This window comes from Medicago sativa, chromosome 8 (genome assembly GCF_051527215.1).
Source record: "Medicago sativa cultivar Bolivia chromosome 8, Bolivia_mono, whole genome shotgun sequence".
Taxonomy (NCBI): domain Eukaryota; kingdom Viridiplantae; phylum Streptophyta; class Magnoliopsida; order Fabales; family Fabaceae; genus Medicago; species Medicago sativa.
Window position 1 is genome coordinate 36,915,094 of NC_140756.1, and position 65,960 is coordinate 36,981,053.

At 35.5% G+C, this 65,960-nt stretch overlaps 2 protein-coding genes and 1 pseudogene across 17 annotated transcripts; 1 reads left to right on the forward strand and 2 right to left on the reverse strand.

The window, feature by feature from the left end:
• Positions 1-512: 512 nt before the first annotated feature.
• Positions 513-18,626, forward strand: LOC146898874 (uncharacterized). Of its 16 annotated transcripts, none has more exons than XR_015022393.1 (6): positions 530-792; positions 1,304-1,455; positions 1,565-1,653; positions 1,880-1,936; positions 17,856-17,972; positions 18,349-18,626. XR_015022393.1 is itself a non-coding variant. In XM_085734734.1 (5 exons), the coding sequence occupies exons 1-4, from the start codon at positions 659-661 to the stop codon at positions 17,900-17,902; spliced, it is 327 nt and encodes a 108-aa protein (XP_085590860.1). In that variant the 5' UTR covers positions 530-658; the 3' UTR covers positions 17,903-17,972; positions 18,349-18,626. The 16 variants fall into 16 exon arrangements, 4 of the variants coding, with proteins under 4 accessions (XP_085590860.1, XP_085590861.1, XP_085590858.1 ...); XR_015022392.1 differs by having other exon boundaries at positions 1,565-1,641; XR_015022397.1 differs by having other exon boundaries at positions 1,304-1,321.
• Positions 18,627-20,347: 1,721 nt separating this feature from the next.
• LOC146898875 (albumin-1 pseudogene) lies at positions 20,348-20,728 on the reverse strand (annotated as a pseudogene).
• A 33,582-nt stretch (positions 20,729-54,310) lies between these two features.
• LOC146898876 (albumin-1-like) lies at positions 54,311-55,207 on the reverse strand. Its single transcript, XM_085732614.1, has 2 exons — positions 55,094-55,207; positions 54,311-54,902 (listed from the first exon to the last, which is right to left on the reverse strand). The coding sequence occupies exons 1-2, from the start codon at positions 55,140-55,142 to the stop codon at positions 54,517-54,519; spliced, it is 435 nt and encodes a 144-aa protein (XP_085588740.1). The 5' UTR covers positions 55,143-55,207; the 3' UTR covers positions 54,311-54,516.
• Between the last annotated feature and the right edge of the window lie 10,753 nt (positions 55,208-65,960).

Below are 65,960 nucleotides of genomic sequence, written 5' to 3' on the forward strand. Positions count from 1 at the left end.
AACCGGCAGGTTGTAATGTAGACACGTGGTGACCGTAGGTTTCCCCTTGAGGTTGTCTATAGCCTAGGATTTAGGGGAACTCACTGAGACATTATGTCTCATCCCAATCCTTATTTGTTTCAGATAAGCAGGATGTTATGCAAGCTTGAAGTCAGATGGATGTTTAAGCAAGTTTGCGTTCGTATCGCTGCGGAATGCTTTGGATTTCAAGGATGAAAGTTTATATGTATGTTTGAGATGTTTATGTGGTTTATGTACGAACGCAAATTTTTGTGTAATTATTCATTCGTATGTATTTTTATGTTGTATATTTAATGTATCCAGTATCAAATTAATGCACATGCTAGGCTTTCTAGATACGCATTAGTACAAAAAACACTTATTAACACAAGGATTTTAAGTGGGTTGTTATCCACATGACTTAAAAAGTTGCTCGGATGGAAGGATTTTTGCTTCAATAGATATCAAGTTGTTTAGCCCCACTTAAAAAATATTTTATGTATATTAAAATTAAAATAAAATAAAATAACATACAAAGAAACCATATACAAATCGCTCCACCTTCTCTCTTCTCCGCGTGTTTGCTCTTCTATCCTCTCGGAAACACAAATCGCTCCACCTTCTCTTTTCTCACAAACAAATCGCCACCTGATCATGCATGAATCTTCTCGCAACAACAAACAAACCCAATCTGCAGCAAGTGACTCTCTCTCTTCTGCACTCTCAGCAGCAACATCTTCTCTCTTCTTCAAACTCAGTATCTCTCACCGTTCTTACTCACTCTAAGTCAAGGTAAGCCAATTGATTCTCTAATTGAAACATTCCTTCTCCAATTGCTTGTTTTAGGGTTTTAGAATTGAGAATTGAGATTTTTTTTAGGGTTTTTGAATTTGGGGAATGGGGATTGAGAATTGTTAATGGCTTTTTTGAATGCATCGAAACATCAAACATGCCATGACTTTTTTGATTCATGCTTCAATTGAATTGAAATATGGAATGGCTTTCTTGCCACTGCCAATGCCATATGTATAAACAACTTAATTAAGTGCTTATATTGTTAAAAAATTAACTCAATTAACCACTTTCCAGTTAAGTGCTTATGTATAAGTTATTTCTATAACAAAGGATAGAATCAAATCAATTTGTTTTCATATAACCTAAACCTATAAGCTATTTTTGTAAGCTATACTATAGAGCATATGGATATAAGCCATGTTTGGATAAACAAGTTAATTTGCAGCTTATATTGTTTCTGGTTTGATATTTTTGTTATTTAACATTTTTCATGTTTTCGTTTATGCAGACAGATCTCATAGCAGAGGTTATATACTGTTGTGTATTTTTTAGACTTCAGTTCATATTGCATGATGGTGATGAAGCTTTTATGAATATAATGTGAAAAGTTTTTGGATATCTTGCTTCATCATATGTTCATCAACAATGAACCGTAATCAGGTTGCATACTATCATAAAGGATCATCAAACATGATACTAAGAATTTCACTAGCCCTCTTCTTTTAAATTTCATGTTCTGATGCTTACATGCTATCCATATATTTTATAGGAAGGTGGTTGCTGTAGCATTCCAGAGATGCCAAGTTATTCTTGTATCATGTATCCATCATGTTGTAGCTTATTTTGGTAAATTCATTTGTGAGTCTACTTGGAGAGTTGTGGCTTTATGCATTGCAGTACCGCTGATTGGCTCATTGCTTTTATATTTACACAAGATATATTTGTTTGATGTAAATGTCATATACCGAGTATTGTATGACCCCTCAATGTGACTCTTCAATTTTTAATGATACATAATTTTTTTTCAATGAAGAAATGCATAATTGCCAACGTTATAGTGTTTTTCATATCTCTGATTGTGCAGCCACCGGGAGCCACCCTATTACAGTGAAGACATCAACCTGTCCTCCTGATCAAGAAGGTAACACAATAGTGTTAACGGTTGTTGTAACATTATAGTATTACATCTGCCTCACCAGGAATTGCATATGCCTTATTATAATGTAGGAAAAGAGTGAAATAGTATGCATGTATAATGAATGCTAGTTTGTGTGTGTGTGTCTTCGCTGGCTGCAACCTACATCATTGGTTCATAAACAGTTATGCAAATATATTTGTTTGTTGTTATATATGATTTTGTCTTATTTGCATCCTGTTGCTATAATATGCTAGTTAGTAATTTTAAAGTCATTTTCACACCATTTAAAATGTGTTCTCTGTACTAATGATAGCTTATAAGAACATGTTATAGCATATACATAAACAATTTAATTTAATTTTATCTTTTGCTATCGAAGTAACTTATGTGAGCTTATACATAAGTGCTTATCATGATAAGCTGTGTATCCAAAAGTGCTTATCATGATAAGCTATTTATCAAAACATGCCCTTAATGTAATTTTTTTATGATAATCTCTTTCACTTACAATCAATACTTGACTTGTTATTACAGGATGTATGGTTCTTTGCAAAGATAACAAGTCTTTATGCAATATTAACTTATGTAGAATTGCTGCATTGTTTTGCTTTCTTGTCTGGTCTCGGTGTCTGTTCTGTTCAGATCGATAATTTGCACCATTTTAGTGCACATTAATGACTTTGAAATCTTCAACGTTATCCAGATACATTTTGGACACTTTAATTTTGTCATATTTGTAGGCTTTTCCATAATTGAAATCACTTTCCCATATGTTATTAATTTGGATGTTGTAAGTTTGTTCCAAGCTCATCCTATTCAATTGTGGCGATTTGATTTTTGTGTTGTTCGATGTATTTCTTTCAATTTAAATGAATGAATGTGTTTTTTTTATAAAAGAAAAAAGGCATGAAATATGTATAGTTGTGGAAGAATTATAGAAAGAAAATGAGAATGATAAAATTATTTTTACAGTGATGACATATATTACAGTGGCACACCCATGCGCTTGCTACATTTATTGAAATTCAGATGGATATCTAAGAAAACCAACTGATTAGTTGGAGCAAAGATATTGCTTATTAAAAGTAGTAGTGTTAAATATGTTTTTGATCCCTATAAATATACCAACTTTTCGTTTTAGTCCCTCTAAAATTTTCCTTCAATTTTAAGTCCCTATAAAATTTCAATCACTACTTTTGGTCTATATTTTTAAGTTATTTTTTGTATTTTTTAATGAAATTGTGCAGAAATGTGTAGAATATTGTAAAAAAAATTCCCCCCAAAAATTAGAATTTTTTAACAAAACATAAATTAATTATGAATTTTTAACCGTCAAACATATAAAAATTCATATTAAATTCATGTTTTGTTAAAAAATTCTAATATTTTTTGGGAGAGATTCTTATAATATTATGAATTTTTCTGCAAAATTTTATTCAAAAATATGTACTCTACATATGAGTTTACTTCAAAAGAGGGACTAAAAGTGAAGATGGAAAATTTTTTAGGGACTAAAAGTTGAAGGAAAATTTTAGAGGGACTAAAACGAAAAGTTGGTATATTTATAGGATCAAAAACATATTTAACCCAAAGTAGTATGTAGCTTCAAGTTACTACCTCCAGTGCTATTTATAATAGAAAATTGAGTCAACAAATGTTGATGCATCTGGTTCAAAAGTTCAGTCCAGTTACATCAACTTTTGTTGACGAAAATTTCTCTTATAAATAGGACTAGATGGAGTATAATGCATGGCTGATTTCTTGCTGCATGGACATATTAACATTAAGTGGCAATCTCCATAGGATTCTTCAAGAATTCTTTTCCATTGGAGTTAGAGATAGTCTTCTGGAAGTTGTATTTTGCAGGGTCGTTAGTAAGAATCTCGAAGTAGCGTTCAGCTTCGACGTTAGAGGTAAAACATCTTCCATGTTGGATTTCAAAATTGGGATAATAACCGCAGAAGCTCTCACTTCCCTTTTTGATGCAGTCGTAGTGAGATTGACATAAGTTGGGATGTTCCTCCACCACCTTCATCGCAGTTGATATGGGAAAGCAACATAAAATATACTGGATACATTAATTTGATACTGGATACATTAAAATATACAACATAAAAATACATACGAATGAATAATTACACAACAATTTCCGTTCGTACATAAACCACATAAACATCTCAAACATACATATAAACTTTCATCCTTGAAATCCAAAGCATTCCGCAGCGATACGAACGCACACTTGCTTAAACATCCATCCGACTTCAAGCTTGCATAACATCCTGCTTATCTGAAACAAATAAGGATTGGGATGAGACATAATGTCTCAGTTAGTTCCCCTAAATCCTAGGCTATAGGAAACCTCAAGGGGAACCTACGGTCACCACGTGTCTACATTACAACCTGCCGGTTGATTATACGTGTGTGGGGATTTGCATACTAGACGGTAGTGCATACTAGAGCCGTCATAATCTTATCTTAACTTGTTATAGGCTTCACTTCCTATACGTGTCATGGTGGTCGAGGGGGAAACCTAAAACCGCATTGCCACAAATACGCTTTACGTATCGAGGCCTAAACATAACATAATCATGGCACGATTCTAAACCGAACAATTAGGGAAAACCTAAGATCGTCATCGGCATAACATACTTTACTTGTTCTATTCCATCTCTTATACTTGTCTAATAGCATCTCGTGCTCTTATTCTTAAACATAATCGTACATGAGTTCATACGTGATCATAATCATAGTCATACATGGAATCATAATCATAATATACATAATCGTACTTAATTTCATTCATTACATTAGCGTTGAACAAACAATCATTATCTTGATTCATTTTACGGAGAGCCCCGGGTGGAATAACCCCGAGAACAATCCCATACATGACCAGTGTACGTACATCGGACTCCCTCGGTGTCGTGCGGGTCCCTTGCGGCTTGAACCGTTCCCCTTAGGTCGAGAACCTCCCGTATCCCCCTGGCGTGGATAACAAGAGACACGAGCACCTACGTCTTGTTTACTCAGTGACATGCAGGTCCCTTACGGCTTGAATCGTTCTCATAATGAGAACCCCTTGTATCCCCTGATGTGGATATCAAGAGACATGTCACCTACACTTATTAAGTCATGGTCTTGTCGTGCATATAAGTTAAACATATACATACTTGCTTGTTTACCTCGGAACCTTGATCGATCCGATTAGCGGTAATTTATACTTATTCATACTTATACGTTCTTAACATGGCGGGGAGAATTAACTTATCAATCCACAACTTACACACTAGCTAAGTCATTCTAGGTCATGTGCGAAGAGAATACACTTCGCATCTTACTTACATATGCATTCATTCCTATACTTGACGTAATTAGGGATTCATGCTATCTTGCCAGTTCTCAACAACTATGTCGAGGCTCTACATTCATTCCCTTTCTTAATTCATTTGCTACCCGAGTAAATCGGCTTAAACTCTCTTGAATCACCCTTGCCATTCATGTTAAGATTGCCATGATTTTCATTTCAAGAATCGTTTGATGTTATGTGCATTGCCTAGATCTTGTTTTGGGGTTATAAAGTTGGAAAACATTGAAAGAAAAGCATCGGAACGCACCACCGACCCCACAATGAGCCTACAGCCAAAAAGCATGTTGGCCAAAACAGAGCCCTGCGCTATTAGCGCATCTGGGGTGTGGCCAGCTTGAAGAATTTCGCTATTAGCGAAAATTTCGCTAATAGCGCAGTTCTTCGGGTATGTGGTACCAAATTTGCCATTTTGACCCCAAACTCGTACAAATCGATCCTGCAATGCACCATAATCATCCAGGAACATATATAGACATTTATAAACATATTTCATGGCAATTTAACATCAAATCAACAAGAATTTATCAAGGGAACATTAGGGTTTAAAACCCCTCATAAACATAAATCAATACTTTCTAACATGAATTTACACAACCAAGGGAAGGTAAACCATCTATGAAACTCACCTAAACATGTTTCTTGCATCTATTCAAGCTTCAAGCACCAAACCCTAGTTTCCACTTCATTCTTGATCCATAATTTTCCAACCAAACCATGCTTAAATCCATGCTTCCTCTTGTTTCTTGCTTGCTAAGCCACCAAATTACATGTCTTGTGAAGCTTTGATGCATTAGGGAAGGAAGGATGGGGCCGGCCAAGTAGAGAGAAGGAGGAGAAACTTTCTTCTCAAAACCTAGAGAGAGAAAGTGAAAGAAGAAATGAATATTTTGGGGTGCAAACATACTTAAATACTCCTTGCGTGCAAATACCCAAAATACCCTTCACCTTAGTCGCGTTTAGCTTGACTCTGGTGCATAAGTCCATACTTAACTGATATCACATAATATTAGTTTTCCTCGTACTTAACATTTTCGTCATACTCGCTTTCCATGAATCTTAGTCCTCTGATACATTCAACAGATAAAATTTCCATTAGCTGAAGAGCGGGATTGTAACACCCATACTAGACGTATCTAGAAAGTATAGCACGTGCGTTGAATTTAGTACTGGATACATTAAAATATACAACAATTAAAAGTTTCGAATGAATAATATTAACATCAAGTTACGTTCGTATAAATTATAATACAACCCAGCTCATCCATACATGAAAATACATCCTTGATGCCCATAACGTCCTGCAACTTTACGAACAATCCCTTGAAGTAATATCCATCCGGCTCCGAACATGCATAAACATCCTGCTTATCTGAAACAAATAAGGATTGGGATGAGACATAATGTCTCAGTGAGTTCCCCTAAATCCTAGGCTATAGGCAACCTCGAGGGGAAACCTACGGTCACCACGTGTCTACATTACAACCTGACGGTTGATTATACGTGTGTGGGGACTTGCATGCTTAGACGGTAGTGCATACTAGAGCCGTCATAGTCTTATCTCACTTGTTATAGGCTTCACATCCTATTCGTGTCATGGCGGTCGAGGGGGAAACTAAAAACCGCATTGCCAAGGATACGCTCTACGTATCGAGGCTTAAACATAACATATCATGGCACGATTCTAAACCGGACGATTAGGGGAAACCTAAGATCGTCATCGGCATAACATACTTTACTTGTTCTATTGTATCTTGCACTTGTCTTAAAGCATCTAATGCCACTGCTCTTAACTTAATCATTTATGTAATCACTATTACATAATCATGAACATAATCATAACATAACATAATCATAATCATGCATGAACGTATCTAAGTTCATTAGTCATTATGTTAGCGTTGAACATACAATTATCATCTTGATTCATTTTACGGAGAGTCCCGGGTGGAGTAACCCCGAGTACAATCCCATCATGACCGATGTACGTACATCGGACTCCCTCAGTGTCGTGCGATCCCCTTACGGAGCCTTCCCCGTTCCCATCATGAGAACCCCTTGAATCCATACCTTCATGGATTGCAAGAGACACGAACACCTACATTCTTAATCACTCAGTACCATGTGATCCCCTTACGGAGCCTTCCCCGTTCTCAACAAGAGAACCCCTTGAATCCATACCTTCATGGATTGCAAGAGACATGGCACCTACATTACATTAATCATGGTCTTGACATTCATTTAGGATGAACCTAATCATGCGTACATATTTACCTCGGAACCTTAATCGAACCGATTAGTGGTAAACTCTTACTCGTTCATGCTTGTGAATTCTTACTCATGGTGGAGTGATTAACTAATCAAACCACGGCTTAACTTGCTTGCTAAACATGCTTAAACATATGCGAAGGATTTATACTTCGCGTCTTGTCATTCTAAGAATTAATGCTAACTAGCTAGTTCTCGACAACTATGTCGAGGCTCTAGTTTTCCCTTGCTTAATGAACATCTTGCTACCCATTTCTTGACACGATTCTCTCGTATGCCATGCCTTGCTAACATGCATAATACTTGCCTCTTTATTATAAAAATCTTGCTTCATTTAATCATCATGTGGGACCTTGGTTTGAGGGGTTTATTTTTATAAAAGACTGCGCAAAAGATCCGGAACGGAAAAACACCGAATCTGCCAGAACGAGCAAGCAGTACCAGAATGTACCACTTGCTCGCCATTGCGAGCTGCCTTACTCGCCATTGGGAGTAACTGGTTCATGCTCGCCATTGCGAGCTGCCCTTACTCGCCGTTGCGAGTTAACTTACTCGCCGTGGCGAGTTATGACAGTTCAGGACCTGCATAAATGGCATTTTAAGCCCAAATACCTCAAACCAAGTGCCTCTAAGTATTATATGACCCTTAGGATCATTAGGAACCTGTAAAACATAAACTCAGCAAGTATTCACCAGTCAAGCAAGCATGGCATACAAATAGGGTCACTAACATATACATAAATCCCTAGATTTATCATATTATTCATATTCATTTAACATGGCATAAACATAATCCCAAAGGGTGGGAAGTCTATCTATGGAACTCACCTAATGATTTGCACTTGATCACCAAGCTTTAAAGCATCAACACTTCACAACTCCATGTTACATTCTTCATCATAAGCTTCCATGCCCAAACCATCAAAACCCTAGCCTCTGGATTACTAACCAAACCCTAACTTCCATAATCAAATACCTTGGAGAACCAAACAGAAGGAAGAGTTCAATTCAAACTCTAGAGCATGCAACTCCTTCCAAAGAATATCAAGTCTTTGCATAAGTAACTTAAACCATTCTTGATGAATCTTCATGCATAAGTCTTCAATTGATCCACTACCTCTCCAAACCCTAACCCTAGAATTCCCATAGCAACCTTAAAGCCTTAAATCCAAAGCCATAGTTGTTCCTTGCTAACAAAATTGATACATCCCAAGCTTCCTTCATCACTTAAACAACTTGAAAGAGATGGTGTTGTGAAGAGAAAGAGATGGATGAGTTTCATGAGGGGTGGAAGAAAGGAAATCAAACCATAACCAAACTTCTACTTCCACAAAGGACCATGAGGAAGCCATTTATTTCACTTGCCATGGAGAGGGAAAAGATTTGGAAGATTTGGTGAAGAGGGAAGGAGATAGGCGTGTGGGAGAAGAGAGAAGGAAGAGAGAAAAACTTCTCAACAATCAAGAGAGAGAAAGAGAATTGAAAATGAGATATTTTTGCCCAAAAATCAATTAAATAACCTTTCCACGTGTAATTACCATTTTACCCTTGACGTAAGCGTGTGTAAACGACTCTGATACTTTATCCGTATTTAGCTGACATGTCATAAAATATTCCCAATAACTTACTTTCCATGAATTAAATTCATCTGACACAGCCAACGGGTAATATACCGATACTGTCAGGATGGATATTACATTCTACCCCCCTTAAAAAAATTTCGTCCTCGAAATTTAGATATCGATTACCAATCATCATGACAAAAATTTACCATCCAAGGTCAAAGCCATACATATTCTACACATACATAATCAAAGGGTTCGTCATATCATGTCCTCATCTTGTTTCTTATCCAACATGCAACTTAACAATGCCTTGTCGATCTTAATATCACTCAAACTTAGAATCATCTTAGTATCTCATGACTTGGAATTTACCTTGCTACACATAGATTTATTGTCTCATACTCGTACCTTACCCGCTTAACATAAACCATTCATAAAAGTATCTTATCATAAACATGAACACTCAGGATTTGCCTTTTAACTGGGATTCTACGGAAACCAGGTTTGCCCTGCAGTGCTTACTTGTAACATATTAACATCTTTCACACATACATCTTATCTTGAATACATAATTCATGAATCATTTACGTACTGTACCTTGAGGCATATGTTTCTTACTTCCATTACTCGTCTAGACGATTCCACGAATCTCCTTCCGAGTCTTAAAAATTTTTCCGTTCTCATTGAAAACTTATTGCATCTCATCACACCCGAACTAGTGGGTATCTCATGTAGCTTGACCTAAAGGAGTGAAATCAACTTGTCACTTCATCTGACAATCTAATAACCAACATTGTGGTTCACATGCTCCTGAAACTTTCTAGTAATCTACTTGCACATACATCAAACATTCTTAACACATTTCCGTGTATCCCGTAGGATATTGGCTTCATACAAACATTATCGTTTCCATAACAGGTGCATACTTTCATGTGCCACTTCTTGTTAAATGATAACGATATGTGTCTAGCATTTTTCTTGAAGAAATTTTCTTAAACTTTGGTATTCGGGTTCTTGGAACGAATATATACATGGCTAAAAATAGTATCATTTCCAAAAACTGAATTTGTAATAGCCCCACAGAACCACCAGACGAGTTTCTATATTTTGCAAAAGATTTAACAACTCGCCCTAAACTTGTCCATGACAAGTTGGTCCTGAAGTTTGTACGTCTTAAGTATGTCTACTTACGACGTATCTTATCAGTTTTGACAATGTATAATTCCATGAGTTTAAAATAAGCATCGTTCCCAAGTTCCTTAATACCAATCTTAGCTTTTTTAAAAGTTATAAAATCATAGCTTGACATATCTTAACATATATCGTTGTCACTTAACAAGTATTGCATACAAGAGCATAACTTTCATCACACATCACTCCAAAGTTGCTTCTCTCTCACATGATAACATGCTTACATATCCGTAGGAAATTCTCGGACCTCTTGACTTTAACTTGTTTCCCTCACTCGTAACATTAAACTTGATTCTCCACATGATCGTTTATGCATTCATTATAACTTATTACATTCGAGAATTCCTCACTTGTCTTATAATGCTTCTTGTCAAACTTATGTTATCAACCGAAAATTCTTCACAAAGATTCTTTCATACTATAATGCCATGTTTCATGTTTAGTGATTAGCTTCCATGGCGCTACTCTGATTCCCACCGGTTGGCTTAAACCATTATTCTAATTCGTTAGAGCAGTTAAGACTTCATATTTCTGCTTACCACTTGAATAATAACTTCTTGAACTATTCTCAAGATCTTCCATGGTGCAACCAACATCACAACCTTACACTTGTCTTACATATTCAAACTCATGATAAACTATCTTATGCTCATAATACTTGACTTTGGGGGTAAACTTTACGTTTTTGCTGGTTGCATTTATCATACATATCATACTTGAACTTATTTCCGAGTAACTCGAATTCTCATGACAGTCTCATCTATTAATTGAACACACCTTTCTTAAACTTCTAACCTTGTACCTTCATATTCTCGCATACTACATTTTACTTAATAATACCATTGCTTGCTCGTTGATTTTTCATTTAAAGAAAACTTTATAAACTAGCACACGGGTCATTGACGTTGATAATTTTTCTACTTTATATGTAAACATTGAGTTTAGGCCCCGGTTGTTACTCTAAAATCATAGAACGAGTTCATAACACATACGTGTCATCAAATCTAGATTTTTAATGAGTCTAGCTCGCTCTACGAGTATCGTAGCAACCCAGTTCCTAGAAAATCTTGTGAATTTTTAAAATATCAACCTCAATTACCCATACGTGTAAATCTTTTTAAAATACTTTAAATCTTATAGTTCAACTTCATAATGAGCCTTAGCAAGTCAATTATGCAAAACATAGGTTTGAGAGATACGCCATATTTTCATATAACTTTACACCGCTTTAACTTCTTACGTCACACCTCATGCATAAACATTGGAGACTTTCCTTCTAAATACCGGAACTTCCATATTCTTGATCTTGGCTTGTTCTTGACTCTTGACACATTAACCTCCAAAGCTACCTTAAACCGTATCGATTTCGTTGATGGTTGCCCATGTCTTTTCCTTGAAAATCTTAGGATATGATATGCATTCATTACATAACGTCACAAAAGATTATTGTGAAGACATCTCCCCAATAGTCATTGCAAACCTTTGGAACGAACGGGTAAATTTCATAAAAACAGAAAATTTCGTTCCAAGTTCGCTATTGGTGAGTTTCTCCAACTATATTATTTTATTTCTCAAGTAACCAATGCACATCATTCATTCCTAGTATCGTAAAACATTCTATAACGTACGCATGGCAACTTCAACCTTTTCGATACAATTCTTGGCACGTCGGAAATCAATGCCTTAATCCTGATAACATAAAACTTTCTCTTGAATCCTTAATTTCATTTATATAACATCATTCCTGAGAGCCCGCTGACTCCGTCAACATACGTCGACTTCTCACTATCTTGTAACCTTGTTCTGACATTCCAGAATATCATAAATCCATTCTAACATCTCTTACCGAAACTTTCGGTCATGCTTAGATATATATATATCCAACTTCTTCACTTACGGGTATAACTAACATCATACCCGACATTGTCAGAACATTCCTTCTTAACATGTCTTACATTCCCGGAGGATTCACACTTCTACTTGATTAGTTCACCGGCCACCTTTTGGCATGATCAACTACTTCATCACATACTTCATTCCTCCTGGGTCCTATTCAGCTCTCAGGCATCCATTCTAATCGTTGAATGCTAAATTGAGTTGATCAGGCTCAACTAACAACAACAACTAGAACATTTACCCGGAACCCAATGGTCCCATTACCCTAGTTGTAATTTAATGACCCAAGGCACGGTCTGAATCGACCTGCTCTGATACCAAATGTAACACCCATACTAGACGTATCTAGAAAGTATAGCACGTGCGTTGAATTTAGTACTGGATACATTAAAATATACAACAATTAAAAGTTTCGAATGAATAATATTAACATCAAGTTACGTTCGTATAAATTATAATACAACCCAGCTCATCCATACATGAAAATACATCCTTGATGCCCATAACGTCCTGCAACTTTACGAACAATCCCTTGAAGTAATATCCATCCGGCTCCGAACATGCATAAACATCCTGCTTATCTGAAACAAATAAGGATTGGGATGAGACATAATGTCTCAGTGAGTTCCCCTAAATCCTAGGCTATAGGCAACCTCGAGGGGAAACCTACGGTCACCACGTGTCTACATTACAACCTGACGGTTGATTATACGTGTGTGGGGACTTGCATGCTTAGACGGTAGTGCATACTAGAGCCGTCATAGTCTTATCTCACTTGTTATAGGCTTCACATCCTATTCGTGTCATGGCGGTCGAGGGGGAAACTAAAAACCGCATTGCCAAGGATACGCTCTACGTATCGAGGCTTAAACATAACATATCATGGCACGATTCTAAACCGGACGATTAGGGGAAACCTAAGATCGTCATCGGCATAACATACTTTACTTGTTCTATTGTATCTTGCACTTGTCTTAAAGCATCTAATGCCACTGCTCTTAACTTAATCATTTATGTAATCACTATTACATAATCATGAACATAATCATAACATAACATAATCATAATCATGCATGAACGTATCTAAGTTCATTAGTCATTATGTTAGCGTTGAACATACAATTATCATCTTGATTCATTTTACGGAGAGTCCCGGGTGGAGTAACCCCGAGTACAATCCCATCATGACCGATGTACGTACATCGGACTCCCTCAGTGTCGTGCGATCCCCTTACGGAGCCTTCCCCGTTCCCATCATGAGAACCCCTTGAATCCATACCTTCATGGATTGCAAGAGACACGAACACCTACATTCTTAATCACTCAGTACCATGTGATCCCCTTACGGAGCCTTCCCCGTTCTCAACAAGAGAACCCCTTGAATCCATACCTTCATGGATTGCAAGAGACATGGCACCTACATTACATTAATCATGGTCTTGACATTCATTTAGGATGAACCTAATCATGCGTACATATTTACCTCGGAACCTTAATCGAACCGATTAGTGGTAAACTCTTACTCGTTCATGCTTGTGAATTCTTACTCATGGTGGAGTGATTAACTAATCAAACCACGGCTTAACTTGCTTGCTAAACATGCTTAAACATATGCGAAGGATTTATACTTCGCGTCTTGTCATTCTAAGAATTAATGCTAACTAGCTTGTTCTCGACAACTATGTCGAGGCTCTAGTTTTCCCTTGCTTAATGAACATCTTGCTACCCATTTCTTGACACGATTCTCTCGTATACTTCGCGTCTTGAGGGGTTTATTTTTATAACAGACTGCACAAAAGATCCGGAACGGAAAAACACCGAATCTGCCAGAACGAGCAAGCAGTACCAGAATGTACCACTTGCTCGCCATTGCGAGCTGCCTTACTCGCCATTGCGAGTAACTGGTTCATGCTCGCCATTGCGAGCTGCCATTACTCGCCGTTGCGAGTTAACTTACTCGCCGTGGCGAGTTATGACAGTTCAGAACCTGCATAAATGGCATTTTAAGCCCAAATACCTCAAACCAAGTGCCTCTAAGTATTATATGACCCTTAGGATCATTAGGAACCTGTAAAACATAAACTCAGCAAGTATTCACCAGTCAAGCAAGCATGGCATACAAATAGGGTCACTAACATATACATAAATCCCTAGATTTATCATATTATTCATATTCATTTAACATGGCATAAACATAATCCCAAAGGGTGGGAAGTCTATCTATGGAACTCACCTAATGATTTGCACTTGATCACCAAGCTTTAAAGCATCAACACTTCACAACTCCATGTTACATTCTTCATCATAAGCTTCCATTCCCAAACCATCAAAACCCTAGCCTCTGGATTACTAACCAAACCCTAACTTCCATAATCAAATACCTTGGAGAACCAAAGAGAAGGAAGAATTCAATTCAAACTCTAGATCATGCAACTCCTTCCAAAGAATATCAAGTCTTTGCATAAGTAACTTAAACCATTCTTGATGAATCTTCATGCATAAGTCTTCAATTGATCCACTACCTCTCCAAACCCTAACCCTAGAATTCCCATAGCAACCTTAAATCCTTAAATCCAAAGCCATAGTTGTTCCTTGCTAACAAAATTGATACATCCCAAGCTTCCTTCATCACTTAAACAACTTGAAAGAGATGGTGTTGTGAAGAGAAAGAGATGGATGAGTTTCATGAGGGGTGGAAGAAAGGAAATCAAACCATAACCAAACTTCTACTTCCACAAAGGACCATGAGGAAGCCATTTATTTCACTTTCCATGGAGAGGGAAAAGATTTGGAAGATATGGTGAAGAGGGAAGGAGATAGGCGTGTGGGAGAAGAGAGAAGGAAGGGAGAAAAACTTCTCAACAATCAAGAGAGAGAAAGAGAATTGAAAATGAGATATTTTTGCCCAAAAATCAATTAAATAACCTTTTCACGTGTAATTACCATTTTACCCTTGACGTAAGCGTGTGTAAACGACTCTGATACTTTATCCGTATTTAGCTGACATGTCATAAAATATTCCCAATAACTTACTTTCTATGAATTAAATTCATCTGACACAGCCAACGGGTAATATACCGATACTGTCAGGCGGGATATTACAGGGATATTACACACTATCTATCCTTTTAAGTATATATATAGCGCTTTGTATTGAAAGCGTCAGTATAGGTTAAATAAAAATAATAGATATTTAAAAAAAAACATGATTAATCGTATATGGCGCTTTTTATGAAAAACGCTATATATAAATCAACCTTAAATAGCGTTTATAAGTTAAAAAAAGCGCTACTGTATTTCCTTTTAGCCGAGCGGTAAATCTTGTTGTTGTTGACTCACAGGTCACCTGTTCGAACCCTTGTGGGATGTTTTCTTTGTTTTTTTTTCATTTTTATTTTAAAAAAACTCTTTATAATAACTAGCGTCCAGACGGGTGTCCGCTTTTTTTACTGCGCTAAAATATTCATATATTTGACTATCTTTTTTTTTTAAATAATAATAATATCATATTTGCCTTTATCCCTCATATATAAACATACATATAAACATGGTTACTATTATTTTTAAAAAAAATAAAAAATAAACATAGTTTTTTGACATTGTTTCCATAATACTTGATCATTCATATATATCTTTATCCTATCACTTGTAGGCCATTATCCCTGGACATGTATTTTGTTTAAGAATGTTTGCTTTCATGTTATATGCACCTTATCTTCAATTTCTAGTTACCTAATGCCTTATTTCATAAATTTGTGACACTAACATCACAAAGAGAAATGATAGTGTACAACTTTTTGATAACTCTCATACTTGTATTATGTTTTTGTACATTTTTCTTCCTTTTTTTCTATCTATTGCTTTTGACAAATAAGAAAAAAAAATTGTGATTAATGTTGTCACAAATAATTATACAGATATCAAATACTACTCCATCACAAATATCAGTGCTTGGGTGTCTATTGGTTATGTTCCTTGAAGAAATTACAAACATACAACAAATACCATAGTTGTACTCAACCTAATGACATGCCGTAGGATCCTGATAAACAGATATGTTATTAATTGAACCATCAATGCGAAAATAAAAAATGAAACCACATAGAAATTGAAGATATTTGAGGAATGTTAACAAAACTTGTAGCTGTTCAAGGAATCTCTACATGAGATGGAAAACCACTACAATAGGAAGTAGGATGGTTCAACATCAAACCCAATCACAGTCCCTGTCAAAAACTTCAAACCAGATCAATTGACCTTGGCAATCTCTACATTATTATTCAATTTTATGTTCCACCCTCAACCAATTCAAGCCAAAGAAAATAAGCACAAAAATAAAATAAAATTATATATCAGTGAACTTAAAAAAAAAGAGAGCATAAAAGGTAAATCTATAACAATAGTAAAAAATGGGATAAATGAACCATGAAAGAAAAATAGAAAAACTATAAATAGAATAAAAGCATGAGAACATTGTTTCTCTGAACTTCTGTTTCCCCTTCATCTTTTTCTTCCACTTCTGCTCTCATTTTACAAAAACCACATGTTTCTTACACAACCATATTCAAGGGGGAAATAAAATTCTATCATCAAGAATCTCATCCAGCACTTGGTTAAAATTGAAAGGTCCCTCCTATTAGCGTTATCTTGTTAAATAAAAGAGTGATCTATGCGGAAGAAGACATGGACATTAAAGAATCAAAATCTTAAATAAATGTATAATGTGGCTTACTAACATTGATTGCTGCACTTTAAACCAATGTAGTGCGCAAAGTGCACTTCTCCCCTTCTTCTTTTCATGTTGAAGGTTCTGTTACCATCTTGAGTTAACTACAATCACCATTGTTGTCCATCTCCTCTTTTGTTTCACACAATTCTCCCATTCCCCCTGTTCATGAACAAAGAAATTAAAGGGCTAGTACAAATTAACATTTTGAGAAACAATTATATCTTTTAGGGGAATGATGAAAAAACATAAATGATGGTGTCTGTTTAATGTGCTGATTCTTTCATTTCCCTGCTGTTGGAATGACATACAATATATTGCAATTGTGTCAATTGCTTAAACGTGTACACTACTATACATTCAGCAGTTTCTTTTATTTGCGGTTAACAATTTTTTTCTTACGCCAGTTACATGAAGATACTTCTTTAGAATTGGTTAACTGCCAAGGGTAATTATGGAAGGATAAAAAGGCTACACCAAAACAAACTATTGCCTTTCATCATTGTGTGTGTGTGTGTCTTCGCTGGCTGCAACCTACATCATTGGTTCATAAACAGTTATGCAAATATATTTGTTTGTTGTTATATATGATTTTGTCTTATTTGCATCCTGTTGCTATAATATGCTAGTTAGTAATTTTAAAGTCATTTTCACACCATTTAAAATGTGTTCTCTGTACTAATGATAGCTTATAAGAACATGTTATAGCATATACATAAACAATTTAATTTAATTTTATCTTTTGCTATCGAAGTAACTTATGTGAGCTTATACATAAGTGCTTATCATGATAAGCTGTGTATCCAAAAGTGCTTATCATGATAAGCTATTTATCAAAACATGCCCTTAATGTAATTTTTTTATGATAATCTCTTTCACTTACAATCAATACTTGACTTGTTATTACAGGATGTATGGTTCTTTGCAAAGATAACAAGTCTTTATGCAATATCTAATGATGATTCAGAGCAATACTTGGACTTTCAAATGTTGCCTATAGCTTATAGTTGCGATTGTGTTTCTCAGGTAATTTTGATCCTTATAATGACCTTGAAATATTAGAATGTTTTTATTAGTAGATGCTTTTCTTTAGTCAAAACAAAACTTTATCTTCACATGGTTACAAGAGGCGAAGTCAGACATCTAAGAGCACCTACTATTCTAATGTGGATGTTCATTTTATGTGCTGTAGTGCTGGTGAGTTGGTTGTTATTATAGCTAATGGAAGGGTTATTCATTTTTTTGAAAATATTTTTGTTGATATTTGTTACATTTAGAGGGAAAAAAATATCTAGCTGCAATTGAGGAATTATTATATTGACTCTAGTTCTTCTAGCTGAGTTACATTAAATCTTGAAGTTTGTTAATATTCACCCTATTTTGCTTAATATGAATGTAACAGGTTAGTGGGTTGGATATAAGCTGGAAAAAAACCACCTGGTGTGGCTGCTAAACTCATGATATGGATTTATAAAGCAAAGCAGTTGTGTGGCAATTTTTGGTGTTGATAGTCGATGTAATTTGATCGATGTAATTTGATTATGTGATGCGAATGTCTATGATTGTGAAACAATGGCAGTTAATGTTTAGTTTGTGTCTAGTTTTAAGGTATTAATGAATGATTTTGTAATTTTGAATTTGTTTAGTGCTTGATATGAAATTTGGTTCAATGATATTTTATATTGGTGGTTGTGAATGAAAATTTAGATTAATTTATGAAATTATGTTTTATAATCATGTATAATATGGAAGAAATTAAATAAAATAGAAAAAAGAATTTGAATATAAATGGGTTGAATTGAAATATATTTTTTTAATACTTTGAGCCCTTTTTAAGTGGGTTGAACCGACTTAATTAATAGCTTTGTAAGTGGGGTGACCTGACTTAATAAAAGATTTTAAGTCGGATGAAAGGTAAGACTTAAAATCAAAATAGTTATTAAGTCGGCCACCTATAAGTGGGATATAGAACCGACTTAAAAAATCATTTTCACCCCACTTAAAAAGTGTTTTCTGTACTAGTGACGTCTAGTATGGGTGTTACATAGTGCTTTTTCAAGAGCGAATTAAGTTTGCTTTTTTTTTTCTAAGAGTGAATTAAGTTTGCTTTTTATTTTCTAAGAGCGAATTATGTTGTATAATTATTCTCCCTTTGTGATTTTATTGTCTAAGAGCGAATTAAGTTTGCTTTCTTTTTTTTCTCCCGTCTTGCTGCATTGTTTTGCTTTCTTGTCTGGTCTCGGTGTCTGTTCTGTTCAGATCGATAATTTGCACCATTTTAGTGCACATTAATGACATCGAAATCTTCAACGTTATCCAGATACATTTTGGACACTTTAATTTTGTCATATTTGTAGGCTTTTCCATAATTGAAATCACTTTCCCATATGTTATTAATTTGGATGTTGTAAGTTTGTTCCAAGCTCATCCTATTCAATTGTGGCGATTTGATTTTTGTGTTGTTCGATGTATTTCTTTCAATTTAAATGAATGAATGTGTTTTTTTTATAAAAGAAAAAAGGCATGAAATATGTATAGTTGTGGAAGAATTATAGAAAGAAAATGAGAATGATAAAATTATTTTTACAGTGATGACATATATTACAGTGGCACACCCATGCGCTTGCTACATTTATTGAAATTCAGATGGATATCTAAGAAAACCAACTGATTAGTTGGAGCAAAGATATTGCTTATTAAAAGTAGTAGTGTTAAATATGTTTTTGGTCCCTATAAATATACCAACTTTTCGTTTTAGTCCCTCTAAAATTTTCCTTCAATTTTAAGTCCCTATAAAATTTCAATCACTACTTTTGGTCCCTATTTTTAAGTTATTTTTTGTATTTTTTAATGAAATTGTGTAGAAATGTGTAGAATATTGTAAAAAAAATTCCCCCAAAAAATTAGAATTTTTTAACAAAACATAAATTAATTATGAATTTTTAACCGTCAAACATATAAAAATTCATATTAAATTCATGTTTTGTTAAAAAATTCTAATATTTTTTGGGAGAGATTCTTATAATATTTTGAATTTTTCTGCAAAATTTTATTCAAAAATATGTAATCTACATATGAGTTTACTTTAAAAGAGGGACTAAAAGTGAAGATGGAAAATTTTTTAAGGACTAAAAGTTGAAGGAAAATTTTAGAGGGACTAAAACGAAAAGTTGGTATATTTATAGGGATCAAAAACATATTTAACCCAAAGTAGTATGTAGCTTCAAGTTACTACCTCCAGTGCTATTTATAATAGAAAATTGAGTCAACAAAAGTTGATGCATCTGGTTCAAAAGTTCAGTCCAGTTACATCAACTTTTGTTGACGAAAATTTCTCTTATAAATAGGACTAGATGGAGTATAATGCATGGCTGATTTCTTGCTGCATGGACATATTAACATTAAGTGGCAATCTCCATAGGATTCTTCAAGAATTCTTTTCCATTGGAGTTAGAGATAGTCTTCTGGAAGTTGTATTTTGCAGGGTTGTTAGTAAGAATCTCGAAGTAGCGTTCAGCTTCGACGTTAGAGGTAAAACATCTGCCATGTTGGATTTCAAAATTGGGATAATAACCGCAGAAGCTCCCACTTCCCTTTTTGATGCAGTCGTAGTGAGATTGACATAAGTTGGGATGATCCTCCACCACCTTCATCGCAGTTGATGTGGGAAAGCAAACACCACCAAATATTCCAAAAATGATGCAAGAACAACTTGGGCCACAAAAATATCCCTCAAATACTGTACAAGCAGTTCTTTCACATCCAGCTTCTACCTTCTTCATCGGTAATATTACTGCTAATGGAAAACTCGGTTAAAGTTCGAACAAATACAACCACATACCATGAATGCAAACTTACGGCCCTAGGTTATTGGTTATGTGGATCTTGACCCTCACTATCTTTCTAATATCATGTATATATTAAAAATTGAATACTTTTTTTTATAAGCCAAGAAGTAGGTTGGGCATCAAGGAGCGCCAAAAAATGCCAACTAGGTTGGTACCTAACTGAAACTCTCATCCTCTACTGCCTACTCCATATATATTATTAAAAAAGAGAAAAATAAATATGCAGGAGTGGACTAGGCCAAAACCATAGTTTTAAAAATCGGACCGTCCGGTCGAACCGGTTGAACCAGTAACCGGTGGGGTAACCGGTCCGGTCTGGTTATTGGATCGGCCATGTTAATGAACTAGTGAGAACCAGCATGAACCGGTCAAAACCGGAATAACCCGGCGACCCGGTGATTTCTTCAAACCGGCCGGTTCAACGTTTGAACTCTATTTTTTTTTCAAAAAATTGAAAAAATGGCAGATCTAGATTTTAGTAGAGATAGAGAAAATCGGAAGAGGAAATAAGAAACAAAGAAGGAAAATTTAGATAGATTAAACATTGCTCATGTAATAGGAGACTGCTCCAATTTTTAAAGAAGTTGAATCCATATCTTCTTATTGCCATTGTTGTTAATTATAATTAGATGGGGAGAAGAGATGAAGTGACGACTGATATTTTTTAGAGTTGCTTCTTTTACCCCTTTATACCAGAGAAAGGTAACCCTACATATAGTAAAATGTCAACATTACCCTTCATCTTGTGATGTTCTTATTTAACTCACGTGATGTTTGTTTTTTTTAAACTAATTAAATCATTTCTCTAGAAAAACTAATTAAATTGGTTGGGTCTAATTTTTCTTAAGAGAATACTACCCTTCAATTTTTTTTGTACAGTGTGTTGTGCCTAGAAAAAAGTTAATCCATATGTGGATTATATTTGTCTTATGTTAATTTTTTTTATGAGTAAAAAAAGCTTAATTTATTCTATTATGATTTTTTATTTTATAGGTATCATGACACTTGAATATTTTTATAGACCGAATCATCTGATTCAATAAAGGTAAATGATAGAACAAATATTTTCATAGAGACCGATTCATACTACCGAGTCATCCGGTTTAATACGGTTCAGTCTTGCGGTTCGACCAGTGACCCAATGGTTCGACCAATGACTCAATGACCCAGTACCTTGACCGAGTCGATATCCGGTCCGGTTTTTAAAACTATGGCCAAAACCCTCAAAAAGAAATGCAGAAAAAGAAATGAAACAAAAGAAATCCTAAGGAAAATGATATTTAGGCAAACTATTCTTATCCCTAAAGAAATCCAAAGACAAAATTGGCAGCATCGTCTCAAACCAAACAACTCCAGCAAGAGCATGCCCATGAGATGCTAGCTTATCCGCGCATTGTAATTTTTTTCTAAACAAATATCTTTTTTAACATCATATATAATAGTATAGCTTGATCAAAAAAATATATAGTAACATAGATATTTTTACTAATATCATATACACAATGTAATATATATTTTTTGGGTTTTGCAATAAGCCACCCATGAAGGTGTCTTTTACCAAGTCATGCCTCAAGGTGTGATTTCCACTTTTTAGTTATAAATTTGCTAAAAGTCACCTTCATAAAAATTATTGTGTCTTTTAGCAAAACCCATAAAAGGTGTCTTCTAGCAAAACCCATATTTTTTTTAGGGATACATCCCTTATTCTTAAAAGTTGTTACGCATTGCAATTGCTTAACCCTACAAATTTGCCTCTAATTTTGCTGCATTAATTGCTAATTAGGTTAACCCTAAAAAACTTCCCTCCTTCTGTTAAATTTGAATTTCAAATTTTCCTTTGTCATTATTAACTTAGACTTGGTTTTAGCAGTTGTTACTGTGATAGTTTCCAATGCTCAATTTCTCTCTCATCAAATATTCGGAAATAGAGCTATCCTCCATCTATCCATACCTCAAATTATCTCTTCACTTCCTCTCTCTCTCTCTCTCTCCATGAAATCAACCACATCCTTCCCACCATCTCACCAATTCGAGTTCGGACCCACCGCCGCTGCGAACCACCGCCTCCGACGAAGATGATAGCAATTCCGTATCTCACAACATATTTCAATTCCGTGATTTCTTCCGAAAAATCTTTGACTGGTGCAGTTCCAATAATCTTCAGGTTCTTCAATTTTTTTCAGATTCTTTTTTGGTCAATTGAGTCAAAATGGCATTGAGTCAATTTTGTCTTTGAAAAGTATTTTAGCACACATTGCACTAATGAAACTATTAGCAGGATGAAATAAGTCTCGCTAAGACACGTTATCATTACATTTTGTCTCCTTTTTGTTAAAATTTTTGTATATTATTTTGATTCATTGTTGCTATAACATCCATAGCCTGCAATGACGGTTTATGCGGTGGTGATTGCCTACAATGGCTCGAATCCTGATTTGCATGGTAAATCTCAGTTTCTTATTAAGTTGTTTTTGTGGTCTATCTGCTGCTGATAGTTTTGTTTTTTGCTGTTGCTGTAGTTTTGTGATAGTAGCAGGTTTGTTTTGGTCCTGTAGGTGCTGTTGTCAGCAGCTTTGGGCTGCTTTTCATCCTCCTTTAGGGGGCTGCTTTGGTCTTTAGGTGTTATGTGTATGGTGGCATCGTTGTATTGTCTGTTTGGATAGCCGATTGCACGTTTTGTGCAGGTTTACGTTAATAATATTTTCCATTAAACAAAAAATGGTTGATGATCAGATTAGTACATGTCCAGATGAATTAATATGTCACATTTTCTCTTTTCTCCTAACTAATATATTAACCTTCTTCTTCCATGCATTTAGTTTTATTTAATCATCTTTTGTTAAATTTTTTTAGCGTTACCTACTTCTTCCATGCATTTAGTGTTACCTACTTCTCCATTCAATGGTCTGTTCTTTGAAATTTCTCTTCGATGGCATAAATGGCATTTTATAGCTAACTTAATTATACTTCTGTGTTTTTTCCTATAGTTACAAACACTTCAGGTAAAGCCAGCGTTGATGATAATGTTAACCGAAGCGACTTTAGCGTAGAAAACTGTTACGTGGCAAATCCCAATGAAGCAAACAATAAATATTATCAGAAAACAACTCCAGGTGCCCATTTTTTTTTTTATGTATTTTGTCTTTGTTAGGTAGAGAAAAGCATTCTGATGGTTCATTATTTTTTATATTCACCGTAATTTGGAGAAGTAGTTGTTATAGCAGCACATAGTAATTTGAAGTTCATTATCTGATTTATAAATCTTAGGATTTTTAACAATTGCATTGTTATGTTTCTATTCACCGTAATTTAAAGAGTAGTTGTTTTAGCATCACTTACTAGTTTGCTCTGCATTCTCTGATTTAGAAACTTTAGGATTTTAATAATCGCATTGGTATGTTTTTGCTCACCGTAATTTAGAGAAATAGTTGTTATAGCAACAAATACTTCTGATATTCTTTTACAAACATTTGTATTTACACAATAACTGCTTCTGATATTCTTTTACAGAAACAAACTTTCACATGAAATCGAATGTTGAAAGTCTCAAGCAGAGTAGACGACCTGGACCCAGCAGTTATGTTCTAACAAAAAAATATATGGGAAAGACTGATAATATTTTGGTATGTGTAATACTCCATAGACAGTTTATATATTTGTTGTAACCATCACTTGAATGGTGAAGATATTGATGAGACGTCTAACGTCGTGTACGAAGAAGTATTTTGGAATGTGTAATACTCCATAGACAATTTATATATTTGTTGTAACATGTATGGTTTGTGATACGATATTTCCTGAATCGGTAGGTAATGTATTCTGACTTTTTAAATTACGTTCCAACATAGAGTATTTCGTTTTATTGTGTATTAAATTATTCCAGCTCATAAGACCCGTGCGGCGCACGGATCGGCGTTCTAGTAGTAACATATTGCTATATACACATAGCGATCTTTTTATACAATTATTGGAGAGAGAAATGAAAAACATATATGATGCAAATCTAGCGCCAAAATTTTGGGATAGAGTTGTTGCAAACCTAATAAGGGATTAATGGAGGGAAAAATTAGGTTAAAACTTAACAAAATTAATAAATAATAAGGAGCCTAAATTTTAGGATGGAGTTGTTGCAAACCTAATAAGGGATTAATGGAGGGAAAAAATTAGGTTAAAACTTAACGGATTAATGGAGGCAAAAAATTAGGTTAAAACTTAACAAAATTAATAAATACTAGATTGATGACCCGTGCGCTGCACGGGTCCTATGAGCTGAACTAAAAATAATAAGGGAATCCTTTTTTTATGGAGTTGAACCATAGAAGGAGAATTATAAGTTCAAATATTAATATGTTCCATATTAATTGTAAAGGTGTTTAATGTGCATAAAAAATTCTCCATGCAGCTTAATAAGAGATTAACAAATTGAGTATGGTGTTCTGAGACATAAAAAGAAAGTATATTAAAATATAGCATGCCATTTCCTCCTATTGTATTAATTCTATTGCCATTAATCATCTCCATACATCATAAAAAGTCTAGGGAATCATCACCCTTTTAGTGAGATGCTTTGATGTCCATGGATATCATGACTCCATGAGTGCTTAAGAATCCCTAATGACAATATGATCTTTAACTCTTATATCCTTGAGCTGAAAATAGTAAACAAAGTTAAAAGGAAGGCAAAAAAATCCAACAACAAAAAACCAAAATAAAATGAATGAGATCAAAAACAACAAATTCGTAATATAAGCATGAATATTGTTTGAGAAATTGAAGCCTGTATTTTAGTTACAAATCAAACCAAGTAACAATCTAAACATAAGATTTAAGCATTTAATTTCTTATCCAGGATTTCAAACACATCCAATGAGTTGAAGTAATTGTTAAACTATTATGATTGATCTACAAAAGTCCACATTGAAGAAATTATTACTATAAAGAATATAAAGCATTATGATGAAAAACTAACTAACTACGTTATTAAAAATGACTAAAGTTGAAACTGAAATAGACAAACAACTAAAATAATCAGGAAACTTTTTCAACATACACATCAAGAGGCATAGAACAATATCTCTTTAAATTTCTTGATAGGAGGCAAAAGAAATTATCTTAAGTTCATACTGGTGGAGTATTCACAGGGTGTAATGCGGAATCTGTACGAGCCCCCTCAAATGGAAAAAATCCATCAACAATAAAAGCTTTGCAAGAAGCATAATCAGTTAGAGATATAATGAATGCTCATCTTAAGATGAAGGACTACTTTTCCATGAGGCTTGTTAATATAGTCATAAATCTAAAGCCAAAATGTAGAGTATCATCCGAGGACTACAAAAAAAGTAGCATAAATCAAAATTTATTCCCTCAAAGAAAGCAACAAATTAGTATATATGCTAATTAGAGTTGCAAAAAAGCAAAAATGGAATTTGATAATATGGAGATTCAAAAAATGTCAACAACCTCAAATTATAGAAACCAACCAAATTTCTTAAAACAGATTGGCATGTGATAGATCAATGCCTAAAATAACTTCAATATTGAATGAAAAATATGCATCAATCAATTCACGTAAGCATCATTTTATTTTATTTTTGAAATGGCATCATTTTCTTTTATTTTTGAAATAACCAAATTGTTGGAACAAAATGTGCTTAACAATGAACCTTAAAAAGTTTTGATGATAACAAGGTATTAAAAATTGTAAATTGGACTAGCTAATATTTGTTCAAGTGTACAGGACCATAATTATAAAGTTACATCATCATTGGTTCTGAATGAGCAAATAAAGAGCAAAGGAAATGAAGCTTAGATGATTCTGAAGGCAAAGCGCTCCTGAAGTCAAGCTGCTCCTGAAGTAATAGCGCTCCTGAAGTAAGCTGCTCCTGAAGAATAGTGCTTCTGAAGACAAGAGGTCCAGAAGCCACATCATCAGAAGCTGCGTCACCAGAAGCTGCAGAAATCATATCATCAGAAGCTGCATCATCAGAAGCTGCCTCATCAGAAGCTATTTCACCAGAAGCTGAATCTCAACTGAATTTACAAAAGATTCAAGATTTGAAGAATTATCAATGCAAAAGCTGTCTATTGGATTCGAAAACGCAAACAAAGGATTAGTGGAATTTTGCAACGGTCATTTCAAAGGTGTTTGAAGGCTTGTGCTTGCAATTTGGACGAAAGCGTTGACATTGTACTTTGTACGAATTGTACAACCACGTTCTCCACTACTCTGTTTTGTGTCCTCGCTACAAGACAAGAAAACAGCTCCAGAATACAGCTTCGCCTGCATAGATGTTCCTTTGGATAAGGAATGGATTTCAAATTTGTTCTTCATAGGACAACAACCAAATCAGGCAAAAGATCATTGGTGAAAGATCAAGCTTCAACAACGACTCTTTGGTGTGCTGGCAATTTCACAACGTCTCTTTCACACCTCTATATAAAGGAGTGAAGAATTAGAGTTTTGGTAATGCAAGAACGCTAAACGAAAGACTCACAAGATTTTCACAAGTACCAAACCTCTGCTGAAATTGTTCTGCATTCACTTAGAATTTCTGTGTCTCAAAGTCATATCTTAGAAATTCTTAAGTTCATTGAGTCTGTATCTGATTTGTATTGTGAGCACCTCTGATTGTATATCAAGTGTTCAACCTTAAACAATTTTCTGTGTAATTTTGTTTAGTTAGGAAGTCTCTTGCAGTTGTGCTTGAGCAGGAAGTCTCTTGATTGTGTTCTTGAGCAAAGGAAGTCTCTAGCTTGTGTGCTTGAGCAAAGGAAGTCTCTTGCTTGTGTGCTTGAGCATTTGTAATCAGATATTACTCATAGTGAAATCTCCTTGGAAGTGCAAGGGGGACTGGACTACTTCCGGATTGTGGAAGGAACCAGTATAATTCCTTTGTGTCATTCTTCTTCTCTCTCTCTGTTTTATTCCGCTGCATTTAGATTCTGATTATCACTTCAGAAGCTGTCTCACCTAGCTTCTGATCAGTGTGTTCAGTTTTTAGGAGAAACGAAGAATTTTTCAAAACACAATTCAACCCCCCTTCTTGTGTTTTTCTCACCTTCACAAATTTATTGAAAGCAAGCCTATGCAAGACACACACGGTTGCCAAGAGAAAAAAAAAACATACAAAGGTTCGGTATGTATGCAGACAAACCTTAAAACCCAAAAAACACTCCCAATTAAAAACACACCTACAACTACCGAAAGTCCACCATAACAGGACCATTGCTGGTAGTATGTGAGCAGACAGCAGTAAAAACTCCCCTTGACAGCAAGGAGACAACTAAGTTGTGCTTCTATAACAGCCAGCTAAACAACTCTACCACCAACACAGCAAGGAAAACCATCATGACAGCAGAAACAACCGATAAAACACACCAAAAACCACAATAGCTACAGTCCTTTAACTCGTTAAGACCGCAATTACAGAATTACAACATTCTCCTAGCCTTTATATTCATGTATGAAATCATGTAAAAATGTTCCAATTAATAAAGAAAATGGATTACCTAAACTACATCAACCTCAAAGGGAGAACTGCTCCCAACCAGTTTGACATATGATTGAACAACAACGCCCACAATAACTTAAATATTGATTGAAACATGTTACTAAGATTTCAATAGCCAGATAATTTGTCATCTGTATCGCACAGTTGGATCAATAAATCCTTATTATTCAATTTGTAATTAAAAGATCCAGAACACAATATAGTAATTAAAGCTTAACAAATCCATCAACTCTAAATTAAAATTTCAAATAAAAAACAACAAAGGCCATGCTTCATAACAGCAAAACCTGGAAGCAATATATAAGTAGATATCTATATCTTTGCTTGTAAAGATAAATATAGTTTATCAAAATGTAGGTTAGACAATATGATTTCAATTTTATTATAGTCAAATGGCACACGATAAATACATGAAATAATTGATAGATAGAATAACTATACTTACCCAAAAGTATCATGCTTCAATAAACCAAAGCTAAGGATCCATATGTAAAAATAAAATGGCTTCGAGTTAAAGGGTACCGACACCTGTATAAATAGCAACAAATCAATACACTTTTTTCCTTTACTTTGCAAAACTGATACATACCAAATCCAAGTTAAAGCTTTTTTCTCCTTTATCTCATTCCTCAATGGCTTTCATTCATATTCATCATCATAAAAAACATCATCTATCAATATACTACTTTTGATATTAAGTTGCAGTGGTTCAGTAAGTATGTTATTCACTACAAAGTATCAATTAACATATTGGTTTTTACAAAAAAAGAAATACCACGAGTGGTTCAAGTTAACCATGATTATAAAGTATCAATCATTTTATTTTATTAACGTCATTCCTACCAACTAATGAATATGTTAAAATACACGATAGTAAAATTTGATACTTGTTTGTTACCTCTAGAACCTTCTTCCATTGTCGTCCTAAGCCAAACTTGTTCTTAGGAGAATTCGAATTCAAAGCAACAAACGGAGACGATTTGAAGATATGGCTCATTAATGTATTATTTCAACGAGGCTTTTGATCAAATATGTGAAAGGAGATGTAACTAATTCTAGCATATTTGAACCCAAAGAAAAGTAGAGCATCACATCATTTCTTCACGGCAAGTAGATTTCATGCTCCATTTGAGTTCTTTTAAGATGATGTTACTGTGAACCACAAAAAGACAATAAAATAAACACCAATTACTTAAAATATATACACAACAAATGGACAAAACTTACTAACAAAAACCTCTTAATTCCATGGAAATTGCAAACCTTGGTTGCAAATAAACAATGATGATAAAAACACAACAAATTTTTAAAAATTCGGATCTCCAAGTCATGGAACAAAATATCTTATTTTACAGAAACTTACAATCAACAACAATGGTTCAATGAAATGGATGAAATCAAATATTTGGTGGCAAAGAGATATCAGAAAGAACACAAAAATCTAGTTTAAACATTAAAAAAAAAACCACCAATTCTGTTGATTAAACAAAACTCCACCATTCTTTTTATCAGTTTTCATTCTCAACAACACCATTGTTTATACAATAAAACTAAAGAAAATAAAAAATTGATTGAGTACCTTGAGAACTGAAAGTAGGTCAACAAAATCAACATGTTTTCATGGGTTGAAACAAACTGATTGAGATGCAGATGATTTCGAGATTTGGATTTGATGTGGTTTCTCAACTTACGATCCTTTTGGTGATTTACGTTAAGGTGGCTGGAAGTGGAGGCGATGAGGAGGAAAAAGAGCAAAGCAACGGCTGAGAAAGGAGAAGAGCGGTGATTGAGATAGACTGAGAGAGAGAGGAGCAGTGATGGAGAGAAAATATGAAAGAAGAGAAGAGATTTTGTATTAGGTTAGAAACAGAATAAGGTGTGTTGAAATTATCAGTCAATAAATGTTAATTAGTTTAGAGTCGCGCGCCTGTTTTAGGAAAACAGAAAAGTTATCATCATGGGTTTTGAACATCATTTTTTTAAAAGAATAAATTCAAAATTTAGACTGGCATGGGTTGGAAGAGAAATATTTTTAGAGTTGAGCTCATTAGCAATTAATGCATCATATTTAGAGGGAAAAATGTAGGGTTTAGTGATTGCATACCTAATAACATTAAGGAGTAAGGGATAAGGAGCCAAAATTTTAGGATAGAATTGTTGCAAACCTAATAAGGGATTAATGGAGGGAAACAATTAGGTTAAAACTTAACAAAATTAATAAATAAGGATAAGGATAAGGATTACAATGATGAAAAAAATTGTATTAAATTGAGAAGCAAAGATCAGTAGGGTTATAAATAGATTGAGTTGAGTCAAGCTTGTATGAGTTCGACTCAATAAAAGTTGGTTCAAACTTTTCTTCAGTTTGAGTTTGGGTAGTTAAATTTCATGAACATTTTGGCTTGGCATAATGTTGGAAATTACTCTTTAAAGGGTGATAATATTAGTAGTTGTATTTGCTTGTTAGGAGAATTTGATTGTTTTTATTAATATGTATTTTTTGTTTTATTACAATGTTAAGGATCAACATGCAGATGATTTCAATATTTTCTTTAAACAGTATTGAAAATAAAAAGTCAAAATTATTTAAAGCTTTGATCCTCTATCTTTTGGAAGCAATAATCCATGTTTAATGACCATTCTCGTTTAGAAGTGATAATATTAGTAGTTGTAATTATTTTTTACGCGTAGTTAGTTGTTTTTATTAATTAATATGTATTTTTGACACTATTACAATATTATGGAATCAAGAATCAGATGATTTAATCTCAAGCTGCAGTGCTTCAGGAAATGATTCATCACTTAAGAAAGAAGAAGAGCAAGAAAGGTGATCTTATTCTCAAGCTTGATTTGGAGAAAGCTTATGATAGATTGGATTGGAGGTTCCTTCGCCAGACTCTAAATTGTTTTGCCTTTCCTGAACCTATTATTTCTCTTATCATGCATGGTATCTCATCTTCCTCCATATCTTTGCTTTGGAATGGCAGTAGGACTGAGAGCTTCACTCCTAAAAGGGGTTTACGACAAGGTGACCCTCTATCTCCCTATCTCTTTGTGTTATGCATGGAGAGGCTTGGAGGCATGATTACCAATGAAGTGAATGCTAATAGATAGATGCATATTCAACTTTCTCTGAATGGCCCTAGTTTTTCTCATTTATTTTTTTGCAGATGATGTGCTTCTTTTTGGGAAAGCGAAAGTCTCTCAGGCTCGCCAAATCAGCAAGGTGTTGGATAATTTTTGTGCTTTCTCAGGATTAAAAGTCAGTCTCGAGAAATCAGTTATTTTTGCTTCTGCAGGTGTTACTAATGCAAAAAAGAATAAGATTGTTGGTATCACCAATATGAGATTCACCTCTAACTTGGGAAAATATCCCGGCTTCAAACTTTTCCAAGGGCGTATAACTAGACAAGACTTTATGGATGTGGTTGATCGTGTGGAGTCCAAGATGGCTTCTTGGAAAGGGAGGCTCCTCAATAAGGCTGGTCGTTTAGTTCTTGCGACTACGGTTATTAACTATATACCTTCGTATGGGATGCAAATCCAATGGTATCCCCAATCTATTTGTGATTATCTTGACAAAGTTGCGTGTAGATTTGTTTGGAAGAGATCCGAGAACAAAGGTATTCATTTGCTAGATTCCAAAATGTTGCTCTCCTTGGCAAGTTGGTGTGGGATATTCTTAACTCTGAAGATAAATTATGGGTTAGGATGTTTAAAGATATTTACTTGGGGAAAAATTTGGTCTTAAATGTTACTAGTCGAAAGGGGTCTCCTACTTGGAACTCTATTGTCAAAGCTATTGAGCTCCTTAAAGATGGGTTTCAATTCAAATTTGGGGATGGTAACTCTAGTTTTTGGTATAGCCCTTGGCTAGATAAGGAACCTCTTTGTACTCATGTGCCTTACGTTCACTACCATGATATGAACTGGAGTATCAAGGATCTTGTTGATGGGAATGATTGGAAACTTTCTCGTTTATATTCTATACTTCCCACCAACATCATTAATAAGATTAATTTGGTTCCTCATTTTCTTGTGCATGACGTTCCTGATGTATGGGTATGGACCGACTGCACATCTGGTATATACTCCGTTCGAGAAGGCTACCAGTGGTTAATGGGAGCGCAGACTTCATTGCTTGGGGAAGAAAGTTGGAATTGGATTTGGCGCCTTTGTGTTCCTTCAAATATTCAATTCTTTTATGGCAATTGTGCCACGACTCTGTTCCCTTCAAGTCTGTTTTATTGTCTCGTAATCTTATCTCCTCTAACATATGCCCTATTTGTAATCAAGGTAGTGAAGATATGTTTCATGCTTTGTTTTCCTGCCCTCGTGCCAAGGACGTATGGTCCTTTTGTCTCCACAAGTCAGTCACTTCTCCAGATCGAGATAATTTGCGTACTTGGATGAAAGAATTTATTTCAAATATTGGCCCAGTTGGTCCCATTATCATGTGGAAGATTTGGTGTTCTCGCAACAAATGTATCTTTGAGGATATTGAGCATTCTGTCCAAGAAATTGGAGCTCAAGTGTTATCATCTCTGCATCATATCTTGAAAGCTTTTGCTCATCCTACCCCTCACAGTGTTCAGCAGCCTGCACGTATTGTTAGTTGGCAACGACCTTGTATGGATTCAGTAGCTCTTAATGTTGATGGCAGTGTGTTCCTTGATTCCAACTTGGGAGGTTTTGGCGGTCTTATTTGTGATCATACATGTTCCTTTTTGCACTGTTTCTTTGGAAAAATTAGTAGACCTTGCATCCTCCATGCTGAGATTTTGGGTTTATACCAGGGTTTCAAGTTGTGTTGGGATACTGGATTTAAGCATGTGGTGTGTCTCTCTGATTCAACTATTGTTGTTGACCTTATCCAAAAGGATTTGAATGTTCATCACAAATATGGAAATTTAGTCATGGCTATTAAACACCTTCTCTGTAGAGATTGGGTGGTTAGTTTACGACATATTTTGCGTGAGGGTAACGCTGCAGCTGATTTTCTAGCCAAAAAGGGTGCTCTTAGTGGTATTAGCATTGTTATTTTGAATGAAGCTCCTCCTGATATGACCTCTGTCCTCTTAGCAGATGTCATGGGTGTTGAGTTTGTTCGACCCTAGTATGGGTCCTTTTTAGTTTTTTTTTCTTCCCTTTTGTTACCAAAAAAAAGATGATTTTTTTACTTGATTTGAGAATAATAAGTCAAATTTTTTTAAAGTTTTGATTATGTCATTTGATTTGATTTAATCTTAGATTTGGTTTGATTGCATAAGAATAAAGTAAAGTTCGTTTTAAAGAATAAGAGAGAGATTTAGCTTTTGGTGCAAAAACAAACGCATGTTTCGCTTTGGATTCGTTTGGTGGAGTTACCACAAGACTATTGCCGGAAGAGAACCTTGAAGGAAATTGCAAGCACAGTTGGAACACCTATAGATATCGATGGGCCAACTAGAAATCATATGTTTGGTCATTATGCACGCATTTTAGTGGACATCGATTTATCGAAGAAAGCATATGATGAGGTTCTTGTTGAAAGTGATGGGTTTGCGTTCATGATGGAGATACAATATGAACAGAGGCCTTTGTTTTTCCATCACTGTTATTCCATTAGTCATCACGACTTGTCGATGGTTAAATCCGCAAGTCGCCAAAAAGAAAGTGGATCGTACGAAACAACCGGCCAAAGAAAATGTTGGTGTGCCCCCTAAATCACGACAACACTTTGGTGGGGGGTGCTTCTACATCGACCTTGGGAGGTACTGATTCATGGATTCCAGTCAACTCCACAATTACCACCACTACCAGGACTACGGTCCCAGCTTCTCAGACAACATAGGCTACTTCAGTTCCGACCCTTGTCAACAATATCACTCAATCAATTCCGGTTTCATTACCAGCAGTGCCGGTTTCAGACTTATCATCAAACTCATTCAACTTTCCGCTTCATAATGTTTTCGATCATATTGATCGTACATTAAATGATGAGTTAGATATGCCTAGGCCTGTGTTGGAGAAGGTTGTTTCCCCTGTAGAGAACGATGACGTGCAACCTGTAGAAGCGGTGAGGTCTCATCAGACATCGCGGGAGGTGTTGGAGAACCCCACGGTGACTGCTGTTACTAACTTGCTTCTGGATAGTGTGAAACATAATCATGTGAGCCCGAGGGAGCTGGTGGAGAGTCCTAATGATTTTATTGAGTGTGTAACACACTCATCCCCTCTTGGGCGTGAGGACATACAGCCTGACGGAGTGGAACATACAACTCAGACATCAAGGGAGGAGTTGGCGATTCCCACGGTTGATGATATCTCTGAACCGCTTCAGGATGGTGTGGAACATGATCATGTGAGCCCACAGGAGTTGGTCGAGAGTCCCAAGGGTGCTCGTGTGAGTGTTGCGAGACCATCCCCTGTTGAGCATGATGACATGCATTAGGTGTCGTCTGATTTCCAAGACCATCACAATATTTCTCTCATTGATCCTCCAATTGTTACAATTGTGAATTTTGATGGGTCGCTAGAGGGTACAGATGATGTACTTGCTGGTTCACAAGCACTGAAAACACCTATGGTTACCGAAGCATCAATTGTGGTTGTTGGAGGTATGCCATCGGCAAAGGATTAGAATGTGGTTATTTTGCAAAGACAAGAGGTTCATCCTAGCAAGAATATCCAACATGGTTTAGATTTATGGGAAAGAGTCCGGGATTATGATGCAAGATCAGCAGCTGAAGCAGCTGCTGGTTTCATGCCTGTTCTTACAAGAAATCAGAAGCAAAAACTTAAGGTACAACATGTTTTATCAAAGCAGCCTTCCAAATCTCGTGCACGGGGTGACACTCAACCGTGAAGGAAACTGTTGTGCAGATAAGTTGGCTGCTTTGGGTCACTCCATTGTTGGTGAGATTTGGCTTGACAATCTTCCAGATGAGGTGAAGATTGATTTTTATAGGGACAGATGTGGGTTACCTAATTATAGATTCCCTTAATCTATTTTTGGGCTGTTTATTTGTTTTTCTATTGCTTTTTCTGTTTTCTGCTGTTTTTTTTTTTTGGGTTTTGGTATAGTCCCCCCACCTTTTGTAAATATCTTTTTTCCCCTTTTTCTAATAAATTTTTCGAGTTTGGCGGCATAGGATGGAGGTAGCTCGGGGTGCCAACCTAGTTGGGATGTCGATGCTGTCTCCTGATGCCTGTCCTCTCTCCTTGCTTATAAAAAAAATGTCATTTGAAATAATAATTCGTGCTCAATGATAACTCTCAATTATACTAATAAGTCTCCAAAAACGGAACAAATTATTATATAATTTGTTCAAAAGCATATCCGCAATGCTCTGCTGCATATATGAATTTTATTTCATTTTTTAGTTAATTAGTATTTCATGTCTATTTATTTAAAGATATGATGAATTAGTCTTTTAATTTTATATATGATAATGCAATTTTATTAATATTAGTCATTAATTAACATAATTAACTTCTGATGCAACACATGGAGTACAAGTAGGGATGAGAATAGGTTAGGCCGAGCTAGGCTTTGCAAAGGCTAAGTCTGGCCTGTCAAAAATTTTTAAGGCCTGCGGCCTGTCATATACTTACTTTTTAGGTCTGAGTTTGACCTTCTGAAAGCCTGTTATGGCACACTAGCCAGTTTAAAAGTCTATATCATATGAACACATTTAAATAAACAATGTTATCTAAGTTTAAATAAACTTGCGAACTAATAGATCAATCAGATTAAACTATATTTTGATAATCAACATGAGTTTTTACAGAATTTGACTATATATTGTATCATATTTCAATTCTAGTTTATAATAATACATTTATATATGCGAAAAAAGTCTGGTGTGACCTAGCCTGTCGTAAGCTAGGCCGTAGGCCCCTGCAGGCCGACCTGCCTTATTCTCATCCCTATGTACAAGTACCAATTTAAATTTTGTCAAAAAAAAAAAAAAGAAAAAAGTGCCAATTTAAATAGAAATTAGTAAGGACAAGGTAATCTCGTCTATCACTTTACTCCGAATCGTAGAAAAAGACATTTTGAAATGAACGAACCAAAGGCTGCTAGCAAACAGAGGTACTATGATACAAAATGTTCATTATCAGGCCACCTCAGATAAATGATTAAATATTTTGGGTTTTCTCATTCTTTTTGACAATATTGTGGGTTGTTGATTCACGGGTGCAGTGAAGGTAAATAAATATTTACTTTGTTAAAAAAATAGAAATTTCTTTTGATTTGATTGGATTGAGTTTATTTTGAGCTTATGAAAAAAAGGTTTATACACGTAAATAAGTTTTTATCTTTATTTATAAGTTCTCACTAACGAAAATTATACTTTCATAAACTACATTAACAAGCTTATAAATGATACATTAAGACATATTTATTTGCGTAAACTATTTTCATAAACTCTAAAATAAGTTAATCTAAACAGGACAAAAATAAATGAGAGGGCTTGATGTTGGTAAATAATTATTTTATTTTGTTTAATATTAAAGAATAGTGATATTTGAACATCCATTTAAGACAATCTTTTTGACAACTTATTTTTTTTCTCTTTTCATTGGTCAAAAACAATGGAGAGAGAGAAAAGGGAAGAGAGAGAATAAGGGAATAATGTGAGCATGAGAGAGAAAGTTGTCAAAAAGTTGCCACAAAGTGGTTGTACAAATATCATTTCTCATCTATAAAACGACCGTAACAATTTAAATGCCTAACCAGGAGAGAGGTCGTCTACCTACAACTTATGACGTGTTGATTGACTGATCCCTCCATCGTACTCATGTATTGAGTATTCATCGTGGGCATGTTCGTTGTAAACTATAAGTCAGATGCTCTTTGTAATTCTTGTTCAAAAAAAAAAAGATGCTCTTTGTAATTTATGTCAGAAAAGAAAATTTGGTAAAACTTTTTTTAAAACTAAAAATATTGTTTCCACCTCTAGACCAATTAATATCGTCTTTGTTTTTACACGTTGACTTGTCTAGGCCAATTAATATCGTCTTTATTAATGGAAAGAAGTGTGGATTGGTCATTGTTGGTGATTTTTACAGATGAATTTGTGTGAAATTCTTGAGAAGTAAGTTCTGTAATGTAAAGAAAATTGTTGATGACTTTTAGCGTGTTCTCTAATGAAATTTTAAATTAAAAAGAAACAAGTATTTTCAAAATTAGAAGTAGTAATGGTGATGATTTTGAAAACGAACCTTTTAAAAAAAATAGTGAAACTTATGGAATACTCCATGATTTTTCTTCTCCAATAAAATCATAAGAAAATAAGGTTGTAAAAAGGAAAAATAGAACTTTGTAAGAGATGACATGCACCATGATCAACGAATCTAAAATTGCAAACATTTTTGGGTAGAAGCGATAAACACATCATGTTATGTTCAATATTGAATCTATATAAAACTTGTATTGAACAAGACTCCATATGGATTGATTAAGGAAAGAAAACTCAGTATATCATTTTTTTTCATCAGTTTTGGTTTATCTATTACATCTTGAACACTAAGGTTCATCTAAACAAATGTGATGTTGATTCTCAAAAGTGTATCATTTTAGGATACTCCAAACTCTCTAAGGCATGTACAATGTATATATTTCTAAAACTCTAAAGGTTGAAGAATATATACATGTAAAACATAATGTCAAAGAGCCTGACAATGAAATGTCAGAGCTAGATGAAGAAATTTCCGATGTGAAAATAATAGCTCAACCTACTCCCTATGTACTTGAAACACCTAAAGAACCAGAAGATGCCCATATTGTGATACATCCTTTGGACAACTAGGAAACATTTCAAAAGTTGATTCTCTCTATGGACGTCCATTCAAGTACAAAGCCTCTCATCCAGAAGATCATTTCATTTTCAAGAGATATCATTTTCTGAAGACCAGATCATCATTTAGGAATGAATCTTATCTACTAGGACTTGTTGTGAAAGTGACTCAAAATTGGAGTTTGGAGGCCAAAATTGATGTTTGCTGAAAGTACAAATCGGTGGCCGATTTGGAAAATCGGTGGCCGATTTTGGCTGCCTTTTGGGAGGTTTTCTGTTCGGGAAAAATCGGTGGCCGATTTGGAAAATCGGTGGCCGATTTCGCGTGCTGTTATTTTTCAGAAACGTATTTTTGGGCCAGATTTGTTACAATTTTATGGGAGTTTCTTTTACTATAAATATAGGCCTTGTATCAGACTATTTTGAGAGATAGAGGGGGCTGAAACAAGGGTTTAGAAATCAAACTAGGGTTTGTATAGAGTTTGTCTCTTGGCAACAAACTAGGGTTTGAAGGTTGATTCACCTTGGGAAACACTATTAGGATTGAGTCTCTTGGTTACGGGAAGAGGCTGGGATTTGGGTAGAATTAGGCGGGAGACTTATTCTTGTAACCCATTGAAATCTCTTTTGTAACGTTACTCATCATATAGTGGAACGGAGGGCTGCTCTCTCCCCCAGACTAGGTCAATTTGGACCGAACTGGGTAAACAGATTCTTTTGTGTTCTCTCTGCTTTTCTCTCGCTGTTTTTCTACTTTTGCTTGTTTAATTGCAATTCACTTTGATATTGGTTGCTTAATTATCCCTTGCTCCACACATCAAGTTTGTTATTGGTGTGTTTTCTCATCGAATTCGCAACAATTGGCGCCCACCGTGGGGCAAAGGTCAAAGGATAATCTAGTATCATGGGTTCGAAGTGGGATATTGAGAAGTTTACCGGAGATAACGATTTTGGGTTATGGAAGGTAAAGATGGAAGCGGTGTTAATACAGCAAAAGTGTGAGAAAGCTTTGAAGGGTGAAGGTTCGTTACCGGTCACCATGACACGAGCGGAGAAGACCGAGATGGTGGACAAGGCCAGGAGTGCCATTGTCTTGTGCCTCGGGGATAAAGTTTTGAGAGAAGTAGCAAAGGAACCAACCGCGGCATCGATGTGGGCAAAGATGGAATCTTTGTATATGACAAAGTCTTTGGCTCATCGGCAATTCCTAAAGCAACAACTCTACTCATTCAAGATGGTGGAGTCAAAGGCCATCATGGAGCAACTTACGGAGTTCAACAAAATCCTTGATGACTTGGAGAATATTGAGGTGAATCTTGAGGATGAAGATAAAGCTATACTCTTGTTGTGTGCTCTACCGAAATCTTATGAATCGTTCAAAGATACCATGCTCTATGGCAAAGAAGGCACTGTTACCTTGGAAGAAGTTCAATCGGCTTTGAGAACCAAGGAGTTGACTAAGTCGAAGGACTTGAGAGTTGATGAAAACGGGGAAGGCCTAAGTGTTTCAAGAGGGAATGGTGGAGGTAGAGGTAACTGAGGAAAGAGTAGTAACAAGACAAAGTTTAAATGCTTTAAGTGTAACAAGATGGGTCACTTCAAGAAGGATTGTCCGGAGATTAATGGTAATTCCGTACAAATTGTCACAGAGGGTTGTGAGGATGCAGGTGCTCTGATGGTGTGGTGTTGTTTGGAGGATGAAGGTGATGTTGGCCACCTTGGGATTGATGCCTAGTGGAGCGGTGTTCGTCTGGAGAGACGTTAAACACTCAACATCAGCCTGGAGAGGCGGTGGTAAGAATACTCATGATCTACCGGTTGAGGTGGAGGTTCAAGGAAGACATAGTGGGATGTACTCATTTGCTAGTTGAGAGGTTGGAAGCTCAGCTTTAGGTGGAGTTGAACACACCGGGAGTGGTACGACTATGGAGGACCTTGGGTGCTATGCTCTAGTGGTGAGCAAGGGTTTTCTTCATGAAGACGGAAGGCATTCCGGAGGTTGAAGAATGTATAGCACGGCTTGTGGAATTACCCTAAAAGTCCAAGGGTGATTGGATGCAAGGTGATCTTCAAGGAAGCGGGAGATGTCTCGTATTGAAGAGGTATGGTGTAGTCTTGTAGAACTACCTGAAATTCCTAGTGTAGTTTGGATACAAGGATCTTCGAGAAGGCGGAAGACATTCCGATGGCTGAAGAGGTTAAGGTGTGTACTTGTGGAACTACCTAAAATTCCTTGAGTAGTTTGGACACAAGGATCTTCAAAGGGGCGGAAGGCATTCCGATGATTGAAGAGATTAAGGTGTAAACTTGTGGAGCTACTCGGCGTAGTGGGAAGCAAGGGAAAGAGCAGCAAGGTGTTGATGTTAAATGGGCATCATCACTAATTTGGAGTCAAGGTGGAGATTGTTGTGAAAGTGACTCAAAATTGGAGTTTGGAGGCCAAAATTGATGTTTGCTGAAAGTACAAATCGGTGGCCGATTTGGAAAATCGGTGGCCGATTTTGGCTGCCTTTTGGGAGGTTTTCTGTTCGGGAAAAATCGGTGGCCGATTTGGAAAATCGGTGGCCGATTTCGCGTGCTGTTATTTTTCAGAAACGTATTTTTGGGCCAGATTTGTTACAATTTTATGGGAGTTTCTTTTACTATAAATATAGGCCTTGTATCAGACTATTTTGATAGATAGAGGGGGCTGAAACAAGGGTTTAGAAATCAAACTAGGGTTTGTATAGAGTTTGTCTCTTGGCAACAAACTAGGGTTTGAAGGTTGATTCACCTTGGGAAACACTATTAGGATTGAGTCTCTTGGTTACGGGAAGAGGCTGGGATTTGGGTAGAATTAGGCGGGAGACTTATTCTTGTAACCCATTGAAATCTCTTTTGTAACGTTACTCATCATATAGTGGAACGGAGGGCTGCTCTCTCCCCCAGACTAGGTCAATTTGGACCGAACTGGGTAAACAGATTCTTTTGTGTTCTCTCTGCTTTTCTCTCGCTGTTTTTCTACTTTTGCTTGTTTAATTGCAATTCACTTTGATATTGGTTGCTTAATTATCCCTTGCTCCACACATCAAGTTTGTTATTGGTGTGTTTTCTCATCGAATTCGCAACAGGACTTATGTCAATGATTAAATGAACCCTTATTGATGATGCTTTAGGTGATGATTGCTGGATTATAGCTATGTAATAAGAACTTAATTAATTTTTAAAAAAAAATAATGTTTGGGATTTGGTTCCAAGACCAAAGGACAAGAATGTCATTGGAACATAATAGAAACAAATCCAACGAACAAGGTGAGGTTGTAACAAATAATGCTATACTAGTAGCTAAAGGTTATTGTCACTCATATAGCTAAATTAGAAGCAATTAGACTCTTATTCTCATATGATTGTTAATCTATATCAAATGGATGTTAAAAATTTGTTTTTTAAAGGTGTAATTTTTGAAGAAGTGTATGAGATACAACATGTTGGGTTTGAAGATATAGAAAACCTAAAACATAATTTTAAACTTAAATTCATTGTATGGTCTGAAGAAAAAAAACCTAGAGCTTGGTCTTACAGACTACATAACATTCTTTTGAATTTTCTCGATGACAAGTTGACACTACACTATTTAGAAAGTCATTGGAAAATGACATTTTAGTTTTTCATATATAAGTTGATCCAAACACTCTAAGTCATGCACAATGTATATTTCTAAAACTCTAAAGGTTGAAGAATTTATACATGTAAAACTTAATGACAAAGAGCCTAACAATGAAATGTCAGAGCTAGATGAAGAAATTTTAGATGTGAAAATCATAGCTCAACCTACTCCCTATGTACTTGAAACTCCTAAAGAACCTGAAGTTACTAGAAGATGCCCATATTGTGATACATTCTTTGGACAACTAGGAAACATTTCAAAAGTTGATGCTCTCTATGGACGTCCATTCAAGTACAAATCCTCTCATCCAGAAGATCATTTCATTTTAAAGAGATATCATTTTCTGAAGACCAGATCATTATTTAGGAATGAATCTTATCTACTAGGGCTTATGTCAATGATTAAATGAACCCTTATTGATGATGCTTTAGGTGATGATTGCTATATTATAACTATGTAATAAGAACTTAATTAATTTTAAAGAAATAATGTTTGGGATTTGGTTCCAAGACCAAAAGACAAGAATGTCATTGGAACATAATAGAAACAAATCCAACGAACAAGGTGAGGTTGTAACAAATAATGCTAGATTAGTAGCTAAAGGTTATTGTCACCAAGAAAGTTTAGTTTTCATTGAAAATTTTGCTCATGTAGCTAAATTAGAAACAATTAGACTCGTATTATCATATGATTGTTAATCGGTCTATATCAAATGGATGTTAAAAATTTGTTTTTTAAATGTAATTTTTGAAGAAGTGTATGTGAAACAACGTCTTGGGTTTGAAGATATATAAAACCTAAAACATAATTTTAAACGTAAATTCATTGTACGGTCTGAAGAAAAAAAACCTAGAGCTTGGTCTTACCGACTACATAACATTCTTTTGAATTTTCTCGATGACAAGTTGACACTACACTATTTAGAAAGTCATTGAAAAATGACATTTTAGTTTTTCATATATAAGTTGATCCAAACTCTCTAAGGCATGCACATTGTATATTTCTAAAACTCTAATGGTTGAAGAATGTAAAACCCATACTAGAAATTACCTAGGATATCTAGTATGCTCGTTGTAACACCCTACTTCTATTAAGCGGTAAAACGCGCGAATACATCAGACATATTCTAGAAATAGATGTTACATCTATAAACCACAAAACATACATGCATAAAGATCATGTTACATAACATAGCATTGCAGCGGAACATACATATAATCCATAAACATCTCCAAATCTCAACTTGATACAAAAGTATTCTCCAATCTCAAATAACAAGTACCATCTCAACAACAAGATACATAATCAAATAAAACAACATGCAAGAACTACCCTAGATCAGAGCCCTAATCTAGAAACCTGCATATAAAGAGGAACTCCACTCCTCGGCATCATCAAACAAACAACTAAGCATCCTGCACTCCATCTACCCGTCCATACAGAAAGGTAGGTGGTAAACCACTGAGGGTTAGCATTACATCATCATAATTCAAAAAGGTTTTAAGTGAAAATTGAAGTTGAAAGATACATTCAAATATGATGAATATTAAATTATACATATACTCTCAAGTATTCACAACACATTCATATCATCATTTCCACCATACAAGTTCATATCAACAAGTGCATCATACGTGTATCACAACTTCACCTTGTCAATCAACAATTAACAATTAACAATTCCACTCACAATTACAGTTAGCAATTCATTCACCAAAAACATCTCAATGCAATTCGATTCACCAACAGTTTATGCAATGTCTCTAGACTCATCTAGATGCATGAGGTACCAAACACCTCAAGGTCGTCACCTTCGATGCAACAAAAAGATCGTAATCACCTCAATTGGATATAAAATCCGCCACCATCAGTCATAAATGCATGAACATATGACTCAACTACAAATGCATATGTTCACACAAACAATAATCACCTCACCATCACCAATACATGTATATATGCAATCATCAACAACTCACCACCAATTTGACATATATACAATCACCAACAACATCCAAAAATCACACAACATGTAGTTGTCACATAAATACATCACCACTTATCTTCACATAACATATAACAACTCTCCATAAAGGATTCACAATCAATTGGTTCACAAAAGTCATCTTTAATCAAGTTCGTCTCTCAAAATCACAACATTAAATTAATTGAACATTTAAGTCAAAACGGAGTAAACAAGCTCAATTGCCTATGCTATGTATCCTCACAAGTCACATATATGTGCAGTAGTGGTTACATAAGCATTTCATCGGCCAAATATGACGAATTCACAAAAAACTCAAAGTTCGTCTCACTTTTTCACTTTTCACAAAATCTTCCATTTTCAAAGCAAAACAAGTTCAAACTTGATGGAACCAATCACAACCATTTTTAGAAATCATATAAACATTATACAACTTTAGTCCCACTTCAATTTCCGGAGAAAACGTGTTTTTGGAAAAATCGACGTTTGGACCGTTTTTACAAAAGTTAGACGATTTTCACAAATTCAAGTCCAAACCAAATCAAATCATGTCCCAGTAGGATTAAAGGTATAAACAGAGGTTAATTATGTCCAAAGAAACATTTTAGAAGTATCGGATTGGTCCCCAAGTGTACGAAAACAAAAATAAAAAATTGCTGAACTGGGGCTAGGAAGCTTTCGCGTCCTCTGCACGCTTTAGAGTCCTAGTTCCAGAAAGTCCTGGAACAGCACGCTTTTGGGACGCGTTCTGGACGCTGATGGGTTGCTTTAGCGTCCTAAGCACGCTAAAGCATCCTTCATCAGAATTCCAGAACTCTGTTACGGGTTCTAACCCATTTTTACCCCAAAATCCAATTTTCAATCCCCCAATTCACCAAAACAAGTTCCAGAATGTGTTTATAGGTCAAAATAGGTTCAATACACTTAAACACATACAAGTTTTGTAATTACATCATCAACATAACAAGATTCATCAAATTATCATTACACTCTCAACTTTCAATAACAATATCAAATCTCATCATCAATTCACCAATCTTGATACCCAAAGCACCAATTCAACAACAACATGTTACAAATCATTAACAACAACTAATGAACACAAATTCATGCACAATTCATCACCACAACTCCATTTTTCATCAAACTTGCTCAAGAACACAAAGCACCAACAACTATGCATTTGAACATGTTAATTCACATACTATCATGCAATTATCATATAAATTATGTTCTCAAACATAACAACAACAATTATGCACGAATTTTTTAACAATTAAGTTCAATTCATCAATTTAACAAAAATGGGTAAAGAGAAAAAAATTAGGAATTATGGTTGAAACCTAACCCTCTTACCTCTAACACCAAGAATCTCTAACCCAAGCTTCAATTTAGCTCCTAGATGATGAATCCCCTCTTCTAGCTCTAGCCTTCCTCTTCAATCTCTTCAAACCCTTTCTTCTCTCTAGCCTCTATCTCTTCTCTTCTCAAATGAAATGAAATGATAAATGTTTGTAAAACCTAGTTTCACCAACAACTAGAGTTTATATACTCTCTACTCAATTGGGCATATCTCACAAACCTTAATGGGCCTAACCCATTTCTATTATAACACCCAAAATGTCACTACTCACTTAACGGTAAATTATAACACTAACGGTCACTTACCGGTAAATAAAATAATTACTACCACTTCCTAACACTTAGTAAAATAATAACTTTCACTAAGCACTAAAAATAATCCTCAATCAAAATTACAAAATGACCCCTACTCTCAAAATGACCAAAATGCCCCTAAACCCAAAATGACTAAAATACCCTTCTACACCGAATTCTACAATTCCGAACCAAAAATACACACAGAGGCAAATAATCACATAAGAGCACATATAACACACATAATTAAATAATAAAATAAAACTAGCGAAAATCGGGCTGTTACAACCCTCCCCCACTAAAAAAAATTTCGCCCTCGAAAATTACCTTAAGGAAACAACTCTGGATACGCAACCCTCATCCTACTCTCCGATTCCCAAGTGGCTCTCTCATCAGTCGGTCCAACCCAAATCACTTGAACCAAAACGATCTCCTTGCCATGCAAACGCTTCACCTCCCGATCCTCAATCCTAACCGGCCAAGTCTCAACAGTCAAATTATCTCTTACTTCCAAATCATCCACTTGAATCACATCAGATGCATCATACACATACTTCCTCAACTGAGATACATAAAACACATCATGAAGATTCGACGAAGATGGCGGTAACGCAATCTGATACGCTACAACCCCAACCTTCTCAATGATCTCAAAAGGTCCAACAAAACGAGGAGTCAACTTTCGACACTTCAAAGTACGTCCAACACCAGTTACAAGATTCACTCTCAAAAACACAAGATCACCAACCTGAAACTCAATGTCCTTCCTCCTCTTATCATGATAACTCTTCTGCCTACTCTGAGACGCTTTCATCTTTTCTTGAATCATCTTAACCTTCTCGGTCGTCTCTTGCACAACTTCCGGTCCTAGCAAAGCACTCTCTCCTGATTCATACCAACACAAAGGAGTCCTACACCTCCGACCATACAAAGCCTCAAACGGTGCCATTCCGATACTAGAATGAAAACTGTTGTTGTAAGTAAACTCAATCAACGGTAAACATTCGACCCAACTGACACCTTGCTCCAACACACAAGCTCTCAACAAATCCTCTAAACTCTGAATAGTCCTCTCCGTTTGACCATCAGTCTGGGGATGATAAGCAGAACTCAACCTCAACTTAGTTCCCAAAGCATCTTGTAAACTCTCCCAAAACTTAGAAGTAAACCTCAGATCCTGATCCGACACAATACTAGAAGGAACACCATGCAATCTGACAATCTGCTCAATGTAGATCTCCGCCAACTTCGCCACAGACATACCAGTCTTAATAGGAACAAAATGTGCCGACTTCGTCAACCGATCGACAATCACCGAAATCTAATCAAAACCTTTCACAGTCTTCGGCAAAGCTCCAACAAAGTCCATTGATATACTATCCCACTTCCACTCTGGCACAAACAACGGTTGCATCAAACCTGACGGTTTCTGATGTTCAATCTTAGACTTCTGACAAACCAAACAAGCATACACAAACTCTGCAATATCCTTCTTCATTTCAGGCCACCAAAACAACCTCTTCAAATCCTGATACATCTTAGTCGCTCCTGGATGAATACTCAAACTGCTTCTGTGACCTTCCTCCAAAATCTGCCTCTTAAGCTCAAGAACTCTCGGCACACAAACACGATCACGAAACATCAAAACATCGTTCTCACCCAATCTGAGGTCTCCACCCTTACCTTGCTTAACCAACACCATGCGATCAACAAGTTCCAAATCTTCCTTCTGACCATTCTTAATCTCTTCCAAAATATTACTCGTCAGCTTCAACATGCCCAACCTCACACCATCCGTCGTTAACTCACTAACCAAACTCAAATCTCGAAACTGCTCAATCAACTCCAACTCTTTCACCATCAAAGCAGACATATGCAACGACTTCCTACTCAAAGCATCAGCAACAACATTAGCCTTCCCAGGGTGATAACTCAACTGAAAGTCAAAATCTTTAAGATACTCCAACCATCTTCTCTGCCTCATATTCAACTCTTTCTGGTCAAACAAGTACTTCAAACTCTTGTGATCACTGAACACTTCAAACTTAGAACCATACAAATAATGCCTCCAAATCTTCAATACATACACAACGGCCGCTAATTCCAAATCATGAGTCAGATAATTCTTCTCATGCACTTTCAACTGCCTCGAAGCATAAGCCACAACCTGACGATTCTGCATAAGCACACCACCAAGACCCATCTCAGAAGCATCACAAAACACAACAAACGATTCCTTCGGATTCGGAAAAATCAACACTGGAGCTGATGTCAACCTCTTCTTCAACTCTTGGAAACTCTTCTCACACTTAGCATCCCAAACTTAGGCTTGTCCTTTCCGAGTCAACTGCGTCAATGGCAACGCCAACTTAGAGAATCCCTCAATGAACCTCCGATAATAACCTGCCAAACCAAGAAAGCTTCTAACTTCAAAAACAGACTTAGGTGATTCCCATTGCAACACTGCATCAACCTTCGACGGATCCACGACAATACCACCTTTAGAAATCACATGTCCAAGGAAACTCACTTCCCGCAACCAGAACTCACACTTCGACAACTTAGCAAACAACTTCTTCTCTTTCAAAACTCCCAACACAATCCTCAAATGCTCAGCATGCTCTTCCTCAGACTTCGAATACACCAAAATATCATCTATAAACACCACCACAAAACGATCCAGAAAAGGATGAAATATTCTATTCATGTATTCCATGAAAACACCTGGCGCATTAGATACTCCAAATGGCATCACAGAATACTCATAGTGTCGATACCTCGTTCAGAACGCAGTTTTAGATATATCTTCCGCCTTTACTCTAATTTGATGATATCCTGATCTCAAATCAATCTTGCTAAACACTTCCACACCAACCAACTGATCCATCAAATCATCAATCCTCGGAAGCGGATACCGATTCTTGATTGTCACCTTGTTCAACTGCCGATAATCCACACACAATCTCATGCTTCCGTCCTTCTTCTTAACCAACAACACTGGAGCTCCCCACGGAGAAACACTCGGCCTGATGAACTGTTCTCAAGCAACTCTTCCAACTGCTTCTTCAACTCACCCAACTCTGATGCAGACATCCGATAAGGCACAATCGAAATAGGAGTCGTTCCAGGTACCAAATCAATTGCAAACTCAACTTCCCTTTCCGGCGGTAACTCGGTAACGTCGTCCGGAAATACTTCTGGAAACTTTTGCACTACCGGCAAATCACCAACACCTTTCTCACTACTTTCCTTCAAAGAAGCAAACATCATGAACACACTAGCTTCACCATCCAAAGACTTCTTCACTTGTTCCGCGGTCAAGAACTTCCTACCTTCCTCAGCTACAGGCTTAGAAAACGTTACACTCTTGGTCAAACAATTAATATTAACACCAAAAGTCAACATCCAATCCATACCGAAAATCACTTCCATATGCTTCAACGGAAGACACACAAGATCTAACTCAAAATCAACATTGCCAAAACTAATAGGACACTTAGCACACACAAAAGAAGTAGTCATCGAACCACTAGTCGGGGTGTTGATAACCATCCCTCGAGACAACGGAGTCACAACCAAACCCAAAAGCTCAACACAACTAGCCGCAATAAAAGAATGAGTAGCACCAGTATCAATAATTGCAATCAAAGGAGTACTATTGATAAAACACATACCTCAGATGAGATTATCCGGATGCTCCACCTCTTCCGCATTCAATGCAAACACCTTCCCCGCCGCCTTCTTCGGCTTGGTACACTTAGTACTGATATGCCCCTTCTCACCACAATTGTAGCAAGTGATCTCCTTCTTGCACTCAAGAGCCTTGTGATCTGCTTCTCCACACTTGTAGCATTTCTCACCACTCTTGCAATCATTAGCAAAATGACCCAACGTGCCACACTTGTAGAACCTCACCTCAGCAACATTCACCTTAGAGCCTCCACCAGATTCTCTCTTCTTGCCTTTGTCCTTATTGTACGGCTTCCCAAATCCATGACTCTTTCCTTTCTTCTCATTATGAGCCTTGTAGTGATTAACCTTAGCCCTTCCAGCATCATCAAACATACGACACTTATGCACCAAAGTATCAAAGTCTCGGATCTCCTGAATACACATGTACCGGTAGATATCGGGCCTCAAATCGCTCTCGAACTTCACACACTTAGAAACCATAGCATCCTCCGCATTGATGTACGAACAAAACCTCGAAAGCTCCTCAAACTTTGTTGCATACTCAGCCACTGAACGGTTCTCTTACTTCAAGTTCAAGAATTCCACTTCCTTCTTAGTCCTCAAATCCTCAGGAAAGTACTTCCTCAAAAACTCAGTCTTGAACCTAGCCCAAGTCACAGCTCCACCGGCCTCAAGTCTTCCCTTAGCATTGGTCCACCAATACTCAGCCTCCTCAGCAAGCATATGAGTAGCCAACCTGACCATCTGGTCCTCACTCGTCACCATAGCACGAAAGATCCTCTCCATGTCTTGCACCCACTTCTGAGCTCCATCCGGGTCATATCTACCCTTGAATGTCGGCGGACTGTTTCGCAAGAAATGATCCAACCTTCGCTCCTCCGCCTCTCCAGGATCACGATGACCAACTGCCGCCTGCTCATTAACCTGAGCCAACACCTGAGCCATCGAAGTCAAAGCCTGAGCAATTGCTCCATCATCTCTACCACCAGCCATCTCACATCTACACAAAATCAACCAACAGATAAGAACAACAGCACAACAACACAAGAACAAGTACCGAAGGTAACTCATTACCATTCGCATACTAACAGGGAATATCAACAAACACTAGTCTACTAGTCTGGACCAGACTAACCACGGCTCTGATACCAACTTGTAACACCCTACTTCTATTAAGCGGTAAAACGCGCGAATACATCAGACATATTCTAAAAAAAGATGTTATGTCTTCAAATAAACCACAAAACATACATGCATAAAGATCATGTTACATAACATAGCATAGCAGCGGAACATACATATAATCCATAAACATCTCTAAATCTCAACTTGATACAAAAGTATTCTCCAATCTCAAATAACAAGTACCATCTCAACAACAAGATACATAATCAAATAAAACAACATGCAAGAACTACCCTAGATCAGAGCCCTAATCTAGACACTTGCATATAAAGAGGAACTCCACTCCTCGGCATCATCAACCAAACAACTAAGCATCCTACACTCCATCTACCCGTCCATACAGAAAGGTAGATGGTAAACCACTGAGGGTTAGCATTACATCATCATAATTCAAAAAGGTTTTAAGTGAAAATTGAAGTTGAAAGATACATTCAAATATGATGAATATTAAATTATACATATACTCTCAAGTATTCACAACACATTCATATCATCATTTCCACCATACAAGTTCATATCAACAAGTGCATCATACATGTATCACAACTTCACCTTGTCAATCAACAATTAACAATTAACAATTACAGTTAGCAATTCAATCACCAAAAACATCTCAATGCAATTCAATTCACCAACAGTTTATGCAATGTCTCTAGACTCATCTAGATGCATGTGGTACCAAACACCTCAAGGTCGTCATCTTCGATGCGACAAAAACATCGTAATCACCTCAATTGGATATAAAATCCGCCACCATCAGTCATGAATGCATGAACATATGACTCAACTACAAATGCATATGTTCACACAAACAATAATCACCACACCATCACCAATACATGTATATATGCAATCATTAACAACTCACCACCAATTTGACATATATACAATCACCAACAATATCCAAAAATCACACAACAACATAAATACATCACCACTTATCTTCACATAACATATAACAACTCTCCATAAAGGATTCACAATCAATTGGTTCACAAAAGTCATCTTTAATCAAGTTCGTCTCTCAAAATCACAACATTAAATTAATTGAACATTTAAGTCAAAACCGAGTAAACAAGCTCAATTTCCTATGCCATGTATCCTCGCAAGTCACGTATATGTGCAGTAGTGGTTACATAAGCATTTCATCGGCCAAATATGACGAATTCACGAAAAACTCAAAGTTCGTCTCACTTTTTCACTTTTCACAAAATCTTCCATTTTCAAAGCAAAACAAGTTCAAACTTGATGGAACCAATCACAACCATTTTTAGAAATCATATAAACATTATACAACTTTAATCCCTCTTCAATTTCCGGAGAAAACGAGTTTTTGGAAAAATCGATGTTTGGACCGTTTTTACAAAAGTTAGACGATTTTCACAAATTCAAGTCCAAACCAAATCAAATCATGTCCCAATAGGATTAAAGGTATAAACAGAGGTTAATTATGTCCAAAGAAACATTTTAGAAGTATCGGATTGGTCCCCAAGTGTACGAAAACAAAAATCAAAAATTGCTGAACTGGGGCTAGGACGCTTTCACGTCCTCTGCACGCTTTAGTGTCCTATTAGTTCCAGAAAGTCCTGGAACGGCACGCTTTTGGGACGCATTCTGGGCGCTGATGGGTCGCTTTAGCGTCCTAAGCACGCTAAAGCGTCCTTCATCAGAATTCCAGAACTCTGTTACGGGTTCTAACCCATTTTTACCCCAAAATCCAATTTTCAATCCCCAAATTCACCAAAACAAGTTCCATAAAGTGTTTATAGGTCAAAATAGGTTCAATACACTTAAACACATACAAGTTTTGTAATTACATCATCAACATAACAAGATTCATCAAATTATCATTACACTCTCAACTTTCAATAACAATATCAAATCTCATCATCAATTCACCAATCTTGATACCCAAAGCACCAATTCAACAACAACATGTTACAAATCATTAACAACAACTAATGAACACAAATTCATGCACAATTCATCACCACAACTCCATTTTTCATCAAACTTGCTCAAGAACACAAAGCACCAACAACTATGCATTTGAACATGTTAATTCACATACTATCATGCAATTATCATATAAATCATGTTCTCAAACATAACAACAACAATTATGCACGAATTTTTTAACAATTAAGTTCAATTCATCAATTTAACATAAATGGGTAAAGAGAAAAAAATTAGGAATTATGGTTGAAACCTAACCCTCTTACCTCTAACACCAAGAATCTCTAACCCAAGCTTCAATTTAGCTCCTAAATGATGAATCCCCTCTTCTAGCTCTAGCCTTCCTCTTCAATCTCTTCAAACCCTTTCTTCTTTCTAGCCTCTATCTCTTCTCTTCTCAAATGAAATGAAATGATAAATGTTTGTAAAACTTAGTTTCACCAACAACTAGAGTTTATATACTCTCTACTCAATTGGGCTTATCTCACAAACCTTAATGGGCCTAACCTATTTCTATTCTAACACCCAAAATGTCACTACTCACTTAACGGTAAATTATAACACTAACGGTCACTTACCGGTAAATAAAATAATTACTACCACTTCCTAACACTTAGTAAAATAATAACTCTCACTAAGCACTTAAAATAATCCTCAATCAAAATTACAAAATTACCCCTACTCTCAAAATGACCAAAATGGCCCTAAGCCCAAAATGACTAAAATACCCTTCTACACCGAATTCTATAATTCCTAACCAAAAATATACACAGAGGCAAATAATCACATAAGAGCACATATAACACACATAATTAAATAATAAAATAAAACTAGCGAAAATCGGGCTGTTACACTCGTTAAACTTGGCATTGGATACATTAAAATTACAATAATAAAAAATTTCTTATGGACATATTATAAAACTACTTGTCTATACATTTGAAATAGTACCACTAAGGTGTACAATATACATGCAATGACAAGTAAACATCATAATTGTCCAGCTTCTTCTATTACTTTATCACGACCTGCCTTGCTTGCGAACCACATGTTTATCTGAAATAAAATAAAATGGATTAGGGGTGAGACGGAATGTCTCATTGAGTTCCACCTATCCTAGGCTGTAGGCAATCTCAGGGAACCTAGGATCGCCATCTGTCTCTAAACTCAACCCATTTTGGGTTTATACAGGTTTGTCATGCATAACTGAGCGATCGGGGGATAACTAGGATCGTTGTCTGAAATAATGATATAATCCTGATACTAATGCTGAAATCATACTCATAATTATAGTCATAATGTCTGTCATATTATGTTAGAAATGTTAGCGTTGAACAAACAATATTATCCGAGTTGATTTTAAAAAATAAACCCAAGTGGAGTAACCCCGGAATTTATTCCACTGCTAACCGGTAATAATTCCAACTGGCGGGAACCCAACTGACGGGGATACCGGACTCCTCTTATTATCGTGGGGTCATCCTCACGAATAATGCACGTTCCAACTGGCGGGAACCTTTTGTACCCTAACTGGCGATGATAGCAAAAGTCACAGATTATAAATTATTTAATGTCATAACTGATAAAGAGACTTAAATTCTCGTCTCTAACTGATAAGTGTCAAAAAAATAACTATGTTTCAATAATGTAACTTTCCGGGTTAGTGACTCTTTGTATGTAACCCAAATTTCCACTTCATATCATTGTTTCGCAACATATCAAAGTAAATTTTAAAACCATAATCCAACGGAGTTATTTAAGATATGGTAGTAAGTTACAATATCTGCACCCTTGTTTTCTTAGCGGAATGCATCCTACTAAACCGACGTTCGGTCGGAATATAAATAAAGTCTGATCAAGAATTTTTCCCACCAAAAATCGAACTTTGGTTCTCCAAATAATTCGACTTAGGGAGAGCACATTAATCATTTGAGCCCAATCACTTGGGTGTGTATTTGTAATCTACGTACTCGTTTCAAAATATTGTATATACAATTCTTTATGTTTTCTCAATCCGTGACCTCTCTGTTTGTATGTAAAGCAAATATTCCCTTCAATCATTGTTTCACAACGTATAAAATTGAATCGTAAAAAGAGAAATGAGAATCATAACATTAATTTATTTATATTAAAGCGATGACATATATTACAGTGATACACCCATGCGCATGCTACATTTATTGAAATTCATGAATGATATCTAAAAGCCAACTGGTTAGTTGGAAAGAAAGATATCGTTTATTAAAAGTAGTATGTAGCTGCATAATATAACGCATGGGATATTTTGTTTCTTGAACATATCAGGATTAAGTGGCAATCTCCACAGGCATCTTCAAGAATCCTTTTCCATTGGAGTAAAAGATATTCTTGAGGAATTTGTTTATTGCAAGGTTGGAGAGAACCTCGAAGTACTGTTCTGCTTCAACGTTAGAGGTAAAACACCAGCCATGTTGGAGCTCAGAATTAGGATAATAAGCACATAAACTCCCAGTTCCCTTCTTGATGCAGTCGTCATGAGATTGACATAAGTTGGGATGTTCCTCGACTGCCTTCGTAATAGTTAACTGTGGTCGGCAAAACCCAGCCAATCCTGCCGCTGCTATACAACCACAACCCCTGCTACAATGATATCCATTAAATATTGTACACCAAAAGTTCTCACATGCTTCTATCTTCGTCATGGGGAACATTACTGCAAATGAAACTTGAAAGTCAGTTGAAGTTCGAACAAATACAACCACATACATCAATGCAACATATGGTATGACAGTTGATCGGTACTTAATAATTTTGTAATTGAAATACTAGGCCAATATTTTGGAGTTGATTCACATTAATTTCTCATGAGTTTCTAAGATATAAAAAAAGAGATAAAATACACACAGATTGTGGCGAGAAACACGACAGTCGAAGCAAGCTTCACAGAAGCCATTGTTTGATCGAGAGAAAGAACTAGCAAGAATTGTTTGTTACGAATTAAGATTAGCTTTGAATTGCATTAGTTCATTCTTGGATGCAAAAATATATAGAGATATCGCGATAATAGCGACAAAAGGCTTAATACAAGACAAAAATAATTGTATTAAATTGGAAAGTAAGGATCACGGGTTGAGTGAAGGTAAATAAAAATATTCAATCCTTATTCTGAAAAATATTCAATCCTTGGTTAAAAAAATAATAAAAATTCCATTCCACATATAATAAATGAGCTGGCTTGATGGTTAAGAATAAATTTTTATTTTTTTAGGGGAATATTTATTTATTTATTTTAGATTAGGTGTAACAATAAATAAATTCTTTCCTTTTATTTTGAAACATCAAGACTTTGAAGAAAGTTCAACCAAAAAATCAACATTTCCAATGGTCCTAAAGTTTCTCTAAACTTTTGTGGCGGTGATTTTCGGATATCAAGCTATTGATTAACGTTGACTCGCAAATTTTGATTCACCACCGAGCTTTTATTTTTTCCAACGAAAAGGGGAAAAGATCGAATAAACCCTAATTTTTTTACAGATTAAATGTTTGTGGGTTAGTCACGTAAAGGGAAGGTATTAGCACCCTAAACGTCTATAGTACTCTATAGGAACCTCTTGCTTTTATTTATTTTCTGCTAGAATTGATTGGTTGCTTGTAAAAAAAGTTAAGTGTAAATAAAGAAAGAAAGAAAATGTTTTTGTATTTTTGTTGATTTGGAAAGACAAAGTCTTTTTCCTACGTACCCGAGCGTGATTAAAATCACGTAGTTTGGGGTAAAGAGTCGGATGATTGATTTTAAAGTTTGGAAATGTTTTTAAAGGTGAAAAGCCGAAGTGCCATAAAAATGAAGTGTGATTGATTGATTTTAATTGAAGAAAATTAAAGTCTAAATATGATTAAAATTGACTGAAGTTTGATTTAAAAAAGATGAGGAATCAATTTGTTTGAAATCCAAGGTTTGTTATGAAAAAGTATTTTTGATGAGATTTTTGAATATTTGAATGATTTTATGTTTTTCTAATTAAGGCTTAAAAATAAAGTGTGATAAAATAAACTAAAGCGCGAGGGATTTTTCATAATGACTTCGGATCAAAATAAAAACCCCTTTTCCTTGGATTAAAACAAAACTACTATTTTTTTGATTTTTTTCCTTTTATGCATAAAGAGGAATAAATAAATATGCATGCAAGATTCTCATTTATATTTACATTTGTCCCTAAAATATATTATAAAGCATAAAAGCAGAATAAATAAATATGTATGGAATGCAATATTCTCATTTATATTTACATTTGTCCCTAAGTACATTCTAAGGCATAATAAATAAATAAAATAAAATGACAAAGCAACAATAAAATTACAAATGCATTTGAATTAATAAATATGCTAAATAAAGCAAAATAAAAGAAATAAAAATGCATGAGATGATGATACCCTAAATAAACTAGGAAGTAAAAAAACAGTAAATAAATTATAAAAATAAACTAAAAAAAAAGCAATGAACAAAACTAAATAAACTAGAGATATAGTAATAAAAAAAGACAATAAAGTAAATTAACTATGAAGGAAAAGAATAAAAACACCTAATAAACTAGGAATGATAAAAAGCACTAAAAATAAACTAAGGATAACATAAAATAACTAAAAACGAATTAAAACGACAAAAGACATTAAAAGAAACTAAGAAAAAAAACTAAAAAAATGTTGCACATAAGTATACGTGCTTAAAAATAAAAAAGACTAAAAAAATATCAAAAAGAAATAAATAAGAAGCTATAAAAAGAAGTGAATGAAAATAAATAAAATGATGAAAAAAATGAAGAAACAGTAAAAGGGATGGAGCACATATATCATAAGGAAAAAAACGAAGAAGGATGGGCCGAAAAACCCATGTGGGTTAGGGTTAGGAGACCGGTTCAGTTTTTGAAATGGGTGGGTCAGTTTTAAACTTAACGCCACATTGGATTAGGTTTTTTTGCCTTTGTGTGATTCTAGCTTTCTTGGAATGTGTGCCCCCCAATGATTGATGAATGTTTGGTTTATATAGTGGCGAAGATGATCCGACTGGGGAAAAAAAACAAAAGGATATCCGAGTTCGCAAAAGAAAGGGATCCGACTCTGCTGGGATAATGTAGGTTTACTGGGGGAAAAGGGTCGTCAACTATCGCACTGATAGTTGTATGAAGACAAAGTGACAAGCATTACCTACTATTGATGTGAGATAACTTAATGAAGGTATGAGTAAGAAAGAAAAGACGTTGTCTACTGTCGATGTGAGAGAGTAAGACACAATGATAAAAGTAAAGACATGTTTTACGTACTATCGATGTGAGATAGCTTAATGAAGGTAAAATGAAAGGAAAGACATCTTGACCAAACATATTGGGGAAATTGAATGTATATGTAAACTAATTGTTCATGGAACCTGCCATTTGGAAATATGTTTGATTGGTGACATCTCTGGATCAGACACCACTAGGGATGACACTTTTGAGGAAATGAAGGATATTGCAAGCTATTCACTTGAGACAAAGGTATTTGCAGGCTATTACCCGCACTCAAAGGTATTTGCAGGCTATTAACCTAACTCAAAGGTATTTGCAGGCTATTAACCTGACTCAAAAGTATCTGCGGGCTATTAACTAGCTCAAAGGTATTTGTAGGCTATTAACTTGGCTCAAAGATATTTGCAGACTATTAACCAGACTCAAAGGTATTTGCCGGCTATTAACCTGGCTCAAAGCTATTTGCAGGCTATTAACCCGACTCAAAGGTATTTGCAGGATATTAACCTGGCTCAAAGATATTTGCAGGATAACTCGACTCAAAGGTATTTTGCTCGCTATTCGCTTGGCGCTACAAGGAGCGAGGACCGAACTGAAGGGATACAACCAGAGAGGACTCTGGGTGACCAATGCAATCATGTATGAATGATGTTGTATATACGCTGTGAAATTTTAGCGTACTTGTTTTACGATGTTTTATGTAATGTTCCAACACCAGAAACTCAAAAAACAGATGTTCCGTTTAATGTTCAAACATCATGCTAGTAAACATAAAATATGCAGGAAAATAAAAGACAAGAAAGTAAAAGGCACAGAGAGTTTGTTGACCCAGTTCGGTGACAAACACACCTACTCTAGGGGTTACCAAGCCAGGAAGGAAATCCACTAGTGTAGTCCTTATTCTAAACTTCTCAGTAAACCATGTTTACAACTTAAGACCTAGGACCTTGATGAAGGACAAAAATTGTATAGGAATAAAAGTAAAATAAAAAAGATGGATTTTGGGGAAAGGAATGGTAAAGAAGGCGTCACACTCACTTCCAATCCAAGAAGGAATGCTAAGCCATGAAGAATCGCCACAATGGTAAGGAAGCCATTGATAAGATTCGATAAACTTGGTTCAATCCAGAACCAAAAAAAGAGACAAAGCTCTCACAACACACAAAGTGTATTTTTTATCAAAATTCTACATATCTTATTCATTATTTTCGCCCCCTTTATATAGGTAATAGGCTAGAATGCTGAAAAGCTTACAATTATATCAAGATTAATGAAATAACTCTTATGTGGCTAATTATTGCAAGGTAAGGTTACAAATTTATTGGTTTTGATTTAAGGTGGCTGAATTAATTCTTGAAGTTACACACTCATGGCTGTTACTTTTGGACAATTTGCAGCGTCCTCTCTCCTCCACATTATGCTCTTCAACTACTCAAATTAAGTGTTTCACCTCTTTTGCTTCAGCTCCTTCATTTAATCACGTCCTACACTTTAATCCCATTTTACACCTTGATATATGCCGATTTTTCTTCTGACTCCAACATATGAAATGTAGATAATTTTGTAACCTTTCCAACACTTCAAAGATCACCTCAATCGGAGTTGCAGAGCTCTAGATATGATGAATACAAGACAGATACATAATGACCTGCGAAAATAACAATTTGAACCAAAAATAATTTGATTCTTTTATTCCATAATGACTTTATTATTCTTGTAAAGGGAGAACGTCTTAGGATCACATCATACTCTCCCTCTTCAAGAGAATTCGACCTCGAATTTATAGCTTGAATACCTCCTGGGTCAAAAACAAATATATTGAATTCATCACATGTAACTTTAAATTTAAAGAGCACTTCACTTTTATTGGAAGAATTTGTTTGTTTTTCATTCCCTTTTAATTCGTGAACATAATCTTCGTTCCGAATCTCATAATTTCCTTCCACTTGTTGAGAAAAAATTTCTTCATTGACTTTGTTTCCTTCATAACATAAAGAAGAAATGTTAGGAGATTGAACAATATTATAAGAAGAATCCCAACATTTGAAAACACAAACCAACTTAGAAGAAGGTACTAATGTAATAGTAGGCCAAAACTTCCCAACATTTTTCTCTTCCTTTTCCTTCTCATTCTCCTTTTCTTCTCCTTTTTCCTCTACTTCTTTTTCATCACTTTCTTTTGTCTCTTCTCTTTCCTTCCTTTTCACTTCTTGCTCATGACTTTCTTTTTCTTCTATCTCTTTTTTATAATCATTTTGGATTTGAAATAGATTTTCCTCTAGTATTTTAGCGATATCAGCCATTCCTCTATCAATCCTTTCCATCATTTCCTTCTTTCTATTTTCTCTTTCCCTTTCTCTTTGCAATATTTTTTCACCTTCTATCTTTTCCATCTTCTTTCTTTGAATTTCTCTAAGATGATAAGAAGGTGCATAACGCCTCCTCATCATTCTTTTCATTTCCTCCGAAGTTTCAATGGGTGGATCTCCATACCTCCTTCTTTCCTTGATAGTTTGATCCCACCACACCAATGCATAATCTTTAAATTCAAGAGCTGCAACCTGCACTTTTTGAACATTAGAGTAAGTGTTGCATTGAAAAAATTGTTCGATTTTTGTTTCCCACTCTAAATATGCATCCGGATCTCTTTGACCTCGAAAAAATGGAACTTTGATTTTTTTGTCACAATATCTTTCCATTTTTTTCTAACAAACAAAGATGGATTAAAATGAAGAAAAGAAATGATAACAATGGAAACTGATTTCAAAACTGAAACAAATTTTTTTTTCCCAAACGAAACCGTGCTCTGAATACCACTTGATGAAGGACAGAAATTGTATAGGAAAAAAGTAAAATAAAAAAGATGGATTTTGGGGAAAGGAATGGTAAAGAAGGCGTCACACTCACTTCCAATCCAAGAAGGAATGCTAAGCCATGAAGAATCGCCACAATGGTAAGGAAGCCATTGATAAGATTCGATAAACTTGGTTCAATCCAGAACCAAAAAAAGAGACAAAGCTCTCACAACACACAAAGTGTATTTTTTATCAAAATTCTACATATCTTATTCATTATTTTCGCCCCCTTTATATAGGTAATAGGCTAGAATGCTGAAAAGCTTACAATTATATCAAGATTAATGAAATAACTCTTATGTGGCTAATTATTGCAAGGTAAGGTTACAAATTTATTGGTTTTGATTTAAGGTGGCTGAATTAATTCTTGAAGTTACACACTCATGGCTGTTACTTTTGGACAATTTGCAGCGTCCTCTCTCCTCCACATTATGCTCTTCAACTACTCAAATTAAGTGTTTCACCTCTTTTGCTTCAGCTCCTTCATTTAATCACGTTCTACACTTTAATCCCATTTTACACCTTGATATATGCCGATTTTTCTTCTGACTCCAACATATGAAATGTAGATAATTTTGTAACCTTTCCAACACTTCAAAGATCACCTCAATCGGAGTTGCAGAGCTCTAGATATGATGAATACAAGACAGATACATAATGACCTGCGAAAATAACAATTTGAACCAAAAATAATTTGATTCTTTTATTCCATAATGACTTTATTATTCTTGTAAAGGGAGAACGTCTTAGGATCACATCATACTCTCCCTCTTCAAGAGAATTCGACCTCGAATTTATAGCTTGAATACCTCCTGGGTCAAAAACAAATATATTGAATTCATCACATGTAACTTTAAATTTAAAGAGCACTTCACTTTTATTGGAAGAATTTGTTTGTTTTTCATTCCCTTTTAATTCGTGAACATAATCTTCGTTCCGAATCTCATAATTTCCTTCCACTTGTTGAGAAAAAATTTCTTCATTGACTTTGTTTCCTTCATAACATAAAGAAGAAATGTTAGGAGATTGAACAATATTATAAGAAGAATCCCAACATTTGAAAACACAAACCAACTTAGAAGAAGGTACTAATGTAATAGTAGGCCAAAACTTCCCAACATTTTTCTCTTCCTTTTCCTTCTCATTCTCCTTTTCTTCTCCTTTTTCCTCTACTTCTTTTTCATCACTTTCTTTTGTCTCTTCTCTTTCCTTCCTTTTCACTTCTTGCTCATGACTTTCTTTTTCTTCTATCTCTTTTTTATAATCATTTTGGATTTGAAATAGATTTTCCTCTAATATTTTAGCGATATCAGCCATTCCTCTATCAATCCTTTCCATCATTTCCTTCTTTCTATTTTCTCTTTCCCTTTCTCTTTGCAATATTTTTTCACCTTCTATCTTTTCCATCTTCTTTCTTTGAATTTCTCTAAGATGATAAGAAGGTGCATAACGCCTCCTCATCATTCTTTTCATTTCCTCCGAAGTTTCAATGGGTGGATCTCCATACCTCCTTCTTTCCTTGATAGTTTGATCCCACCACACCAATGCATAATCTTTAAATTCAAGAGCTGCAACCTGCACTTTTTGAACATTAGAGTAAGTGTTGCATTGAAAAAATTGTTCGATTTTTGTTTCCCACTCTAAATATGCATCCGGATCTCTTTGACCTCGAAAAAATGGAACTTTGATTTTTTTGTCACAATATCTTTCCATTTTTTTTCTAACAAACAAAGATGGATTAAAATGAAGAAAAGAAATGATAACAATGGAAACTGATTTCAAAACTGAAACAAATTTTTTTTTCCCAAACGAAACCGTGCTCTGAATACCACTTGATGAAGGACAGAAATTGTATAGGAATAAAAGTAAAATGAAAAAGATGGATTTTGGGGAAAGGAATGGTAAAGAAGGCGTCACACTCACTTCCAATCCAAGAAGGAATGCTAAGCCATGAAGAATCGCCACAATGGTAAGGAAGCCATTGATAAGATTCGATAAACTTGGTTCAATCCAGAACCAAAAAAAGAGACAAAGCTCTCACAACACACAAAGTGTATTTTTTATCAAAATTCTACATATCTTATTCATTATTTTCGCCCCCTTTATATAGGTAATAGGCTAGAATGCTGAAAAGCTTACAATTATATCAAGATTAATGAAATAACTCTTATGTGGCTAATTATTGCAAGGTAAGGTTACAAATTTATTGGTTTTGATTTAAGGTGGCTGAATTAATTCTTGAAGTTACACACTCATGGCTGTTACTTTTGGACAATTTGCAGCGTCCTCTCTCCTCCACATTATGCTCTTCAACTACTCAAATTAAGTGTTTCACCTCTTTTGCTTCAGCTCCTTCATTTAATCACGTCTTACACTTTAATCCCATTTTACACCTTGAGATATGCCGATTTTTCTTCTGACTCCAACATATGAAATGTAGATAATTTTGTAACATTTCCAACACTTCAAAGATCACCTCAATCGGAGTTGCAGAGCTCTAGATATGATGAATACAAGACAGATACATAATGACCTGCGAAAATAACAATTTGAACCAAAAATAATTTGATTCTTTTATTCCATAATGACTTTATTATTCTTGTAAAGGGAGAACGTCTTAGGATCACATCAGACCTACCCGTCTAGACTTCAACCTTGGAACTCCTAAATCTGAGATCCCATCTCACTATCATACAATCAATCACATCCCCTGTGATTATCAGATTTAAACACAAAATGGTGAAGTTACCTTCAAACACAAAACTACAACCTTGCTTCAAAACTTTGGTGTTGCACATGAGTTACAACTCAATAAACAGTCCTTAACATGTATCAAGGTGGTACAAGAAAGACTCACAAATAACAAACAGTCCTAAAATATTATTCTTTAGAATGACGGCTTGAATACCTAATTAGGTCTTGAAGTCTTCCTTATATATTGAAGCAATATGGGCATAATAACCTTGTTGGGCTTCAGCACAATGCAGATCGTTCAGCTAATCTACATAACACAAATCAGTAACAAAAAAGGAAAGTCTTAATATGTAGGAACATCTTTCGGAATTTCCAAACGTATCCAATTATTCCCTAAAATATTGTTACTCCGTTTGGAATAAAAGCACAACTGATTCTGTAAAGATATTCGCATTGCTTGGTTAGCAAGATATGAGAACGTGGATTCCTTAATAAGATAAAGCGCGCGAACAATTAGGCATAAAACAAGGCACACTGAACCATGCCAGGATGTGGGAACATCGTTTCCAACATCTTACATAAATGCCTAAAACATGTAGGAACATAGTATCCAACATCACAAACATGGATATATGTTTTAGCAATAATGCACCCAATACAAAAACTCAATAATCTCCCCCTTTGGAAATTTTTTGGCTAAAACAAATTGAGGCAAATTATAAAAATAAGAGGGATAAAAAACTTCCACTTCTTCAAACAACATGAGCACACACTATGAAGAAACATCCATCACATAATGTCTAAAGAGATACCTTAGATAAACTTCTTCAAGTCATCATAAACACACAACCATGAAGAAGAAAACAACTTTCCAAAGAATACTTCCATAGAAAACATCCAATGAGAAGAAGTAGGAAAATAGTATCATTAAAGAGATTCTTAAATGTGCACAAACACTAAACGAATACCTTACATAGTCTTCAGTCAAAGTTTGAACCAAACAGACATGAAGAGAGAAAACTCTTAATAGGATCTAGGTTAAGAGAGAAACATGTATTACTCACATCAGAGACATGTAGCATCGAAAAAGATAGTAGCACCGTCTCACAAGAACAATACACGTAAAGGAAAAATAAATTCTGAAGAAACAATAAGTAGGTCAGGGAAAAATAAATTCCCACACAGGATCAGAAGTTCCAACATCCTTTACCACATCAGACAGGAAAAACTTATCACACATCACCAAGGGAAAAATAAATTTCCCATACTTACAGGGTACTGATTTGTAGATCTGTCAAAACAGCTTGATCATTTACAAGCACACAGACATAGTATCACTCCCTCTCAATATAACAACTTATGATTGACTGCTAACAACAATATACTCCCCCTGAATGCATGCACATAAAAGAATGGAAACCCCAAAACCTCCTAATGAATAATTAAAGGAAACACTTAAGGGTCATCCATTACCTCATGGAACATACAACGAAACAGACCATTCAGTCACACATTCATGTTCCAACATTCAACAGAACATTCTGCAGGGAACATGCAGAAACTAAAAATATTGAGACTAAGAGATTTTCCCATAACAACAAGATGTTGCAACGTTAGTGTCAACATCAACAATCATGCCGGAATAATTGCAAAATAAATGCAATTACAGAGAATAAGCATAACATTAAAAAAATAGGCATAACCCCAACCATAGGAGAATAAGCACCAGCATACCATTAACTCCCCCTTTTTAGGCACAAAATATGCCAACAGAAAAACATTAAGAGTACGTACCATACTAGTGTATACCCCACAACTGAAAGATGTGCAATGAACAAAGAAGAGAGCACACCCTATAAACCAGATCATTACACCTTCTCATGTAGGCAAATTACCAACTTGCCCCTTAGTTTTTCAATTTGCTTAGCATCTAAGGCCTTGGTGAAGATGTCTGCCAGTTTCTCTTCCATGTCAACATGTTCAAGTGTCATAGCCTTCTCCTCAACAAGATCTCTGATGAAATGATGTTGTATATCAATGTGTTTTGTCTTGCTATGTTGAATAGGATTCTTGGAAATACCGATAGCACTCAAGTTGTCATAGTACAATGTTAGAACATCTTGTTCAACATTATACTCCTTCAACATCTTCTTCATCCATACAAGTTATGAACAACTACTGCCAGCTGCTATGTATTCAGCTTCAACAGTAGATAGAGACACATAATTCTATTTCTTACTAAACCATGAGATCAGATTGTTTCCTAGAAAGAAACATCCTCAAGAGGTACTTTTCCTATCATCTACACTTTTTGCCCAGTCAGCATCACAATAACCAATTAACATAGAATTTTCAATGTGTGGGTACAAAATTCCATAATCACTGATGCTATTAATGTACTTTATTATTCTCTTCACTTGAGTGAGGAGACTCATTTTTGGTTCATATTGATACCTCGCACAAACTCCTACATCAAAAGTGATATCAGGTCTGCTTGCAGTAAGATACAATAAGCTTCCAATCATGCTTCTGTACATGCTTTGATCAACAACGACATCATTTTCATCCTTTGTCAGTTTCAAATGAGTGACAACTGGAGTTCTTTTGTGGCCACCATTATCTATACCAAATTTCTTCACAATATTCTTGGGATATTTACTTTGAGAAATGAAGATAGTGTCCTCAATTTTATTAACTTGAAGGCCAAGAAAATAAGTTAGCTCACCTACTAGACACATTTCAAACTCAGACTGCATTTGCTGAATGAAATGTTGAACCATCTTATTCGACATTCCACCAAAAACATTGTCATCAACATATATCTGTGCAATCATCAGTCTTCCATTATCATCTTTTACAAAAGAGGTCTTATCTGTTCCTCCTTTCCCGTACCATTGATTTACAAGAAACTGTGTGAGTCTCTTATACCAAGTTCTATAA

Bases quoted from the DNA above. Each gene is read 5' to 3' on its own strand.
- LOC146898876 (XM_085732614.1), bottom strand. From the start codon at position 55,142: ATGGCTTCTGTGAAGCTTGCTTCGACTGTCGTGTTTCTCGCCACAATC. The intron at 54,903-55,093 runs GTGTGTATTTTA...TTTCATTTGCAG, and splicing joins CGTGTTTCTCGCCACAATCT to TAATGTTCCCCATGACGAAG.
- LOC146898874 (XM_085734732.1), top strand. From the start codon at position 659: ATGAATCTTCTCGCAACAACAAACAAACCCAATCTGCAGCAAGTGACT. The intron at 793-1,564 runs GTAAGCCAATTG...TATATTTTATAG, and splicing joins CTTACTCACTCTAAGTCAAG to GAAGGTGGTTGCTGTAGCAT. The intron at 1,937-2,467 runs GTAACACAATAG...TTGTTATTACAG, and splicing joins CTGTCCTCCTGATCAAGAAG to GATGTATGGTTCTTTGCAAA.